Source organism: Brassica napus, chromosome C2, assembly GCF_020379485.1.
Source record: "Brassica napus cultivar Da-Ae chromosome C2, Da-Ae, whole genome shotgun sequence".
Lineage (NCBI taxonomy): Eukaryota > Viridiplantae > Streptophyta > Magnoliopsida > Brassicales > Brassicaceae > Brassica > Brassica napus.
This window is the reverse complement of record NC_063445.1, coordinates 15315373-15387461: the sequence shown is the minus strand read 5'-3', so window position 1 is coordinate 15387461 and position 72089 is coordinate 15315373. Positions and strand designations below refer to the sequence as shown.

Below are 72089 nucleotides of genomic sequence, written 5' to 3'. Positions count from 1 at the left end.
GTTTGGTTTTCTCGGTTTTTTGTTTTTTGGTTCTAGAAATATAGGAACCATTCAATTATTTTTGAAACTTTCTTTAGTTTTCGTTTGGTTATTTTGGTCTTTGATTTAGTTCGGGTACCAATCGCAAGAACCAACTAATATACAATAAACTTTTGGTTCCAATTCGGTTCTGATTTTTGGTTAATTTTGAATAATTCACGTAAAAATCAGATCTTTTTAGTTTTGGGATTTAATATTGGATAATCCAGATAAATTTTAATATTGAAACAAAAACTATTTGGATAATTCCGTTTTTTCGGATAACTCAAATAGTTTTAAATATTTTGGAAAAATAAATATTCTGGTATTTCATATTTTAGTATATTATATTTTGGTAATTTTAAAACTAAATATAATTTATATTTTAATTACTCATTCAGTTCTCTGCTCCGTTCTAACACGGTTTTAGTTTTCCAGTTTTAGAAATATATGAACCGCTCGGTTATTTGTGAAATTTTTTCAGTTTCAGATTCATTTTTTCAGCTTCGATTCGGCTTTTTCTTCTTAATTAATATGATGAGGCATAGTTGAAACCATAGTGATAGCGCATGTTTTGTTATTTTTTGTTTGCGCAATTATTATTGTATTTATTTGTTGCACATGTTTAGTGGTGGCACATATTTTTTTATTTCATATTTTTGGGTATTTGGTTTATAAATAATATTTTTTTTTTGGTAATTTTATAACTAAATAAAATTACTATTTTAGGTTCTTATTTGGTTCTATAATACGGATTCGATTTTTCAGCTTCAAAAATATATAAACCGCTCGATTGTTTGTGAAATTCTGTTTAGGTTTGGATTGTCTTTTTTGTTGGCTTCAATTCAGTTTTTGGTTCTTAATTTATATGCACGCATAGTTGAACGTAAGTGGTGTCACATGTTTTGTTATTTTTTGTTTGCACATTTTTATTTGTTGTGTAATATTGTTATGGAAATAGTGTGTGTTGAGAGGCACAAAGCTTAACCCTCATTGTAAATATGTTTTGAGCAATTCTGTGTGATCGTGTTTTTCTGTGTGTTGTGCCCTCTTTTGAGAGTGAATGTTATATTGTGATATTTTGGAAGTCGTGTTGTTAAAAAAATTTATGGGGTTGATTTTATTGTATGTGATACTTCATACTTGCCATGGTCCATGATCCGCGAGTCACCAGAGAGCCTCGTGAAATTATCAACCATCCATCTCACCTTCTTTGCGTTTACCTTTCATCTACCAAGATCATGTCGACACCCATGAGTTCACCTTCTTTCTTCGCATTCCAAGCCTCCCCAACAGGAGCAATCGCACCTCGACTAGTTTCAGACACCGTTCGGCTTTCAATTCAGTTAGAAGTAGGTCACTGTGGCCATTGAAGATAGCTGAACTGCATAGACAGGATGTGGAATTTCTTTTTTGATAAGAAGAGAAAATGAAATGATTTGATGGGATTTGTGATTTTTAGTGAATCCAACTATGGTATTTATAGTTATAGGTGTAGTTTTCAGACGTTTCCATGGCGGTGTGAGTGAACTAATGAATGCGAGAGAGTGGAAGTAGTGATGAGAATGACATTAATGAGATCATTATACATTAATGAGATCATTATAGTGGTTGACTGAATTCAGGGGGAAGGCGTTATGTAAACCAACAATATTTGTTGGCTAATTTGTTCCGACCATACATGATCGAAGAAGAAAGACTTTCGGGCCGATATTTTGGAATAGTGATAGGCCCAAACAAATAAATCAAATGCAACATGAGGCTTTCGTAAGTAGACAACTCATTTTTCAGGAACAAAGAGTGAAGAAACAATGTCACGTGTCACATTTTGGAATAACCTTCGCTGAGGTGGCGTATTATAGATAATATAAATAAAAGTTATAAAACTTAGGCATCTCCAAATGACTAGTAAAAATGATAAAACATATTCTTTCTATTTCGCAAAAAGTGTCACTTTGACATTTTCACATAAATTAAAAAAAATGATTGAAATACATTTAAGTTTTTATTAATTACATATATTCAACCATTGAGATAAAAATTTTTTTTTATAAAATGAGTGCATTTGTAATTAATATTACGTTGAAAATTGCATTGAAATTATAAAATGACAAACTTCCGTGTTATGTTCTGTTCTGTTTCAATCTTACTGAGAAAGAACAGGTTGTTGTAATGTAGGAATCCCCATACGATCTTAACAGGAAGAATTGGATCAGTAACAGAAAGTGTCAAGTTTTCGTTCCATTCTGGATTCAGATTCTTTTTTATCACACGGGTTCGTAGCTTCTGCATCAAGGAAGAAAAACATGACACCACGAAAGATTGGGGTGTAAGTCTAGACGGAAAAAGTTAAAAAAAAAAACATAACTAAAATTCAGAATGATAAAACAAATCCTAGGAACTTTTCTTTAGCTTTACTAAACTACATTTAACATGTAAAATACCTAAAACTCGTGGTGCATCGAACCTATAACAGAAATTTGTATGTTCTGTCTCGTTAATACACATAAAAGTTGAGGCCCTGGTGATTATAATGAAGATGTTCAACATAATGAGCATTCCCTTGCTAAATGTCAAGCGACCTGTTAGTGACGATCATATAAGTCAATATAATGATTTTTTACTAAAATTCTCTTATTGGATGTAGAATCTCTGAGAAGCATAGCCAGATTCACGACCAAAAAGATCCATAACCAAAACGAGAAAACATTGGATATCTGAGATATACTAAAGCCCATTTAACAGTTACTTTGAGACTCAGTGATTTGCCTGTTTGCCCATACGAACAAATGAACAATGACGTAAGGATTGCTACTTGAGGAATCCCTAATGGCGAGATTAACGCCTCTAATCACACGAAGTCGTAGAAGACCTAACAGATTCTCCATCTTCGCTTTTTTTCTTCAGATGAAAGACATTATTTCCTTCAGAGTGAAAAGCATTGTTCTTTTGGTCAAATGCAAAAGTTTAGATTAGAAAGAGTTTGGTGTGTCCAAAAAATTTGTGATGGACTGACATCGTAACGTTCTGAAGTGATTATCTCTTTTATAGGCACCTCAAATTCAGTCAAAACACAAGGAAAAGTCTCCTGGCTTCCCCAAATTCCTTATATGTTAATGAAAATAGAATATAAATTTACTTTTGAGAAGAGTTTGCCCCAGCCGTGTTTCTCTCTGAAACCAATGCCGTGCAAACCATTTTGGGGGCCTATTCTTTTTTTTTTGGTAAAAACAAAAGAATTTTTACAACGCCTAAGACAATCATTTTAAAATGGTCTCTTTATGAACTTTTTGATTGGTATGTTTATACAAAAAAAAATACAACAGCAAAGACAACTGTTAATAATTAAAATTCTCAAAACAAAAAAGTGCAAGCAAAAATGTAGAAAAATATATATAACTCAAATTCTATATATGTCTGCAAAATGCATTGTACATATAAATTATACCATACAAACTAATGTATTATGTGAATAACCCAATACAAGCCCAAGAGGATAAAACCCCAGGCTCATCTCTGAAGTCCAATAAGAGACATCACATGAAGACAAAGGAGTCTTCACTTGTACCTGCAAGAACAAACGTTAGAGAAAGCAAGAAAAAAATTCAGCTCAATAACAGAATTTGATTCCCTACAGACTGTCAAAGATGACTAGACTACTTTACAGCTAATGATGAGGATAAGACCTAGGGCTACACTAAACTATTGTCAAATTTCTATATAAACCGGTTGTATGTCACTTTGTAAAGCCGAAATAATAGTGAAAGTTTCATATTGCTCAAGGTTTCTAACCTTTCACATGGTATCAGATCCATTGTTACCTTAACAGGTTGTATCAATGGCCGATCCACAAAACACATATCCGTTTCCAAGCAATGTTCATGTCCTCAGCTCTGTTACCTTGAAGCTTACTAGTAATTACTTGCTATGGAAGACTCAATTTGAGTCTCTCCTATCCAGCCAGAAGCTACTTGGTTTTGTCAATGGCGCTACCATCCCTCCTCCTCCGACTCGTCTTGTCAACAACAACAATGTACCCGAAGAAGAACCAAACCCGCAGTACGAAGCATGGTTCTATTCTGACCAGCTTGTCCGTTCTTGGTTGTTCGGCACACTGTCAAAAGAAGTGCTTGGCTCATTTCATACTCTGGCGATGTCACGAGATGTTTAGCTCTCCCTAGCCGAAAACTTCAACAAGGGCTCTCTATCCAGAGAGTTCTCTCTCCGAAGAAGCCTGCAGCTCATCACCAAGAAGAACAAAAGTCTATATGTCTAATGTCGTGATTTCAAAACGATTTGCGATGCTCTAAGCGCCATAGAGAAACCCATAGATGAATCAATGAAGATCCTTGGGTTCCTTAATAGATTCACACATGAGTATGAAGCGATTGCTACTGTCATCCAGAGTTTGCTAACAAAGTTCCATGCGCCAACATTCAATGATGTGGAGTCTGAAGTTCAGGGTTATGATGCAAAGCTGCAGTCTTATGAAGAGACTCCGACTGTGACTCCTCATGTTGCGTTCAAGGTCCAGCAAAGCAACACCCAAACCTATGGAAATCGGAATAGTGGTCGAGGACGAGGATACTATCAGAACAAAGAAAGAGGAGGTTATACGACTCGTGGTAGAGGATTCTCACAGTATCAGACCACTTCCAACACTTCTGGTGCTCGTCTAACATGTCAGATCTAAGGAAGAATTGGTCACAGCCTTGAAATGCTATAATAGGTTCTTTAACAACTATCATGCATCAGATACTGCTCAAGCACTCAGCGCTCTTCAAGTCTTTGATTACAGTGGTAAAGACTGGTACCCTGATTCAGGAGCGTTGGCTCACGTCACTGCAACAACGGCTTCCTTACAAGCAGTCACTCCATATGAAGGTGGTGATACCATAATGGTTGCTGACGGCACGTATCTCCCAATCACTCATGTTGGCTTTACCTCCCTTGCATCATCTATAGGTACGATACCTCCTTGCGGAGTTCTCGTCTGTCCTGGAATAAAACAATCATTATTATCAGTTTTGAAACTATGTGATGACTATCTTTGCGGAGTGTTCTTTGATGCTAAACAAGTTTGTGTGATTGATCTCATCACTCAGAAGGTGGCAACAAAGGGAAACATGCGTAAAGGCATATATGTGTTGGAGAATCCAAACTTTGTAGCTCTATTCTCTAACCGCCAAAGAGAAGCTTCTAAATCTGTGTGGCATCATCGGTTGGGGCATTCAAACTTCAAGATTCTTCAACACCTACAACAAAGCAAAGAGATTACAGTTAATAAGAGCAGATCTACCCTCATTTGTGAGCTTTGCCAGATGGGGAAGAGTTCAAGAATTCAGTTTTTACCTTCTAGTTAAGTTGTTTTAAAATCGTTAGAGAGAGTTCATTGTGATCTTTGGGTTGCTTCACCGGTTGTATCAAACCAGGGATTTAAATATTATATTGTATTTGTGGATGCCTACTCCCGGTTTTCTTGGTTTACCCTTTGTGACATAAATCAGAATTCTACTGAGTATTTGTCTCGTTTCATAAACTAGTAGAAAATCAATTGTCTACAAAGATCAAGGCATTTCAAAGTGATGGAGGAGAAGAATTTGTAAAAAAAGCCTAATGACATGCCTTTCACAACACGGTATCAATCATCTGATTAGTTGTTCCCACACACCAGAGCATAATGGAACTGCGGAAAGAAAACATCGACATCTGGTGGAACTCGGCTTGTCCATGATGTATCACAGTCATGTCCCACTAAGCTATTGGGTATAAGCTTTCAATACGGCTAATGTAATCTCCAACATGCTTCCATCTTCAACCCTACAACACAAAAGCCCTCACGAGATCCTAAGTAAACAGAAGTTGGACTACTCTATGCTAAAGGCGTTTGGATCTGCTTGCTTCCCATACCTGAGACCGATGGCAGCTCACAAGTTGGAGCCAAGGTCACTCAAATGTGTTTTTCTTGGATACAGCCCTCAACACAAGGGTTACAGATGCCTATACCCACCCGCTGGAAAAGTATACATCTCCAAGCATGTAGTGTTTGATGAAGAACGATTCCCCTTCATGGATCAATACAAGAATCAAGTTCCTGTCTATGATACCCCTCTCCTGAAGGCCTCGCAGACATCTTCAGCATCCCCTGAGCCTTCCTCTCAATCTCAACTGACAAGAATCTTTTCGCCTCCGCAACAATTCAAGTAACTTCTCCAGAACAATCCATCCAACAATTTGTGATCATTCCTAAACCAGTTCAGCCAGAAGTTATAGCAAACGCCGTTGCTCAACAAGATAGCAATCAACATCCAATGACTACTAGAGCAAAGGTAGGGATTCACAAACCTAATACTAGCACTACAAGAAAACATCAAGGATTCTGAGGGAAAAAATCGTCAAAATTTCGTCGGAATATCGTTATTCCGACGAAATTCCGACGAAACACGTCGTCGGAAATAATTCCTCGGAATTTCTTTTTTCCTCGGAAATTCCGAGGATCCCTTGTTTGTCGGAAAAGTCCTCGGAATATACCGAGGGAGAACTTCGTCGGGATAATTCCTCGGAAGTTCATCGATCGATGCGTGTTTGGACATATATACATCGATCAATAGGAGTATACCGACGGACTTTTTCCTCGGTTTATTCCGAGGAATAGTTCCCTCGGTATATTCCGAGGGATCCGTTCCTCGGAATTTTCCGAGGGAGCTGTCCCTCGGAAAATTCCGAGGGAAATGTCCCTCGCTATATTTAAAAAAAAAACGGATCGATCGATGCGTTTTTGTTCAAAAACGCATCGATCGATCTAGTGAAAAATATAATTAATTTCCTCGGAATGTAAAAATATTAATTTTTTTGAAAAAATAAAATTTCTGAAATTTAAATTCGAATATGAAATTAAAAGTAAAATTGAAATCATATTAATTAATATTCAAAGTTTCACAAATAAAAATAAAACATTCCGAGATTGGGGAAAAAAAAAAACTACGGGTCTGGCACGTCCGGGAACACCTCGTTCGGGTACATCCTCTGCATCATCTCCATCATTTGCTGGTTCAGCCTCCTCTGTGCCTCATAGCCCGCCTGTTGAGCCGCCATCTGGGTCTCCAACAAAGATATACGATCATCTTTGTCCAACAACTGAGCCGTAAGTACTTCTGGATCAACAAAGGGCGGTGGTGCAGAAGAAGGAGGAACCGACCGGGTGCGACGACCCAAACCGACCAAACGTCCCTTCTTCTTTGGAACCGACTGAATAGAAAAAAAGCCAAATTTAGAAATTTAAACCAAGAAATAAATGAATTGAACTTTAAAAAAAAAGAACTTACGGATTCAACGATTTCGTTGATTCGAAACCGGGACAAGTTGGTCGAAGCCGTCGAAGCGTCATCCTCGGTTTGAAGCTGAGACACTTCGTCTACCACCTGAGTTTGGACCAGGTCGACCACGTCCCTCACAAGACCGTCATCAATCTGGCCGGTCTTCTTGTTGGTATACGCCCTCCTCATTAGGGCGAGATTATCAACCGGCTCGCCATCACTTTCTTCCGCCTTGAAAAAAACATAAAATTAAAGAAACATTAGAAATTAGAAGAAATGCACAATAAATTTAAATTCTGAAACTCAAATAATTGAAGAAAAAGCGGTTGAACTTACCATGCGATCTCCGAGAGTGGCAATAGATTGAGCACCCAAGTTATGCTTGTAGATGCCCTTCCCTTTACAGTCGCTCCTGCGGTTGGTGGAGTTGGTGGAAGAAGTTTCTTTCGTCTCCTCCTTATCCCAATGCGCACACAACTCCTTCCAGACCGTGTCGTTCATCGACTTTGGGACCTTTTAATTAAAAAAAAAGAAAAAGTTTAATAAATTAAAAAATAGTTTAATAAATTAAAAAATTGTTTAATAAATTAAATCGAACCTTATTGATTTCCCACTTCTTCTTCCACTCGTGGATCTGCTCCCATAGTTGTCCATTACTTTATGGACGAAGTGGTGATAGATAAAGAGCGTCTCATCGGAATTCCAGTTGAACTCTTGCTGAAAAAAAAAACACAATTAGTAAAAAATTTATATTAAAGATTAAAAATATAAGTAAAAAATTAGAATACTTACCGCAAACTGACGAAACCACAGAACCTGCTTGTCGGTTGGGAAGTGAGTGAAAGTCGGATGTCCACTGTCGAGGGCCGAGTACATCATACGGTTGATCCATGCGCTGATCCCGTTCCCGGATCGGTTGAACCTTATTAAAAGAACAAACGGTTAATAATGAATCCAAATTTAAAGAAAAAAAAATGTTTAATTACCATGTTTGACCGCGTCCATGTGGATACGGAGTGAGATACGGAAGATGGTCACGACCGGGCTGTTGAACCAACTCCGCAACCCTCATCACTCCCGGAGGACCCGGAGGAACAGGAGCGGATGCAGCAGCGGGAGCGAGAGGAGCATGAGCGGGTGCAGCAGAGGGAGATGTATGGTTGGAGCTGTGGGGCGAAGGGAAATCCTGAAAATGGCTGGAATCCCGAGACTGGCTCCCCGTACCACCACGACCACAACGCTGTCGAGGCCGGGTCTGATCATCATGAGACCTGTAAATTAAAAAAACATATTTAATAAATACAGAAATATATAAATTAATTTTTTTATTAAAAAAAAATCCCAAATAATTTAATCACAGAAAAAGATTTATATATATTAAATTTTTTTAATAAATATATAAAAATAGTTCTAATAAACAAAAAATAGTTTTAATAAATAAAAATTGTTTAATAATTACAAAAAAATAGTTTTAATAATATATATATTTGAAAAATATTTTTAAATCCCAAATAATAGTATTTAATCACAAAAAAAGTTTTATAGATATTTAAAATGTTTTGTAAAATCCAAAAAATCGAATTTATATAGAATTTTTTTTTTGTAAAATCCAAAAAATCGAATTTATATAGAAAAATCGTTTTGTAAAATACAAAAATCGATTTTATATACAAAAATCGATTTTATAAATACAAAAAATAAAAAAATTCTAAATCAATTCAACAAAACAAATTATTCAACCAAATCACAATTCTAAACCTATTATACAACCAAATCACAATCCTAACCAATCACCCTAACAAAAATCTATCAAAACTACACAAAAACCTAACAAATAGAACCTAAGAGAGTGGGATAGGGTCCTTACATGATTTGTGTAAGAGAAGAGGGAGATCGCCGGAGATATCGTCGGATTTCAGGGGGAAATCGCCGGAGAGAAAGAGAGGAGTCGCGCAAAGGAAGAAGAGAGAAATGGGGAAGAAGAAGGGGCTCGTGGTTATAAAACCTAGGGTCCGACGGACATTATCCGTCGGAATTCCGTCGGAATTCTAATTTCAATTTTCGCGAAATATTTGCCCGGTAAAATGAAAATATTCCGAGGAAATTCCGACAGATAGTAAAATATCCGTCGGAATTTCCTCGGAATATTCCGAGGAAATACCGAGGAACTAGTGTTTGGGGTTTCAAAACATCAATTTTTTTTGCCGTATTTCATTTCTTATACAATTGTAATGCATACCATTGAGGATTCTTTGTATACATGAGCATAAACCATGAAATAACAAATTTCAAAACTAATTGAACGTATTCCCTTTACCGTTCATTAAAAGGTATAAGTGTTTCTCTTATGTTGCGAGATTTCGTTCATACAATCGGAAAAGTGTTAATTATACGGTAAGGAACAAATTTTTGACTTCATAATGAACGTAAGACACTTAATAAGGGTTATATAGGTGTTATTCAAACGGCAAAACGTTGTTTTCGGTTTAAAAACCCTATTTCCTCGGAATTTCCTCGGATTATTCCGAGGGAACTCCGAGGAAACCCTCTTCTTCCTCGGAATTTCCTCGGAATATTCCGAGGAAATTCCGACGAACTAGTGTTTGGGGTTTCAAAACGTAATTTTTTTTAAAAAAACGCATAGATCGATGCGTTTTTGAACAAAAACAAATCGATCGATTACTAAGATGGACCGGGCCGTAAGATTGTGATCGATCGATGAGAGTATCCCATCGATCGATCGAGAATCTGAATTGTTCCTCAGAATGCCCTCGGAAAATCTTGTATTTTTTTTAAAAACGCATCGATCGATGCGTTTTTGAACAAAAACAAATCGATCGATTACTAAGATGGACCGGGCCGTAAGATTGTGATTGATCGATGAGAGTATTCCATCGATCGAACGAGAATCTGAATTGTTCCTCGGAATGCCCTCGGAAAATCTTGTATGTTTTTTTTAAAAACGCATCGATCGATGCGTTTTTGAACAAAAACAAATCGATCGATTACTAAGATGGCCCGGGCCGTAAGATTGTGATCGATCGATGACAGTATTCCATCGATCGATCGAGAATCTGAATTGTTCCTCGGAATGCCCTCGGAAAATCTTGTATGTTTTTTTAAAAACGCATCGATCGATGCGTTTTTGAACAAAAACAAATCGATCGATTACTAAGATGGCCCGGGCCGTAAGATTGTGATCGATCGATGAGAGTATCCCATCGATCGGTCGACAATCTGAATTGTTCCTCGGAATTTCCTCGGAAAATCTTGTATGTTTTTTTAAAAACGCATCGATCGATGCGTTATAGAACAAAAACGCATCGATCGATTACCAAGATGGCCCGGGCCGTAAGAATGTGATCGATCGATGCGTTATAGAACAAAAACGCATCGATCGATGCGTGTTCGGAAAACAGAATTATAAGGCAAAACCCAACTTTTTTTGGATTTAAACCTTAGAACTCTCATCCCCTCCGATTTCCCCTATAATTCGCCCCCCCCCCCTTTCTCTCTCTATAATCATCCGATTTGAACAATTTTGGGCTCTATTCCACTTGATTTTTCGAGCTCTACCTGATTCCTACACTCGTCTTCACCCTAAGACAGGTATACTCCGCGAATCTCCACATTCTGAAATCGTGTTCTTGAGCAATTTTTTGGGTTTTGTGAATTTCTTATTTCCGTGTTGATTCCTTGATCAAATATGCATGAAACAGATGTTTAAACATGGAATAGAACACAATTGTCTGTGATCAACGAGTTTGGAACAGGATTTGAGATGATTTAGGGATTGAGAATTTTTTTCAATTTGGTTTTTTTTTTATCACAACTCGATTTCGCTTTTCATTTTCATGTTGCTTTGAGTTCTTAATTGATTATAACCATGTTGAGAGCAATGATTCTATTTTGTAGAGAATGAAGCGCACGAAAACATCAGCAAAGAAAAACACACAAGAAGAGGGTTCGTCTCAGCTGGAGAAGCAAAGGCCAAAGAAGTGGGATAAGTCTGATACCACCCACTACAACAACATGAAGAAGGTAGCCGTTCCGGCTACACAACTAGCATGTCCTGAGACGATGACAATATTGGGAATCAAAGCAGACATTGAAGGACTGTTCCAGAACATGGGTCTAGGCCAACTATGCAACCTCAACGAACCCACTTATCCGGAGTTGGTACGCCAGTTCATAGCATCTGCATACGTCACCCGTCCCGATGATAGCCATCAGGAAGGTTTTCTGGCATTCGTAGTGCAGAAAGTATACTATGAGGTATCTTTCACAGACCTCTGCGGACTATTTGGATTGAGTGCAGGGGAGAGGACATCGGGTCTTTATTGGACTTCAGAGCTGTTGAACTTCTGGAAAACGATTGGCAGAGGGGTTTATAGATGTTCTCAGGAAAAGGAGTCACTTATCCGGAGCCCAGTATTGAGATATGCCACACGCCTCATTGGCTCATTGCTATACGGGACAACCACAGCCGCATCAGTCACGCAATGGGAGTTGTGCCTCCTGTACCAAGGTGTGAGGCATTTGCTACCGGCATTTGGAAACAATACATTCCCACCTGCTACTGCCTTCAACATGGGAGCGGTGCTGGCCGCAAACTTAGCAGGATACAAGGGGAAAGTAACCAAATCCAAGAGCAATGCATGTGGATTTGGTGCAGTGATTACTCGGATCCTTAGACATGTGGGTGTAGACTGCGAGAACCAGCAGGTAGCACTGGACAGATCGAACAACATTGCTTGGAACTACCTGGATGTCATTTCTCTAGTAAGTAAGGAGTTCATAGCTGGTCCCCACTCGAGGATCCATCGGGATGGTCCTTACGTCTACGTATTCCAGGACCGAGCGAAGAAAACACTCTACTGCCACCTGCCTCAGATCGGCCTGACTGCTCTACTTTCAGAGGCTGCAGTTGAGTTCCTACCCCCTGCTACCGCACTAGTAGACAAGCCATCCTTCTTCACGCCAAAATATCAGACCAAAGGCAAGGGCGTGGTTGATGAAGAAGGACAAGATGAGGCTGCACAAGCCATTCCAGATGATTCACAACCCCATCAGCTACTCCCATCAGACTCCAGCCAGTACAAGCTGCAAGAGCTTCCACCGAACGCCACTTCGCGCCAGCAACAACATTGGAGAGATCAGAGCATAAAGACAAACAACGACATGCTACACAAGATCTGGGCTGCCATTTCACGTATCAGGCTGTGTCGTTGCCAAAAGGATGATGTAGTTCATCGGGACAACTCTCCATCCAGCTCTAGTTCGGGTTCGAGTGGTACACACAGGGTAAGAAAGAGGTCCAAGAGACCCAACGATGCAGGAACATCTGGAGCAGGAGACGAAGAGTAGGAGCTATCACCGACTATTTTATTTTCTTTTCTATTCTAACGTTTTATGGTCTTATTTTCTGTTAATTTTGAACTGAGTTTTTTTTAGGTTTCTTAATTATGAGTTCGTATTTCTTTTACATGGTTTCTTCGTTTTATTTGGTTGTGTTTTGAGTAGCTTTTAATTCGTATTCAGCTTTGCCTTGCTAGATAAACCAAATAACTATTATCCGAGGAAAGAGGTTATATCAAGTGTTCCTCGGAATTTCCTCGGTATTTTTTAAAAAAAAAAAAAAATAAGTTCAATGGTAGTCTGTTTCCGAGTCATCATCACCAGATGAATCTGAATCTGGATCTTGGTGAAACTCTCCAATCACTGGTTCATCCTCTACGTGAACGACGGCTTCCTCTCCAAAGTCGGTTAAATCGACTACAAGGCCAACTCCAGCTAAATCTTCTGCTGCACTACAGTTGTCGGATGTGCTTGGTTGTAGTGGGTCTTCCAGCTCAGAACTTCCCTGAACTCGGCCTCTCGGATTGAGTCTTGTAACAGTAACCCATGGATCATCTCTGTTCCTTACCCGGGGGTACTTGATATAACAAACCTGTAACATTTAGAAAAATTATAAATTAATACACATGATGATGAATCATTCTGAATAATTAACATTTAATTACCTGATCGGCCTGGGAAGCAAGAATGAAAGGATCATAATATTGCAGCTTTCGCCTCGAATTTACTGATGTAACACCAAATGCATCTGTTCTCACACCTCGATCTGGGGTGTTGTCGTGCCAATCACAATAGAAAACAGTACAGCGCAATCCAACCATGCCCAAATACTTGATTTCCAAAATCTCATGTATGTGTCCGTAGTATACATCATCTCCTGATGCAGAACAAACGCCAGCATCATAAGTCGTACTCGAACGTCTCCTCTTCTGAGTTGTGAATGCATATCCTCGAGTACAAAATCTCGGATATGACTTCACAACAAAGTTTGGTCCAACGACCATCTCACGTATCCAATCGTCAAATGTTTCACCTCTGGCCAAACCAGCAGACACCTATTACAAAATCAGCAATCGCATCCACACAGTCTTCAGCCAAATTATAATTTGTTTTAATGCCCATCAATCTTGTAGCAGATGATAAAGTTGAATGACCATCTCTGCAACCTTCGTACAATGGTTGCTTTCCAGCATCCAACATATCATAAAATCTCCTAGCTTCTGCATTGGGTAAATCTTCCCCTCTAAAATGATCATTTACCATCTGCTCAGTACCTACACCATAATCTACATCCGTTCTAATTGGTTCTTCTAATCTAACCGCTGGCTGAGGTTCACTAGTACTGCCATGTTCATAATCAGTTTCCCCATGATGATACCAAATTTTGTAACTTCGTGTAAACCCACTCAAATATAGATGAGTCCAAACATCCCACTCTTTAATAACCTTTCTATTTTTACAATTAGAGCAAGGACATCTTAACATACCTGTTTTTGCTTCCGGTTGTCGGTGAGCTAACCCCATGAATTCGGTTATAGCTCGTTGGTATTCTTCCGTAAGCAATCTCGTGTTCGGATCCAAATGAGGTCGATCGATCCAAGAACGAAAATAATTTGAAGAAGACATATTTTTTATGAATCAAATTCGTGTGTAAATAGAGTAAAAGGGAGGATGAAGATATGAAGTGAATGAAGAAGAAGAGGAGTGCTTGTATTTATAGTTTAAATCCTGCCGACATACCGAGGAAATTCCGACGGAATTCCAACGGAAAAAACTAGTTCGTCGGAATTTCCTCGGAATTTTGTAAAATCCCCCAACGGCTCTCCAACGGCTATAATATTTCCTCGGAATTCATCGGTTTTTTCCGAGGAAACCCAATTTTGTGTTTCCTCGGAATTTCCTCGGAAATTCCTCGGTATATTCCGAGGATTTCATTTTCTGTCGGAATGTCCGTCAGAATATCGCTGTTTTCTTGTAGTGTAGGTATGTGCTTCTGGCTCCTCACCATAACATCAAAAAGCCAAGGAACATAGCTGAAGGTATGAAGCACCCGGGTGGAATCAAGCAGTAAATGATGAGATCACGAACATTCATACTCTGCACACATGGGATCTGGTTCCTGCAACTGAGAATATGAATGTGTTAGGAAGTTGATGGTTCTACAAGATAAAGCTTAATCCAGATGGAACTATAGACAAGCTAAAATTCAGATTGGTTGCTAGAGGAAATGATCAATAAGAAGGATGGGACTACCTGGAAACATTTAGTCCGGTGGTAAGAACATCTACAATAAGATTGGTATTGAAGATAGCTGTAACCAAAGATTGGCAAATACGGCAGATGGATGTCACCAACGTCTTCCTTCATGGAGAACTTGAGGAACCAGTCTACATGACCCAACCACGGGGATTTGTCGATCCAGAGAGACCAAATCACCTCTGTAGGTTGTCTAAAGCTCTTTACAGGGTGAAACAAGCTCTGAGAGTCTGGTTTAACACTTTCAGCAACTTCCTAATAGACTTTGGCTTCACCTGTAGCAAATCAAACATGTCCTTGTTCACGCTTCACTCAAATGACAAGACATTGATACTACTACTATACGTCAATGATATTCTGCTGACTGGAAGTGATGACGCTCTGATACAAGACCTCCTTCGTGCACTACACAACATATTCTCGATGAAAGATCTTGGCAAGCCACACTACTTCCTCGGCACTGAGATAGAGTCTAACTATGGATCTCTGTTTCTTCACCAGAAAGCGTATGCTGAAGACATTGTCTATCGGGCTGCAATGTCGTACTGTAATCCCATGCCAACCCCTCTTCCTCAGAGAATAGAAGACCCTAGCACTAAGATGTTCCTGAACCAACCTACTTCAGGAGCCTTGCTGGAAAACTTTAGTACCTAATCATCACAAGACCCGATATACAATACTCTGTTAACTACGTATGTCAACGAATGCACTCCCCGAATTCTACGATACATAAAGGGCACAATCAATATGGCAATGCAGATTCACAAGGACAAAGACTTGATTATCATGGGATACAGTGAGAGCGACTGGGCTGGATGCAAAGAAACCAGGCGCTCCACGACTGGATTTTGCATTCTTCTTAGATATAATCTCATTTTGTGGTCTGCTAAGCGACAGCCTACGGTCACAAAATCATCTACAGAAGCTGAATACAAAGCTCTGACAGCTGCTGCTCAAGAACTCACGTGGCTCTCTGCTCTTCTCAAGGACCTCAATGTCTCTCAATTCTGTCCAACGCTTCTTCATTGCGACAATCTGTCATCCGTGTATCTCAGTGCAAACCCAGCTCTGCACAATCGATCGAAGCATTTCGACACTGACTTCCACTACATCCGTGAACAAGTTGCCTTTGGACTGATTGAGACTCAACACATCCCTGCTTCTCTTCAGCTCGCTGATGTCTTCACTAAACCTCTGGCAAGGCGACCGTTTGTTGACTTGAGATCCAAACTCGGAGTCACCGAGTCACCTACCCCGAGTTTGAGGGGGATGTGAGTAACCCAATACAAGCCCAAGAGGATAAAACTCCAAGCCCATCTCTGAAGTCCAATAAGACATCACGTGAAGACAAAGGAGTCTTCACTTGTACCTGCAAAAACAAACGTTAGAGAAAGCAAAAAGACAATTCAGCTCAATAACAAATTTGATTCACTACAGACTGTCAAGGATGACTATACTACTTTACAACTAATGATGAGGATAAGACCTATGGCTACACTAAACTATTGTCAAGTTTCTATATAACCAGGTTATATGTCACTTTGCAAAGCATTTGAAATAATAGTGAAAATTTCATATTGCTCAAGGTTTCTAATCTTTCATACACATAAAAGAGACCCTAAAATTTGATTGAAAATTAAGGGGCATGTGGCGTGCCGCAAGCCGCTTGCGCCTTTTTCTCACAACGGTGTGCACGGCTCTGTCTGAAACGAGAACCAAGACGACCCTTTTACAACGAGAATGATCTGTGCCGCGAGCCCACATATTGTGTGGTTTATTACGTAGTTTTTTCCATTGAATTTTCTTACGGGATCATTTTTGTTGACCAAATTCATTGATAATGACAAGCCCAAAATAATTGGTGATTGACTCAAACAGCTCCAATATTTTGCACTTTGTATTGAAAATATAGCCCAATTATGGACTAATCCATTTATTAAATGAGTCAAGTTAATCCAAGCTTTAAACCATTTGATTGGATTGGTTCGATTTTTTGTCTTTTTATTTGTGTGTTAACGCAAAATATTTAAATAAATGTCTGTTGACAAAAAAAAAATTTAAATAAACGTCTTGTCTCATTTATTTAATTCACGTGTTGAATATTATATTCTAGCAAATTTCATATGTCCTTGGTATGTTTTAAAGTAGATTTCAACATTAGTATAGTGTAGAAATATAAGCACTTAGATTTTGTTTTGTTAGTTGTGAAAAAATTTCATATACAATTGTATCACATAATTTAGAAAACAAAAAGACCATCATATATTAAAAAAAAAACTTATTGTGTTAAGAAAAGAGATCAGATATATATGTTTTTCGTTTTCGAAATCATCTTTGAGTTTAAAACAATATGTCTTGTTATTTTATCATTCTATTCAAATTGTTTATAACATTAATTATTGTCAGCTTTGCTTCTTGAGTTTATTCCAAATCTTTGAAATCCTACAAGAAAAAGTAGAAATAAAATAATAAACTCTACAACTTGAGGAATTATGAATCATCGGTGATCCAGATTTAACCTAGGCCGTATTCCGAGGCGCAAAGTATCCCATGCGCAACTTGTTGTGTAGACAAAGGAATCGAACTCTGTATATTAAGATTCTCGAACCATAGATTGTCAACCGCTGCACTCGCAGATTAATTTTAGGATTTGATACATAATAAAATATATAAAAAGTGCCATTGCCTTCCCATTTACTGATTATTGGATTCGTCATTTTCGACACACGGACCAGCATTTGTTTATTGTGAATTTTATGCACATCAAATATTATTTTAATAAATGTCTTTTTACCATTAGTTTTCTTCCTATTTTATCAACGGTATTCTAAATAGTACGATTTTTTTTCCAAATACTATGATTACTAGGATAAGCGCAAGGTGAGTTTATTTGTATATATTATCGACAATTTTTTAATATATTTGATCATTTTATTTATATATATACAATATTTTTTGTTGTTATTATATAATTTTTTTACGATGGACCGGATCAATTTTTATTAAAAATTATGGAATAAACTATAATTAATATATCATGGGTTAATCGGATTGGACATTAAAAAAAATTTATGACATAAAAACCTTATTTTTTTCCACCGAACACATTCTTGAAAAAAGTGAACAGCACTGTTTTCATAGTTAAATTATTTTGAATTTTATCTTCCATATGGTTTTGAAAGGTTTCAGATCAACCATCGAATTGATACATGTAATTTTAATGTTTTTAGTCGTATGCTTAAGGAAAAATTACATTTTTGTAATTTAAGGTCGTTTTAAAAAATTTAAAATATAACGTATAAGAAAAAATCTAACATATAAGAATTATATAACATATAAGATTTCCTCATTTTTGTAATTTAAAGTCGTTTTAATTTTTTTTAAAATATAACATATAAGGTTTTCTCAGTTTTGTATTTTAAAGTCATTTTAAAAAATTCAAAATATAACATATAAAAAATATATTTTTTTTATTATATGATTAATGTGATTGTTTAATTTTTTTTAATAATATAAAATTAAACAAAAATGAATTAGGATGCATAAATTGTTATCAAATTTTTATTATTCATAGTCATTAATTTTCATATATATGTTAATCATATTAGTTAATTTTGTAACTTTTGTTTAAGGAAAGAGTACACGCTTCTTTTATTTTGGGTTAATATAATGTTTTATTAATTGGATTTGCACCAACATTTTTTTCAATTGATTCTTAAGCTGTCACGTAAGCTAAATTGACATTCTAATTAAGTGACATCTAAACATGATCTCTTTTTAATTAGTAAAAAATTAAAGTTACAACTTTTTAAATGATACTCGGTTAATATTTAAAGAATAAAAAAAAACATACCAATGGGAGCACGTGATAATTAAATTGATTTCATTGGCTTGACGTCTTAGTGACTGATAGGTTTATTCTTGCAAAGACAAAATTTCATGGAAGAAAAATAAACAAGTTCATTAAATTTTGGAAAACGTGGTACCTTTAGCATTCAAATGCAATAACACTATGTAGCAAACATTTTTTCAACTTCCCATTATCTCAATTTTATTCCACACGATTGAAACGCCACGCAGATGTAGCGATTAGTGGTCGCGTTTGCCATCCAAGTAACAAACAACCTTCATTTTCTTCCACCTTATACCCATCAGCTCCAGCATAAAGGGCCAACAACATGCTTGCTTGCTTATACGCATACGAACCAATACTAACCGATTTAAATCCTCCCATAGTGAACCTGTTTCTCCACTGAGCCAGTGTCTCGTGTCTCTCAACCCGGTCCTCCCCTTCGCAGGCCACTAGGTTTAATATCTGTCGTCCTAAGTAGAGCTCAGACATCACTCGGTCTTGACTTGAAGGGCCTTCTAGTGAGTCGAATAAGCTAGAGTAGTAATGTAGCGACTCGGTAAACCGGTCGAGGAAAACGGCCCCGTTGTGGTTCGCTTCTTGCTCGACTACAGTTATGATGTCTGGTTTAATCGACTTAATCGTTAACAGAATGTTATCGATTGAACCGGGATGAGCCAAGAGGCGATGGAGCTCAAAAACCGAGTTAACCGCTATGGATTCTGAACCTGTTCGAATCTCAAGCATTTCCTGTTTAAGATCAGATAAACTATTCAAGACAATGCTCTTGAATTCGAAATTCACACCAACTGCATTAGCAAGCTGCCCAAGTTTCCATCCAACTTCTTGAATCGACTGGCCGGTTAACGAAGAACCAATTCCGGTTAACCGAAAATCTGGTGGACCACCTGGACGGAGAGCTAGAGCTTGAATAAGAGCCGGCCATTGCAAGCCTTGATTAAGCCCTAAATCAATAACGTGGACCTTCTCAGCCGTAGCAAAAGCTTCAAGTATCGCTTGGTTCGCCGTGAAGTGAGCGAACTTGAGATACGGACAACACTCGTAGAAATGTACCTGAAGAGTGTCCGAAAATGACGATAAACCGACGTCATCACTAGGGTAAATCCGGTAAATCCTCCTCGCTAGCCCTTCAGCGAAGTACGTCGCGACTTTCCTCATCGCACCGGCTTGTGACGAGGCGAGCAAGCCCAGGTGCTTAACGAGCACGTCAGCTAGCTTCAGGTTGTTCTGTTGAACCGCCTCCGCGCAAGCCAACAGCGCGTGTACTAAACGCACGCCCGTTTCTTGAGAATCCAAAACAACCATAGACCTTGTTGTCGAAGAATTGGATCCTGTTCTCGTCCTTTTGCCACGTGGATACGCTGCAGAGCCAGGAATGGCACTGAGTTCGTACTCAGAATCTTGGTCGGGTATGACTTGATCACAGGTAGGGTTAAGATCAAAGAGCAAGCTATCGACCCATCCAGAGAGATCAGAAGGATTGTAATGAACAGTATCGTCGGAAAGATGCGAGTTTCCATCGTCAAGAACCATCTCTAACTGCTCAAGCTTATGTGCCACGTCAGCCATGTCGGAAGATCGGACTTTGTAACCCAAAACCACAAGAAGCTCGTCGAATCCGCCGGCTTCTTCCTTATTGGCCGTCATTGATGAGCTCCCGGCTTTTACAGATGAGGTTTCCCGGTGACCATGCTCTCTCTTCATCGTATAGAGATTAAATTTTTAATTTAAACTTCTTGAATAATATTTAGCTTAAAAAAGTTTATATATTTAGATTTGAGACAGAGAGCTAGAAGAAAGAGGAGAAGGAAAGAACACGGGTGTCTTGAAGGGAAAAAGAAAATTATATACTGTTTAAATAATGATTATTATTTTCTGAATAGTATTATTTTATGGAGAAAATGTTATTAAATTATTTTGGGGTCTCGGGCCTGCTTTTTATTGGAGTATATGAGATTTTAGTACCGGCAAGTTCTTAAAAGCAAGAGCAGAGCCGTGGTACAACCGCAATCTATAGCAATTATAAAAGGAAATTTATTTACCTCTTTCATTTTCCTATTTTTAACTGTGATATTGATAACTCCATAGTAATTCGTAGTCCTCTCTTCTTTTTGTACCAATAAACTTTTATATCAAAATATGCCCCGTCGAAAAAATGCAGTTTAATTGATGTAAACCCGGCATCATGAGTTTAACGTGGTATTCACATTTATTTAATATATTATTAGAAAATAAACATTTCTGGTGTTGATTTGTAAGGTTTCTACGTCAATTCATAAGAGTATGTATAAATTATAATCAAGTGAACTACAACTAAAAGATTCAATTTAATTGGGGTTTAAAAGTCCAATTTATAAAGCCAACCACCATCTTTTGTCAACTATAGTGACATCCATCTGCTACTAATTATTTGTCCGAGTTATCCTTATAGTTACTAAACCAATTAATAGAAAAATTTTAATCATTGGCGATTGATTATAATTTATAATATGTTGTGGTTATTGTTTTTATTTTTCTGTATGTTGCATGTTTTGTTTAGTTTGTTAATTATTAATTTTTATTTTTTATTATCATTAGAGTTATTCTTGGGTTCCTTTAGGTTCACCAACCAATAGAAAATTTTCATTTTAAATCTAGTATCTTTTAATTAAGGAAACCAAATAACTTGTCAAATTATATTATTTTTTCAAAATAAAATTTAAAAATAAATAAAAATAATATATAAAAAACGAATTCAAAAAAAAAAATGTTGTCAACAAAACACTAAACCCTAATACTAAACCCTAAACTCTAATCCTAAACCCTAAATCCTTGGGTAAACCCTAAATCTTTGGGTAAACCCCTAAACCCTTGGAAAAACACTAAACATGTTGTCAACAAAACACTAAACCCTAAACTCTAATCCTAAACCCTAAACCCTTGGGAAAACCTTAAACCTTTGGGTAAACCCTAAACTCTTGGGTAAACCCTAAACCCTTAGGTAAACCCTAAACCCTTGGAAAAACACTAAACATTTGGATAAATTCTAAATTCTAAATCTTAAACACTAAACTCTAAATCTTAAAAATAAATATTTTTTTTAAATAATCTTTTTTTAGAACTATTGTTATTTTTCTTTATTTAATTTTTTATTTTTTATTTTAAAAGCATAATATAATTTGGTAAGTTATTTTGTTTCCTTAATTAAAAGATACTAGATCTAAAATGACAACTTTCTATTGGTTGGTGGGGGTGAACCCAAGAAAAAGTCTTATCATTATACATCTTTTGTTATTCTTATAATTCAGAATCCAAGTAATAGAGACATTTATTCGTAGTTAGTAAAAAATGTTAAATGCATAGGATACAAAATGTTGCATTTTCATGAATGCATAAATTGGTAGGACTGGATTTTTTTTATAGCCCAAGATATGTGGCGGACGAGCTCCAACCAACTAAAAACTTGGAAACATGTTTACCGAAGTCAGATAAACCCGGTTGATCACAATGGAATTTAGATATACATGTCGTCTGCTCGCATAAACGGATATATCCAAGATGGTAGGTTGCTTCGCCATACAAGCGGATGTATATGAGAGTAAATTTTGAATCCATAATGCTTATCATCTTTCCAAACTCAACTACTCGACGTGCTTGTTTGGTTGACTGGATCTTTAGTCCGACCAAATAAATTGATTCGATACAGGAATAAATAAAATATACATGTTATATGACGCACTCTGGCTTAAGCAAATTGCCATGATAAAATCAATTTTTTACTATCTTTAATCAAAAATGATTTTGTTGACTATATTGCATGGGAATGATCATCTTAAGCATCTTTTCTTCCGGGTTGAAATAAACTTCATTTTGAAGTAAAAAGTAAATATATTGAAATGCTTTATAAACCAATTGTCAGATAACGTTTACATGCTGCATCCTAAAGGTTTCATCAATTTAGACCCCCATCACATGGTTTTTACTTTTAAATAAAACAAACACTATATAAATTGTATATGGAACTATAAAACAATATACGTTCCCTGGTTCCACCAGTTTCTTATTGACACATCTGACATCACTATTCATGTTATAAAATGTTTAATAGCTAAAGAGTTCTAGTAAACATTATCAACAGTGATACCCTTTATGTTTTTTTTTTTTTTTTTTTGATACCCGTTATATTCTGGTTCAGAGAACCATTCTCCATCTTGATATACGTTATTGATCAAAGCCTAGAGTTTTAAACTAAGTCTGCATACAAACAATGAAATCTCCTATTGTTCATCAAAATGTGATACAACTCTGTAAAGGCATTCTCGCAATTTTGATGAATTTGATCCATCGTGCCTGCTTCGTGAATTAGGATCCAAATACATAAACCACATGTTATATACGTATATATTGTGACAATTATTTGATAATTCAATATTTTACTCTCGGAAGAAACGCAAAGCAAGTGAATATATAGGGAGGGGAGATATTAAAGGCGGAAACCTTTGTGAGTTTGTGTTATTCATGCATGTTTCCACCAAAAACAACGTATCAACAACACTCATTAAACCGCTTCCAAGAACGCGCTTTCAAGAATGATCAAAAAGATTGGAGTCTCATATACACCTTCATTTTGTGGGACGTGTCAAAAATACTCACACGCATATCCTTCAAAATCATATAAAAGACTTGATTTACAAAACGGGTACTTAAGGGTCTTCCGTAATAAATTTACGTCAGCTACCTGCTAGAATTCTAATAAAGTTTTCTTTTTAAAAAGAAACCTGTTTTTTCTCTGTGTGTAACAAGATACGTCAATTTTGATGGATTTGAAACCCGAGCTACACGTCTAGCAAATGAATTAATATTCTCATATCGTAATAAATGATTTCCTAAACGATGATGGAAAAAATTGTTTCCTAAACAAGTGGTTATAAGACGATGCCAATATTAATAACTCAAGCCTTCTTGTTCTGAGATGTTATCCCAGCGACGTGGTTGGGATTAACAAACTTATATTATATGTGCGATAACAACATGGTTAATCTGGATTCACAAGTGGTCATAAGGCTTTGTCATAATTTTGACTTGAAATAGAAAAAGGCTAGACAATGTTAAAGTGAAGTAGCCGTTGCTGTACTAAGAAGGAATTAAAGTGGTTGGATTGTTATGGTGGGGCCAAAAAGAGGCCAATAATTTCATAACCAGTTTCGGAAAATTTAATTCGAGGGTGGCATAAAATTATAAATAGAAAGAAAATATATTACGAATTTACCCTTAATCGAGGTCCACCATGAGTCCATGACACGATACTTTCTTGAGACAGTTACACAAAGAGACGCATTGTGTGTTTGTTTCTCGGTGGAAGACACAATGTGAGTTTGGCACACATTCCTTCCACTTTATCCCGTCAGCTGTCTTTTATTGCCCAGAACTACCCTTGGTTGTTGTAAAGAGAGTGTTAACCTTTTAGAAGTCTTGTTTCTTTCTTTGTAACTATATTACGGTTCAGTTGTAATAAATATAAAGGTATATTGGATATAGCTAATGGGTTTTATGTTGGATGGTGCAGTCGTGGATGGAAGATATGTGAACGTGTGGACGAAGCTTTGTGGACGAGATTTTTAATCTTAGAAGAGTTTTGTAGACTAGATTTCGTGGACGAAGTCTTGTGGATGGTTTTAGTGGATTATAAGTTCATCATTTTCATAAAAAGATGATCAAACTTTTCTTTCATATATAGTTAATTTACCATCAAAAAGACAATAACTAATTTCAAATGGACCAAAAAATTGTAACTAAAGGTTTTTTAACAGAGTTCCATGGATGAGATTGTGTAATGAGGTTTGTGATGTCTTATGTTCAAGGTTTTGTGGATGAAGATCTTATGGATGAGGTCTCATGTTCAAGGTTTTGTGGATGAAGATTCGGCAGCCACCTCCACCAACCACCACCATTGTATCCATACTCACGTCTTCCACCATCGCCTCCACAACCACCACCGCCTCCACTGTGGTATCCACCGCTTCTTCCACCACGCCCTCCACCGCCACCGCCATCGTTTCCACGGGACTGAGCCTCGAGAATCTATCAGTTGCGAAGAGCCTCATGGGAAGACGGTGGTCTACGGAGTCCTCTACAGGATCTGAAAAAAGGAAAAATCATTAACACAATTCTCTTGACCACAAGTATCTTGTCCATAACTATCTTATCCACAATGCTCTCTTCTATAACACAATTTTCTTAACCACAATTCTCTTGACCACAAGTATCTTGTCCACAAATTCTGGAGAACCACAAAGACGATGGCGGATGAAAGCAATTTTGTTAGGTCTTGAGTAATATTCAACGGCGACAGGAGAACCGTTCTGTTGCGAAAAGTCTCTCGGGGAGACATCGTCTTCTCTGTTCTCTGCAATGAAACAAAGATTCATCAAGAAACAGTGAGTTTTGTTTTTAAGCCGCTAGGACAAACGATAATTATGTTATTGCTTGTGAAACGAGAAACAAACCTTCCATGTCGAAGATTGAAACCGAAGCAAAGCGGCGTGATTACGGACACTACAATTTCTGGATCGAGAAATCTGAGACAGAGAGAAAGAGGATTATGATTTGTTTTCTGAGATGTTACAAGATCTAGGAATTTAGGAAGGGAATAGGTAAAGACGTTTTTAATAAAGAAAAAAAAGAATTAGCTTTATTGTTTTAAAAATATTAAAGTGGTTCTAGTTAAAAGGTTTCATCTAGTTAATGATTCAAAGAAAAGAGAGAGTTCACATAGTTGAGGGATAGATAAGACAATTCACTAAGAAGAAGTGTTCACAGAGCTCAAAGTGTCTTTTTAGGTAATTGGAAACTTGAATTGTGTCTTCTGGAGTAAATATCTCTACTTTCTTTTTGATGATTTTGGCCCTTGCATATACATGATATGACACCAATTCATGTTCGTGTGGGGACTTTCGTTTGCTGTACAAATGATCCGTCGTCCCATGTGACTCACGTTCCTTGTCGCTCTCACATTTTGCCCCATCTTCAATTGATTATTACTACTCACAAGCTTTTCAAGTTTTTTTTTCTCCCCAAAAGAGTTCATAAAGTTGTGGTCCTATACGTGATAATTATTTATATACCTGAAGTGAATTAGACGTTGTTATTTCGGGTGAATGCAATGAAAATACTAATTAAGTCTGTTTTTGACCCAAAAAAATGTGTTTGTTAATAACCATATGATAGAAATTGTTACGACTAACACATACAAGTAACAATTGTTGGATAATCCGATAAGAAGTGACTAAAAATGGTTCAAGATACGGGTTTACAAACAGTTGTCAGAACCGGTAATGAACATAAGTCTATGAGACAACCGGTATATATATATATATATAATAGAGTGTGTGTATGTAATATTTTGATACCTTGTTGCCAAAAAAAAAAATCTTTTGATAACTTTCGTTCTTTCTTAATACGATCATGTTTTCCTTATATTTTACATACATTGTATTTATTTTGTTAATCGCTTTCTTTTCAATCTATGGATAGATTTTGAACTTTAAAAATCATTTTTCATTAAAAGAAAAGCAAATATATAGCTTAAAACTAATTATATTGATATAGAAAATTGATGACATCTGACATTTGATTTATGTGAGAGATTTGAATTACGGCATCAAACATTCACACCAAGAAAACACAATTTTAACGATGAAAAATAACGAGGAAAAAATGTCCTAGTAAAATTACGTTCTTTTTACGAGGAAAAAACAAATCAACGTAATTTCGTCGTGAAATAACGACAATAAAGTTTCATCGTAAAAACGACGCAAATTGACCTGATTTTTACGAGGAAAACCTGTTTCATCGTAAAGTACACGTAAATATAACGAGGACTTTACGATGAAATATTTTACGTCAATCTACCGTCGATATCTCGAATGAACCAACTTTTTAGTTGTAACACGTTTTTTGTTTCGGCTAACTAACTATATTTCCTCGTAAATTTCTAGTAAAATTTCACCTACCAGTTTCGAAAATTTCCTATAAATATGTCATTTGTATTTCACTTCAAACACACCAAAAAGAAAAAAAAACTAAAAATGTGAAAGGAAAAAAAATGTCGGGTGATAGAAATATTATCGAGTTTCGGAGGTCGATGTATACGCACATAGATGCTAACGGAAGAGTGAAGAAAGAATATCTCGAAGGGCTGGAGACATTTATGCATCAAGCAGATTCTACACCACTCACCCAGGAAACCGGTAAGATGTTCTGTCCTTGTCGGAAATGCAACAATTCAAAATTGGCAACTCGTGAAAATGTATGGAAGCATTTAATAAATAGAGGTTTCACGCCACATTACTATATCTTGTTTCAACATGCAGAATGTTATAATTATGGGAATGAAGCTAGTAGTAGTAATAGAAATTTTCAGGATGAACCGGTTGATCATTTGCATAACGAACATAGTTACCATCAGGAGGAGCAAATGGTAGATTGTGATAGGGTTCATGATATGGTAGCTGATGCATTTGTAGTTCATGATGAAGTTGAAGAACCTAATATAGATGCAAAAAAGTTTTATGAAATGTTAGATGCTACGAATCAGCCAATTTATAGTGGTTGTAGAGAATGTCTCTCTAAATTATCGTTGGCTGCTAGAATGATGAATATTAAAACTGATCACAATCTACCTGAAAGTTGCATGTATGCATGGGAAGACTTGTTTAAAGAGTATTTTCCGGAAGACAATGTGTCTGCTGATTCTTATTATGAGATTCAGAAACTGGTTTATAGTCTTCCAGACGATACCACAAACGAAGCTGTTATTTTTTCGTAAGTTCACGAGGTCTTTACGACGAAATTTAAAAATACAATTGATTTTGTGTAAGGCAATTGGTTTAGGGTTGGTTTGTATAACGAGTTATAGAGATTTACAAATAATCCTCGTAAACACCCTGCAAAAACAAATACGGGCCATGTTATTTACTCGTAATTTCACAGGATTTTTACGACGAAATGTAAAAACACTGGCCTTGTTATTTTCTCATAAATTCACGAGGTTTTTACGAGGACATGTAAAAACACGGGCCTTGTTATTTCCTTGTAAATTCACGAGGTTTTTACAACGAAATATAAAAACACGGGCCTTGTTATTTCTTCGAAAATTACCGAGGTCTTTACGACGAAGATTAAAAATGCAATTGATTTTGTGAAAGGCAATTGGCGGTTTCGGGTTTAGGGTTTGGGGTTTGTTGTTTCGGGTTTTAGGAATTTACATATATTCCTCGTAAAGTCGTTGTAAACAGAAACACGGGCCTTGCTATTTTCTCATAAAACAAAACACGGGCCTTGCTAATTCCTCGTAACTTCACGAGGAATTTACGACGAAATATAATTTCCTATATATACACGAACCATCTCACTTCTCATTTCGTAGTCATCTCCTTTCCTATACCTAGCAAGGTACTCTCTCTACTTCCTCTCTAGTTTAGCTTAGGTGGTTAGTTTAGGGTAATTAGTGTTGATTAGGTGGTTAGTGTAGGAAATTTATAGATACGTTTATGGAATTTGTTGATAATATAGAATGATGATTTTCAAATGTTAAATAATAATCTATTTATATGTTTTCTTTTCAGATGGTTAATAATGAAAATTAATTTTTTTTTCCAGATGGTTAGGAAGAACGAGAACACATCGCATTACAGAGAGATGTTCAGTGAGCATGGTAGTCGTACATGTGCATCATCTTCTTCAGCTCCCAGTTCTTCGATTCCGGAGACTGTCCCCGACTCTCAGTCTTCTCAGAGAGTCTCTCAGTCGCCTCCTTTTGGTGCACCACCGGTTCCTCCATATGTTGCACCATCGGTTCCTCGGTTTGATGCGCCACCGCGCATCATGATCATGTTCCAGAGGAGGAACCTCCTCTGACGGCGGCCGGGATTCATCCCGATTTGCTGGTGCCGCCGAGTGCTCCTTATTCTATGTACACTGTCTAGGACTTTCTAGCTCAGCCAGGAAAAGAAGGTTTACCAGTCTTAGACCACGACCGACCAGACGAAACTTTGTGGTATGTTACATTTTTATTGTGCAATTATTTTATAACAAAAATAAATAATTTAAATACATTTTATTTGTTTTTTTTCAGGTTTGGGGTTGACGGTTCCGTCGCTCGGAACGTAATGGAGGTGATCAAAGGCTACTTTCCTGACGCTCATCCGAACTGGAAATTGACGCCGGACCACGTCAGAAAGACGTGGTTCAAAATGCTTGCTGTAAGTTAGTATTAATTAATTATATAGACTTTATTTTTCATTATTACGACTTTTTATTATTTTTAGACTAATTATTAATCTAATTTTTTTTTACAGCAAAAATATCATTGGTCCATTGGGGTGAACGAGAGGGTGAAGAAAGCGTTTGTCGGGAAGGTGAAAGCTCGATTGTTGGACACGGTATCCAACTGGAAGGATGATTGGATCGTGAAGGGTTATGAGCAGGGAAAAATCCGCTGAGCTCACCACGGCTGTGTGGGATGGCCTCATCCATTATTGGAACCTGCCATCGTCCATTAAAGTCTCAAACAGTTCCTACGCCTCCCGTCTGACGAAAGATGAGCAGGGCAACACGCCGATGCTTCACACTACGGGTCAAAAAGCCCACGCCGGTGTCCGTTTGGATATGGTAAATATTTTAATTAATTACTTTTTTAAAAAATATATTCTAACTTTTTAAATGTTTTTAGGCCAAATAGACGGGAGTTCTCCTGTCACTTAAGGATCTTTACGAGAGGACCCACAAGAACAAGGCTGAGCAATTTGTAGATCCTAGGTCCGAGCAAATCTACAACGAGGTGGTTGATATGGACTTTTCAAGGGTCCAAGGTTCAACTCAAAGTAGTATTTTAGATGTCAATCCATTTCTAAGTGTTTCAATTCAAAGAGAATTCAGATTCATACTTAAGCTAAATGCATTCAATGTAATGAGGTGATTTGATTAAGCTAACAAGACTCTAACACAATTCACTAGCAAACTTTCAAGCAAATGGATAAAGGAGAAATCATGGGTATAGGAATTTGATTTCAAATGACTAAGATTCAATCTAAAATAGCAAGGTTTCAATCAACACATTTCCCTAAGTCTAGATAACAATTCTAAGCAAGTTCTTTGTCAAGACAAAAGCTCATTTACTCTCATTGATCAAACATCAAATGTCTTTGGTTTGTGTCAATCAAGGAATCATTAAGAACAGATCATTCAACTTTCTAAACTCCCCTAACATCAAATGCCTTTGGTAGGGTAAGCTAAGAGCATGTGGAGTTGGCTCAGACATTTCATCGAACACCTTCCGGGCAATGAAATGTCTAGATTTCTAATCTAAAATGGCCAACTCTAGATTATCATTAAGATCACTCAATCAAGCAAGGATACATATTAATCTACTCTAAACATTCTAGATCATCACTTAATCATCCTAATCATCCTAACCCATGAATCCAAAAAGAGTCTACTCACTAATCTTCATGATTAACCTTAAACCCATAATAGATTCAAGAGAAATCATGTTAAGAAGATGAGATAGACTCAAATTACTCAAGAAAGAAAGATTATATTACTAAATATTCAAACTTTCTCCAAATTATCAATGTATTTTTGAGAGAAAACAAGATATCCTCTAAAATTAAGTCTAAAATGTATTTATAATAGCTTAAAACTCGAATCGGGTCGACCCGACAAACCCGGGTTTGACCCAAAAGGCAGATGGGTGAGCTGTTCTTGGCATCGACCGAAGACGGCTCCAACCCGCGGCCGTGGTCCGCGGTCTGTCCCATCAAAACTTGACCTCTCGGGCGAGAATCCGCGGACTGCCTTTGTCTGCAGTACACACCCGCGGCCGACCACACCAACCTCGAGCTCTCTGGTCCGATTCCGTGGACTGGTGTTGTCTGCGGATTCCGTCCACGGGATGGTCCGTCTCGGCTGATCTCTCGGGAGCGATTCCGCGGCCTGGTCCAGTCCGACCTGGTTGTCCGCGGTTGGTCCATCTTCTTGCCTTTGCCCCTTTTCTTCATGCTTACCCATCAAACTCTCCAAACTTCAACTCGAGCTCTTCTAAACCTAACATACTACACATGCATATGCTATATACCTAATTAGACTCTAAATGCATCTTAAATGATCTTAATGAGTATGGAAATCATGCTTAAAAACTACGTAAAATCTCAAGACATCAACTCCCTCAAACTTGTCATTTACTTGTCCACATGTAAACTTTCAAGAGCTAAAGGGAGAGTTGTTTGAAAATGGGAACTCACAACCAAAAGAACACTTTCTAGCCTTCAACCTAACATCACAAGGAAAATATAGCAAATATCATGGGCAACCCTCTTAGTACACTTTAGCTTCTCAAGGCCTATCAAGACTCTTTTATCTTTACACAAGTTGCATTGCCATTCTGTCAACAAGTTTCTTAGCCAACCCTCACATTTATTCACACACACACACAAGGTGAATTCTTGCAAATGGATATTTGATCTCAATCATTTGGTTTGGTGAGAGAAGATGGTCTAATGTGAAGAAAAATGGGTTTCAAATGCATTATTTATAGTGACTCACACTCAAGAATGAGAGCAAGATCATTATGCTAAATTTATCTAAGAAAATGAGCAATTCATGCATACAATGCTTTGTTCTCATCATTCTACCATTTTCTTAAGTAGTATCAAGTTCTACCCATCTTTTTCTTCATTCCCAAACCCAAAATACACCCACTTTCATCTCTCACCCAATAAACACTCTTTTCTCTCCTTTGATTTAAACCAACTAGGGACTCTTTTTTATTTTATTTTAGACTTTAGATTTTTTTGGCTCAGCTCTTTCCTTTTCTTTCCTTTTTCCCACTCACTTATTGTTTCTTTGATTCTCTCTTTTTTTTTTTGGAAGGAGGTTCTATTTCTATTTATACTCTAGAGCTTCTCTTTTCTAACTTTCTTTGTCCCTAGGAGTTTCTTTACTTTAAGCACTCTTTTTGGTTCATTTTTCTCACTTATTTTTGTGATTTTCGAAATTTTTCAATTTTTGTGGATTTTCTATGCAAATAATTATTCATAATGCAATGCATGAGACTTAATGACAAGTAGACAAAATAAAACACAATGTGAGATAGTAGACTCTCCCCAATACTTACTTCACACAGTCTCTTGTGTGAGAATAAGCTCAAAAGAGAGATCTAAGGAAAAGACATAAACATGATAACTAAGTATTTACAAAGGTAGAATGCACTTACTTGAAGTTGGCTGTCATGAGAGAAGGGAAATGAGGAGGGATGGCTTGTTGTCACCTTGAAATTTTTGACATGACCTTTGGGAATTTTTGAGAATTCTCCCAAACTTGTCCCTAAGCTTATTCAAACACACTAAAGCAAGAAAAAGATATATAGAAATATATACAAAGGATACCATGAGACTTCCTCCCAAGTGAAATTGTTTTAAGTCTCTAGCTTGACTTTCCTTCCAATTGGCTAGTGAAGAGGAGGATCTTTCCCACTTTCAAGAGTGATAGTGAGGATTTGAGAGAGAAGCTCTTGAAGCTTGATTGGATCATCTTGGAGCTGTGGAGTGATGATGGCCTTTGCACTTGTGAATGGTGTAGATTTTCCCTTGCATTTGATCTTGTACTCAATAGCTCCATCCTTGAACTTCATTGGGTGAAGAGTGAGAGTGTGTGGCATCATATCAAGAGGTGGAGGGTGAGGTTCTTTCATCATCTTCTTCTTGTCATGAGTAGCCTTTATGGCTCTACTCACCTCCTCCTTTGTAGCATTTCCAAGTGCTCATCACACATCTCTTTAGAGGACTCTCCATCAAGACCTTCTTTTCCACTAACAACCATTTCATGCTTGATCTTTTCAATGGAAGGTTCTCCACAAGTGATGGTTTCACAATACTCAACATTCATCATTGAAAATTTGATTGGGTAGGAGACAACTTTGTTCACATTGAGGAGTGTGACCTTCTTGTTGGCAAAGTCAATACAAGCTCCTACTGTTGTGAGAAATGGTGTGCCAAGGATCAATGGGACTCTCTTCTCAGTTGCCATCTTCAAAACAGTGAGGTCAATAGGAATGGTGCAAGCTCCAATCTTCAAAGGAAAGTCCTTGATGAGACCAATTGGAATTGTAGAAGAGGAGTCCCCAAACATTAGTAAGGATGTGTTTGGCTCCATGTTTTTAATCCCAAGACTCTTCACCATCTCCATTGAGATCACATTCACACTTGCACCAGAATCAACAAGAGCATCATCAAGTGTGAACTTACCAAGGGAGCAAGACAAGGTGAACTTCCCTTGGGTTTTTAGTTTAGGAAGGGACTGTGGTGTGATTGGTGGATCAAGCTGCATAGTAGAGATGTCTAGGAGCTCTCCTACTTCTTCTTTGTGAGCTAGAATATCCTTGATGAGCATCATTTGGACATGAGCATCATGCATATTTGAGATCTCTGGAAGCTTGACTCCTACAGCACTTATGTCTTTTCTGAACTTGGCGATCACCTTCTTTTGAGCTTTGGTGAGGACTCTTTGTGGAAATGGGAGCTTATCATAAGGTGACTGCTCAACCTCAGTGGTTCCTTCCAACTTAACTTCTTTTAGCCTCTGCACAGCCTCTCGTTCAACTTGTTTCTCAGCCTTGTGCTCATCTCTTTTCAGAATCTATGCTGCAACCTTCAGTTCAGCTTGTGCCTTAACCCTCTCCATAGCCTTGTGTTCAGTCTTATCCACAAGCTGTGCTGCAGCCTGGGAAACAGATTATGTTCCATACAAGAAGCTTTCAGTCTGATCCACCTCTTTCTCACGATCACTCAACTCAATCTCAGAAGAAGTAGTAGAGAGGATAACATTGCAATACTCTTTGGGATTCTGCTCTGTTTTCTCTGGTAGAGATCCCATTGGGCGCTTGGAGGTTAAAGGCATATAGGCAAACTGATTCTCCAAAGCCTTGAAGTGGGAGGCAATGTTTGAGAATTTGTTGTTGAGATCATTGTTGCTTCCATCAACTTTGGTGTGAAGGTTCTTCAACTCATATCCAATGTGCTTCTCACTTCTAGTTTGAGACTCCAAGATCTGTTCCAACATTGCATCAGTGCTACTTTCTTGTGGAGCAGAAGTAGAAGATCCGGCTTGGCGTTGTGTAGACTGATTTCCTTTGGAGGAAAAACCTTGAGAGTAGTTTTGGCTAGCTTGGTAACTTCCTTGTTGGTTGTTGTAGAAGGGCTTTTGCTGGTAGTTGTTTTGGTATTGAAAGTGAGGCTCCTTTTTGTACCATGTCCAATTAGCATTAACGAAACATAGCTCTTCTTGACATTCTAGACCATCAACTTCATTAACCACAACTATCTCCTCTTGCTTATGTTCACCAACAAAGTGTACTTTCTCTTGTTTGGCTCTGTCTGAAAGAAGCAAATCCATCTTATCTTGTAGAGCCTCTTCAACTCTCTCCTTGTGTTCTGATCATCTCCTCCACTGTCTCTATTGCTCCTGTCAAGGTCATCACTGTAGACTGACTCACTCTGAGCCATATTCTCTACAAGCTCCTCAGCATCTACTTCATTCTTCCCCAAGAAGAAACCATTGCTAGCAGTATCCAGCTGGCTTCTGAACTTAGGTAAAACTCCTCTATATAAGGTACTGAGCAGACTCTCCTTGGTGAAACCATGATGTGGGCATTGAGACCAATAGCTTATGTACCTTTCCCATGCTTCACTAAAACCTTCAAGATTCCTCTGTTGAAATCCAGAGATCTCATTCCTAAGCTTGGCAGTCCTTGAGGTAGAGAAGAACTTGTTGAGGAAGACTTTCTTGCATTCATTCCAAGTGGTGATAGAGTCAGTTGGAAGGTTCTTCTCCCATGTGTGAGCTTTGTCTCTCAAAGAGAATGGAAACAATCTCAGCTTGAAGGCATCTTCAGAGACACCATTGGTCTTGGACAAACCACAATACTTGTCAAACATGTCCAAATGATCAAGTGGATCCTCCAAAGCTAGACCATGATACTTGTTGTTCTCTATCATGTTGATCAAGCTGGATTTGATCTCAAAGTTGTTATTCTCCACAGCTGGTGCTCTAATGCCCATCCTATTCCCATGGATATGAGGCTGATCATAAGTGCCAATAGCTCTAGCTTGGCGCTGATTCCCCTCCATCTCAAGCTCAACTCTGTCCAAATGAGCTTTCCTTTCTTCTTCTCTTCTCTTCTTTGCAATCTCCCTTTCAAAAGCTCTAATGTCTTCAACTCCTCAAGTTCATGTACCTGACATTCAAAAGAGCTAGGAGAGAGAATCAGTAACTAGATACAAGAAAATAAGACTTAGTCTCAAGCAAGCATCAAATCTCAATGTCAAAATCAACTTAGAATTGGCAACGGCGCCAAATTTGATATGGACTTTTCAAGGGTTCAAGGTTCAAATCAAAGTAGTATTTTAGATGTCAATTCATTTCTAAGTGTTTCAATTCAAAGAGAATTCAGGTTCATACTTAAGCTAAATGCATTCAATGTAATGAGGTGATTTGATTAAGCTAACAAGACTCTAACACAATTCACTAGCAAACTTTCAAGCAAATGGATAAAGGAGGAATCATGGGTATATGAATTTGATTTCAAATGACTAAGATTCAATCTAAAATGACAAGGTTTCAATCAACACATTTCCCTAAGTCTAGATAACAATTCTAAGCAAGTTCTTTGTCAAGACAAAATCTCATTTACTTTCATTGATCAAACATCAAATGCCTTTGGTTTGTGTCAATCAAGCAATCATTAAGAATAGATCATTCAACTTTCTTAATTTCCCTAACATCAAATGCCTTTGGTAGGGTAAGCTAAGAGCATGTTGAGTTGGCTCAGACATTTCATCGAACACCTTCCGGGCAATGAAATGTCTAGATTTCTAATCTAAAATGGCCAACTCTAGATTAGCATTAAGATCACTCAATCAAGCAAGGAAACATATTAATCTACTCTAAACATTCTAGATCATCACTTAATCATCCTAATCATTCTAACCCATGAATCCAAAAAGAGTCTACTCACTAATCTTCATGATTAACCTTAAACCCATAATAGATTCAAGAGAAATCATGTTAAGAAGATGAGATAGACTCAAATTACTCAAGAAAGAAAGATTATATTACTAAAGATTCAAACTTTCTCCAAAGTATCAATGTATTTTTGAGAGAAAACAAGATATCCTCTAAAATTAGGTCTAAAATGTATTTATAGTAGCTTAAAAATCGAACCGGGTCGACCCGACAAACCCGGGTTTGACCCAAAAGGCAAATGGGTGAGCCGGTCTTGGCATCGACCGCAGACGGCTCCAACCCGCGGCCGTGGTCCGCGGTCTGTCCCATCAAAACTCGACCTCTCGGGCGAGAATCCGCGGACTGCCTTCGTCTGCAGTACACGCCCGAAGCCGACCACACCAACCTCGAGCTCTCTGGTCCGATTCCGCGGACTGGTGTTGTCCGCGGATTCCGTCCGCGAGATGGTCCGTCTCGGCTGATCTCTCGGGAGCGATTATGCGGCCTGGTCCAGTCCGACCTGGTTATCCGCGGCTTGGTCTATCTTCTTGCATTTGCCCCTTTTCTTCATGCTTACCCATCAAACTCTCCAAACTTCAACTCGAGCTCTTCCATGAAAATTTTTAACGAGGAATTTACCATGAAAGACACGCAGATTCGTCGTAAATTTTAGTGTAAGGAACGACGAAATTGAGTGTCTACTTTACGAGGAAATTGTTTACGTGTACTTTACGAGGAAATGATTTACGTGTACTTTACGAGGAAACGGTTTACGTGTACTTTACGACCAAAATATTTACATGGCTTTTACGAGGAAATAGTTTACGTGGCTTTTACAAGGAAATCGTTTACGATAAAATTATTGACCCATTTTTACGACGAAACCTTTCCTCGTAAGTTTACGACGAATTAGCGAGGAAATATACGTTACGACGAACGTTTAACGAAGAAATTACTTTCGTATTTAATTCGTCGTAAACACTATTTTACGATAAAATAACCACGAAAACCGTTGTCGTTATAAATGCGTTTTCTTGTAGTGATTATCCAAGTTAACATCTTTCAAAAACTCAACATTTGTATATAGTATAGTTTATTGTTTTTGAAATTATTAAATAACATGTATACTAATATAGTTTTGGTTTGTTATAAAATTTTGTTTAATTCCTATGTTTTAACAAAAATTTGGGGACTCCCCGAAATTTTTACCTGATGTGATTCTTTCTTTTTCTAACGCTGGATTATTATGATATTACAGACTATGAAAAATATTATAGACGATTCTACGTCCAACAATTCTATATCATTTTTTATGAGGATTCACATCTAACACCAGCATCACGTAAGCCGCGTTATGGATCCATTGTCTATTGATTAGCTTTTAATATGATTATTGTTGTGACATTGGTATAGACATTTTTCAGTTTAATTAATTAAAACGTATCCGTCCCTATTTAAAGAGGGTAACTATGAATAGAATGTGATTTTATTGACATTATGAGGATTAAATAAAAATGTCGATACGTCCATCAACCATCGAAGATCTGCTGATCTGGTTAATTAGTAGTCAAAAGGTTTTACATAACAAACATAAACTTACCAACTTAAAATAAGTATTTACATGTTGTAAACTATTGGAAGGAATTGAAGATCAAAAATCTTCAAAAAAATGAAAACAAGACATCAGTGTCAGTGTGTCACCCATAAAACATAATTTTGAGGTATTAATGGAGTTTGGTATAGTAAGCGGTAAATCGCTTTTCACCAATATAACGGAAATGTTCAAACAATCATGATACATAGATTTATTAGAAGACCCTACATATTTCAGAATGCTCATCACAAAACTGCATGACTTACAATCACAAGATCCGTAAATATATTTTGTAATAACCAAGTTGAGCCACTAGGTATCTCCACCAAAGACAGGACACTTCCACGTAACATATATCGAGCTTTTTCGTAATTAAAAGGGAACCCATCACATTTACTTCTTTTTATTAAGTTTCATTTACAAAAATTGGATATGTTATTAAGGCTGGTGATCTTTTCACTCTCCTCTATCGTTCTCGATGGACCTTTTTAGCAGACTATTGCTCCAGTGTGTTCATGTGGAGCTTCAGCTAGTTTTCCGACAAAGACTTTCAAGTCGGTGAAGAGGTGACGCATATGCTCAATATATGCTCCTCCTATCACTCTGGATTCGATACGTGTCTTGGGTTGCTGAAGATGGTCATCTTCTTTCTTTGTGTTCTTTTGGTTGGTTGGGCCTTTTTAGACCTCGCTTTTTACGGGGCCTATGGCCTAAAATTGTACTGTATAGTTTAGGTCGTTTGATTGGAATTTTTTAGGGTTGACTGCCTAGAACCCCCTGTGAATACAACAACCCTATCTATTCCCACCCGTATTATTTACCTCTTGAGAAAACCACCCTAATATTTAATTCTCTTCAAATATCCCCCCATTCTTTTTAACACTGTCCAGATCCCCATCTCTAATCAGATCCGAAAACACAATTGCAAAATTAATAAATCGCGTTTTGTAAATATATTATCCATTATCATGATCCGACCCGACCCTACAAAACAGACCCTACGAAATCGATTCGGGGAAAACTCAAAATTAGGTTCGTGTGTTTTCAGGTCTCGACACAGAGACGACGAAGAGAACAAAAGGACAGAAAGAGAGATAGAAAGAGTGAGAGGGATGACCGAGCAAGCAAGCGTGAGAGAGAGTTCAGTTCGGGTTCGTCTTCAACGCGAAGAGGACAGAGAGAGAAGAAGGAGAAGAAGAATAACAATGGAAGAGAGCATAGAGTACGTACATGTTACAGAGAAACATAACAAAAAAGACAGTAAACTATGTAACGATATTCTCAACAGCTCTTCGCTATATTTTCCTGTAAAAGTACAGAGGATAGAGAGACAGCGACGAAAGGTGCCATGGACGAAACAGAGGCACAAAGAGACGAGTTTTGAGTCTAAGCTCTCTTTATTTTGTATTATTGGGTTTGAAATTCTCTTATTAGACTTGGTGTTGTTTTGTGTTAAAGTCTTTGAAACCAGGAAACCTGATTTTTAAAGTTTACGTTCTTTAACCATAACTCATGTTTTAAACATAACTACACATATATATATATGTATATAAAAATCGGAAAAAGTTATACTCATGTTAAACATAAACACAACAAACATAACAATCAGACAATGTAGAACTCTTATTTTAAACATAAACACAAACATAACAATCAAACAAAGCCAAACTCATGTCTTAAGTATTCCCTAGCAGAAGAAAGATTTAGAAATTAGTGGTGTAACTTCTTCTTCATCGTAGGGTTCTTCTTAAGATCCTCTATGTAATTGGGATTTGTTCCATTGATGAAACAAATTAAACGATTATCTTTATTGTTTCACCTGATTCCATAGTTTTACTGTTCATCGTCTTTTTCTTTACGTCTCTCTGTAACATGTAACATGTACTCTCTGCTCTCTTCCATTTTTTCTCTGTAACATGAAAACACACGAACCCTAATTTTGAGTTTCCCCCAAATCGATTTCGTTTTTTAAAGTTAAGTCGGGTCTATATTGCAGGGTCGGATCGGATCATGATTAATGGATAATCTATTTACAAAACGCGATTTATTAATTTTTAATTGCATTTTCGGATCTGATTAGAGATGGGGATCTGGGCAGAGTTAAAAAGAATGGAGAGATATATGAAGAGAATTAAATTTTTGGGTGGTTTTCTCATGAAGCAAATAGTATGGGTGGAAATAGATAGGGTTGTTGTCTTTACGGGAGGTTTTAGGCAGTCAACCCAATTTTTTATATTTATTTTGTTCCTTTGGAATTAGTCTTTTTTTCTCAATATCATTATCATTAAAGCCTAAAAGGCTAAATAATTGGTACATAAATATGAGTAAGGCCCATTAATAAACAAACAAATTGAGTCCCAAAGCGAAATTAGATCAACTTAGGTTTACACGTATTTTACATCAAAGCGCCAAAATAACAATAGTAGAACACATGTGGTGACACACGTTCATCATGCAAGGATAGAGTCCCTCGCCTCCTACCATCGTTCTTCACCGCCGTCTTTCTACCAAGTCAAATCTCGCGTCGCACCTCGCTGTTATTAAATCTATACTCCCAAACTTTGATAGTACCTGTAAACATCTTTTGCAGCTGTGTTGCGACTGACAAACTTCACATCTGCACTCAAATACTTCCATACAGATCTGACCCTCTCATATTCAACGTTATGAAAATGGTAAATCATGTTAAACGATAGCTTCGCTACCATCTGATGAAAACAGTGTGATCAATCTTCCTTACTTGCAGTTTTGCTTCTGCTTTGAGCACTATTTGACGAATATCACCATTCTTAGCCATGAGATTAAATTTCAGTAGATGGCGTCTTATACAATTAGTCCCATTCCTGTTAAGAGTCATGTGCATATTCAAATTTTCAGTGCCTGCATTGTGCTTTTTGAGAGCCATCTTTCTAAGTAATCACTGCAGAATGTTCCCACACAGGTGAGTATTGCCTCTTCTGTTTCTGAGCCAATGACTTTCTTTCATCATCATCATCACCTGACTCATTTTCAGAATCATCAGTCTTCTGTTTCTTCTTTTGCGGCTTCCCTTTGCCACCATCATCACCCTTTTCTTTCTGTTTCTTTCTCTCCTATCAGCATCATCAGCCTGAACCTGCTGTTTCTTTCTCTTATTTAGATCACCATCAGCATTGACAGAAACCCTCACTCTTAACCAGTTCATAATCAGCTTCCATAATATTACATCATCATCTTATTCTTCTTCTTCTACATCAATGATTCTCCTTCTACGAGATTGAGAAGGCTGAGATCCATCACATCTGGTACATTCTTGTCCAGCATTTGCAGCATCAACAACTCCTTGAGACTCAAAGTCTATCGACATCAAGTTTGAGAAGCCACTTGAATCCATAGTTGATACACCAACTTGCCGTTATCACAAGCGGTTATTAAAGATAGCATATAGTTTTAGGGTTTGTACTTTGTAGTTATATGAATGAAATTATAATTAGCTATTATTTTAGGGCAAATCTCCAAAATAGCATCTTTCTAAGTTTATATCACAAAAATAGCACTCAAAAACTAAAATGACCAAAATAGCACCTTTCTAAGTTTACCCTTTGAAAATTTTAATTTTTTTATTTTTCAAAATTTGAAATCTTATCCCCAAAACCTCATTTCTCAACTCTAAACCCTAAACCCTAAACTCTAAACCCTAAACCCTAAACCCTAAACCCTAAACTCTAAACCCTAAATCCTAAACCCTAAACCCTAAACCTTAAACCCTAAACTCTAAACCCTAAACCCTAAACTCTAAACTCTAAACCCTAAATCCTAAACCCCACCCTTTAACTCTAACTCCTAAGTTTGTGATTTTTGATAAAACATTAAGTGCTATTTTTGTGACTTTTGACCTTGAATGCTAGTTTGGGAACAAAAACTTGATTTAGTGCTATTTTTGTCTTTTTCTCTTTTATAGTAAATAATAGTAATAAGTCAATGACTAGTTGACACAAAAGGTTTCAAGACTAGAAAGTCTTGAATTTGATAGTAAATGCAGAAATTGTAACTACTAACTAAGCACAAAGACATACTAATTCTAACTAGTCTACGGAAGCCATTTAATCGTCTAAGAACTAAGCAAGATGTAAGTTTAAACAAAGAGTCTAAACAAAGAGTCTCACCACTGACACTGGGCAATGATCTAAAGTATGTTAACTTGTTTAAGTCAGATATACGGTACAATCTGATGCAGCCATCATCACAAGCAGCTGCAAGAAGCCTGTTTGTGTCCTATGACTGCTCATGAAACTCCTCTGAATCAGAATCATCCTCACTCCCACTTTCTTCATCATCATCTCTCTCTCTTTAGTACATGCATGAGCTCAAATTGGAAATCAGTTACAAATTTGAATGGGTTTGATTCAAGAAGGCGAAGATGAAGAAATATCACTTATAATTTACAAGAACTAGCAATCTTACAAGAGTTAAAGCGAAATGCATTCATAAATTTGAATCAATGACCAAGTTATTTTTTTTTTTGCGCAAACATCAATGACCAAGTTAAAGAAGACGAAAAATCGATAGATTTATTTGTTGTTAACCCGCTAACCAGTGACATGTTACAACCCAACCATTCACAAACCGCTTGGGTTATACTCACGAGACCCATGATTCTCTGGACAACAAATTGCTTCTCTAGACCCACTCCGTGATAGGTCTATATAAAAGCCAGACCTGTGGGCCATATGTTGAATTGACAACATCATTAGTCTACCATTAGATTCTTTTTCCATCAATATCAACAATAATCAACTTTAAATTTCAAGATCCCAATGATGAATTTTGAGAAGGTCTAACAAATTCTAGAACATTTCCAATTTGCTTGATTTAGGGGCTCCATCCTAAATTGTTTAATAACTAAATTAAGTCTAAAACAAGTAAACACTAACGGAGTCACAGAAGTATGTTTCTACTCAAACGTACAAACGATAATGACATCATATGATTTTCTACACAATAACAATCACTAATATATTTAGTATTTGTGATTCACATAATGAATTGAAAGTGAAAAATCAACAGTATTTATAATAGATAATAGAAATTGATCCGCGCCTCCGCGCAAATGTTTGATTTAACACGTGTTCAACGTAAACTCATAAATCGCTGGTTTTATAAAAAAAATCTATGTATAATTTTTATGTTTTATAATTTGTGGATTTAGTTAATCTCATGAAAAGGTTATATCCCTTTAACACACGATTTAGTTAATATCCGTACAATATTAATAATTGTCTGAATTTTGATTTGGTTAGATAAGCTTTGGAATTGTAATTAATTAATGAAGATTGATTTTAAATGCGGTGGCAGAATCTGTAAACAAAAAGAAATACAAAATGAAGTACTTAATTTATTGTAAATACAATGACTAAATGTGTAAATAAAAAATATATTAAAATACTGTTATCCATGTTTCCAAACAATTTTCATTTAAACTGTTATCCATGTTTCCAAACAGTACTAAAAGATATCTCAGTTTTAATAATATAGAAGCATATTTACAAAATAGTAAATAACTAACATATTTAAATATAGAAAATAAATTGTAGCTTCAAGATTTAAAATTTATCTGGTCTTTTTAATAGTCATTAAATTTTACAGATTTAAATAGAGAAAGTTTGGAGAAATACACTCAAATAAGATTATAATTTGAAAACTACACTATTGTTTAAGTTTTTGGAAAAATACACTTATGTATATATAAATTTACTGAATTGTCCAATCTTAATATTTCTCAAATCCTAATTTATTTTATATTAAAGTAACAGTTTTAGAAAAATGATTATTTTTAAAAACAAAATCTTTATAGTATCTACACAATATATTTTTAATATATCATAAACTTTTATTATTTGGAAAAAATAAAAAATAATCACAAGATTACATCTCCTTCTCTGTATCCTCAATTTCTATTTTTTTTTCTTTTCTCTAGTTTCACAAATTATTCCTTTCATCTCATTAAGAGACTTGTTGATTCATGAATCAGATTTCAGTGTCTAATGTTTTTTTCTATTTTATTCTGACAATAGTTCATGATAAAGTCAAAACAAATCATTTTTTTTATTTTAAGTATAAATGATAAAATAAAATATTTAATTTCAACACACATATTTATCTTAACCTTAAATAATTATAATAATATTATTTTATTAACTTTCAAGTTTATATCTCAATTATTAAAATATATAATTTGAGTAAGAATGTCAATTTATATTTAATAAAGAGTAGTTTTCAAAAAATAAAATAAAAAGTGTAGTTTTCAAATTTTAAACTGTTAATGGAATAATTTACAAATTATCCCATTTAAATATTCAAAATGATTACACATTTATGAATTTATATATATATATATATATATATATTGGTATGAGATGAAGGTTGCATGTTCTTCAAATGAATATTTTAAAAGTAAAATCAGATGTTGTAAAAAAAATACAAAAATATACATATAAAAATAATAAAATATTAAAATATTAAAATACAGAATATTTGAATTTTAATAAAAATAAACAAAATTAAAGAAAATTTCTTGAAACTTTAACTATGTTTACATCTAAAAAGTAAAAACATATCTATCTATAATAATAAAGTTGACTTATGATCTCTCCTCCTTCCTCCACCTCAGCATAGAGCATGAACCAATTACTGACACGTGGCTTCTTCTTTTAACTATTTTGAAATATTTGTCGCTGGAGATTTGTAACTTGAGCTAACTTTAATCTGATTAATGGAATGGGCTATTAAAGCTTTAGAAAAGAGGTCCATATTTTATTAGGGTTTGGTTTGTTTTCCCGGTTGACATGCAGAGTAAAAACATATCTATCTATAATAATAAAGTTGACTTATGATCTCTCCTCCTTCCTCCACCTCAGCATAGAGCATGAAGCAATTACTGACACGTGGCCTCTTCTTTTAACTATTTTGAAATATTTGTAGCTGGAGATTTGTAACTTGAGCTAACTTTAATCTGATTAATGGAATGGGCTATTAAAGCTTTAGAAAAGAGGCCCATATTTTATTAGGGTTTGGTTTGTTTTCCCGGTTGACATGCAGAGTAAAAACATATCTATCTATAATAATAAAGTTGACTTATGATCTCTCCTCCTTCCTCCACCTCAGCATAGAGCATGAAGCAATTACTGACACGTGGCCTCTTCTTTTAACTATTTTGAAATATTTGTTGCTGGAGATTTGTAACTTGAGCTAACTTTAATCTGATTAATGGAATGGGCTATTAAAGCTTTAGAAAAGAGGACCATATTTTATTAGGGTTTGGTTTGTTTTCCCGGTTGACATGCAGAGTATAATCGGCTTGACTCTCCAGATCTCACTTCTCCTACCTTCGTCTGTATAATGGCTTGACTTACTGACTATCCTCTTTCAGATACATTAATCTTTGCATTTACGTGTTTATAAATGGGATCGTAGCCTGCGATTATCAGACCCACCACTCTTAACAATGGGCTTCTATCGGAGGTCTCCCTGATTCACGCTTTCATACCAAAGTCGAGGGATTCTTCGTCTTTCCAAATCGAGGTATTGTTAGAAATCCTTCTTCTCGGATCTGACTGTGATTCTCGATTTCAAATCTCCAATGCATTTTATTTGCTTTTGAGAAGTGGATTGAAAGAATATGGGATAGATACCTATATCTTCTCCTAACTTCTGGTGTTATTATATACAAGGATATTTCACTTTCATGGATTTTATACGCCATAGAATTTGAGATTTGAATCGAATGAAACCATAGCCTCAAAAGCTTTGAGCCAGAAGTCTTATGTCTTAGTGTTACTGACTATAGCTGTTTGTTCTTCTTCTTTTTCGTTTCTAGGCTGTCTTTAATTAGTGTCTATTGTTTTTGGATTTTGTTTTGCAGTGGATTCTATCTCCCAAATACACCGACTTATGATCCATATGGGATTTTCTAAGTTCGTGGCCTGCCTTCTTATTTGAGTGTATTTAAGGTATTCTAAGCTTCATGCTCATCCGGCGTATTTGACCTTTTGTATAATTATCAAGTAAATAAGTATCTTATCTTCTTCTATAATGCAGGTTGTCGCACCTGTTAGAATGACATTCTAAATGTAAGCCTGCCTATTTTATTCTTTCATATACTTCTTCTTCTATCATATCTTTCTTTTTCTCATATTTGGATTCCAGCCCTTTTGGATACGTGACATGTATGATACCTATAAGCACGTTCTTTGCATCCATCCTCTGGTAAATCTTCACACAGCCGGACGTATAAATTTTGTAGATGTCATTTTGTCTGAGTCTGCTGTCTCTTGATCATTCTGTTTACTCCATTTTGCAGGTCTATAAATACTGCATATTTGGACATTTCAATTGCCTTCATACAGATTTTCAAAGGACACCACTCTCTTTCTGCTCAAAGCCTATTTTATAACTGTTGCATTGAATGTTGATGCAAAGCTGCCAACGATGTCGCTTATCGCTTCAGACTCCAGCTTCTTGCCCGGTGTGAAAGAGCTCCATTGGTCTCAACAACGGTATGTTCTCTTCTTTTCCTTCTAATCATGCATTGTTGCCTTTCTTAGCATGTGCGGACTGTTACTCACCATACTCAACCGCTTTGCTTTGCTTTATACTATTTCTAATTATCCTTTCTGAATGTGCAGAGAACACCACAGGTTTCCCTGATGCTACAACTGATGAAGCAAGCACAATGGACTCAACACCACTACCTTGTCAAGCGGAGACAGTGATAAGCATTGACAGCAGAGCAAGTGATTTCACGTGGAAACAACAACAATGCAGAAAGAGTATTAGCTAATCATCAACATCATGAAGTGAAATAAAGGTTTGGGGATGCTTAGTGTTAGAGTGAGATGCAAGTCGTGTAACTCCAATCTCTGTTTATGTTATTGTTTACTTTACTTTATAAAAACCATGCTGGATTCTATCAAGAAAACTTTTAAAAATTGATTTATTGTTTACTTTACTTTCTTAAATAATCTTTAATCCCTTATGTATTGACTCCTACCATCAACTGAACGATAAAAATAAAACCATAAAAGATGAAAAAAAAAACCCCGTTATAAATACGGACAGTACACCAATTAGTAATTTAAGACCAAAAAAATGGCTCTCTTCCATTAGTAAAAACTTTTAATATTTTAACTCTGCAGGAGTCAAAATGCATAAACATCCGTCGAAAGCTAAAGACTCCAAGTCTGATTTCTCCTTCCATGTACTCATAAAATCTATTGTTAGTTCGGGACTTCAAATTCTTAATTCGAGAAAACAACTTCCGAACCCGGCTATGCGCGCCGGAACACCCCTAGTTAAAATATAAATTAATGATACTTCGAAAAATATTTACAATCTCTTAGAATATTCCCCTCTAATTTATCAAATGTTATATTAAAAATAATTGAATGCTATATTATAAACACAAAACATAATTAATTTATTTAAATATTAATAATTAAGTTATTTTAAGGGAATTTGCATCTGATAACCATAAAAACAAATATAATTAGCTATATGGAAAGCACTGTTACTCTTTCCATAATACCCGCAATGTCCCTACTTATGCAGTACATCTACTTCTGACACGAGCTAGGAGCTAAGGAACATGCACGCGTCCTCATTATTACTAGTTGAGAGGTAAACCATTCGAAGTTAAATACGCGACGGAGAAACATAGGAAGAGGAAGCACATTTACCGTGGGAAACATATATGGGCGTCAGAGATTGGAGATCCAAGAAATTGCCAGAGTTTGGCTCGGGACATTCAACACGGCGGAGGAAGCCGCCATGGTTTATGACCTTGCGGATCCACATCGATAAAGCCAAACTCCACTTTCCAGATCTTCTCCACCACCATCCTCCTCCTCATAGTCCTGCTACTCTTCCATTGTCTCCAGTATCATAAGTTCAGCCTCCGGCGAAAAAGCTCTGCGTTCTCTCTAAGAGCGAGTTGACTCGGCCGAATTTCCTGATGGAGTGTAGTGGAGTCGGGAGTGGGGCGAGTTTCAACTAGATTACGATCTGAAACAGCAGATAACGAGCTTGGAGTCTTTCCTTGAGCTGGATGGTGACACGGTGGAGCAACCGAGTCAACTCGATGAGTCCGTCTCCGAGTTGGATATGTGGATGATTGATGATGACATCGTGCCGGAGCAGTAAAATAAAGTTTGTAATATAACTGCCGTTACGTTCTAAGGTTTGTAATATGATGATGTTACATTCTAAGGTTTGTAATGTGATGATGACAGGAGCGACTGATGTTATTATTCAAATTAATTTCAATTTAATGGAGAGTGAACTTTTGAAAGGTTTATCAAAACTCAATTCAAATGTAGCTTTCAGTTGTGATATTTGAACATATAATACACCTGACATGAAACTGTCAATCTAAACAAAATTTGACTACAATAGAGGACTTGGGTGCGTGAGACGCAACTGAGGGTTATATTGGCATACAAGTAACAACAATTAACCACATATGCAAATACTTTCAAAATCTGCTGCATATATAGCTAATTATCGAGTATGTTTTGTATATTCACCTGAATAGTCGTTATTTTAAAATTACAATTATAAATTTTACAGACAAAATGTGTAATAGATTTATCTATGCGTGTAACAATCAAAACTTATTACACGATAGTTGGATAACCGGCGCATGATTAAACGCATGATTAAACTTGCAAAAAATCAATGATAATTCCAAATGAAGCTACAAACAAGCTTAGCCACCGAGTTTGAATCATCTTATTGATATCATTTCATCATAAACCCTATCCGCATTCGTTTTATTAGCCCTGTTCTTTTCTTAGACGCAGCGGCAGCGTCCGCGTTAAAGAAAATACAAAGGAAACAGTTTTTTTTACGGCATCCTCATTTAGTTGGTGTCACTGCGTTTTATAAAAAACCACCGCATCCTCCATTTTTTCTGACGCCGGATTTTACGGCGTCACAAATCCCCGTTAATTTTAAGTGGCCATATTGTTAGCGTCTTATTCTATAGACAGTGAAAGGAAGGATTCATTCACGATCAAGTGTATTGTCTGTTTTTTGGAATGCCTTAATCAACGCCTCATATATCTCTGCATCAGGCTGTATCAGCCTCCTCTTCATAATTCTGAAGTGCTTCTCGCCGGCTTCCACTTTTCCACAAGAGCAAAGCCCCACTATCAGTGACCTAAACACCTCGAAACCCGGTGAGATGTTTCGGTACTCCATCTCGTAGAACATTTTGAGAGCTTGTTCGATATCGTTTCCTTTAACAAACCCTTGAATCAGATGAGAGTATGTATGTTCATCAGGCACAAACCCTTTCTCAATCGACTTTGTCAGGATTTCGTTTGCAAGTTTCACGCTCTCAATCTTGCTTAGCCTCTCAACCATCTCATTGAACGCCCAACAACTAGGAAGAAGTCCTCTCGCGACCATCATCTCGCAATACTTCAAGCTTTCTCCTTCTCTTCCGAATTTTGCACAACCAACGATGAGAGAGTTCTGTGTTTTAAATGGCGCATGGCGATCCAAGGCGATAAGGTGTGTGCCTTGCGCCTTGCGCCATGGCGCAAGAAAGCGCTCGCCTTGAAGACCCACTTGAAGACTACGTTAGTTATGTATCCGTGCGTAATATACAAATTTCATTCACGTGATTTTGCCTTTATTAAATAGTTTTTATCAGAAGAAAGCCCCATGAGATTAGAGAAGAGAGTACGTACTAACCTTATGCAAAACACAGTCCGTGAGATCCATGTTTTGTTAAGTTTTTAACTTTGCTTTTCTACAAGAGCAAGCTAGGGTTTTGATAAGTTTTTAGACGTTTGGTTTTAAGTTTGGTTTAAGGTTGGTCCATTTATTAAGTTAGGGTTTCTACGTGGTTTAGTATCGGTTAACGTCATCGTCTCCATGGCTCGCCTTTGCGTTGCCTTTTAAGGCACCGCCTTATGACCAATGCGCACTTGGCGAGCGCCTTACGGAACCCACCCTCGCCTAGGAGGTACATGGCGATGGAGCCGTCGCCTGAGTGCGCCTCGCGCCATGGCGCAAAAGGCGAGCGCCATTTTAAACACAGAGAGAGTTAAAAGTTTCTTCATACGGATCGATTCCAGAGCTCTCCATCTCAGCGATCAACTTCTCTGCTTCGTCAATATCACCCATCTCGGAATACACTTTGATGAAAGCCGTGTAAACGAAAGCATTGGAGTCGAAACCTCTTTGAAGCATTTCATCGAACATTTGCCGTGCGGACACCAAATCGCCTTGCTTCGTTCTGGCGTACACAACGAGAGAGTAACCAATCGTATCTAAAACCATATTCTTCTGCAGCAATCTCTTCAACAAACTCATACCTTCATCGATACGATTCTCTTCTAAAACCTTGAGAGCCAAGCTCGTGTTAACAATCACTGGAGGAGAACATCTCTTACCATGAATCTTATCCAACAAACCTACAATCTCTTTTAACTTCCCTTCTTTGCACAACGCACTGATCATGATCTGAACCGTCGTCTCGTTCGGGTAAAGTCTCTTATCGATCGCCACCTCGTAGATTCTCCAAACGAGATCGCTCCGATTCGATTTCGCAGCAACATGGATCAAAGTGTTGAGAGTGATTACACTTAGCGAGAATCCACGATCGGTTAGGTTCTTGAAAACGTCGAATCCAGATTCCAGCAATCTAAGCTTAGCGTAGCCCTGAACGAGCAGATCGAATGCGAGAGGAGTAGAGCAAGAGACCTCGTAAGTGTCTAGCAAGGAATCGAGCAGATCGGAATCGGGAGATGAGTTTAAGAGAGAAGATTCGATTAGAGCTCGAGCGTCGATGAGTAATCGAGCTTTGACGAGGATGTGAATGGCGACGGCGTAAGAGGAGACTCCGTGGCGGAGGTTTCGAGCGTGGGAGGACCAGTGGAAGAAGGTTAGGGCGCGTTTGGCGGTTTCGGGTTGTTTGAAGCGGAGGAGGATTTGATCGACGAGGGAGTCGGAGAGATTGGCGGAGGAGAATTTGGTGGAGAGAGTGTCCCAGTTATCGCGGTTTTGTAGCGATTCAGAGATGGCGTCGACGAGGAGCTGTTGTTGTTCTTTGGAGACTGGATCGGGTTTGGAGTGGGAGGAGAAGTAGCCAAGGATGCGTATTGGAGATCGTTTCGGGATCAGTGTGAAGAAACGCCATTGTTGTTCTCCTAAGTGACGCATGAGAGACGAGGAGGAAAGACTGGTTAGCGGTTATGTTTTGTTAGGCATTGGATCCAAAAGTAAACCATTTTCAAGTTTTTTTTAATCAACCATTTTCAGGTTTACCAACCCGACCGGGTATCCATTCAGATTCGATTCTACGATATTTGGATTTCGGATTTTTGAGATTACCAATATCAAACTCGTTCAGATATTTTTAAATTTCAGTCTAGTTTCCGTTCAGATTATTTCTGATATGATTCGGGTTTGTAGCCCATTTAAATTATTTTAAAACAAAATTAAGATTTTTTTTCGACTAAGATGATTTATATTGATTGATCTGTTATTACATTGGAGATTAAAAATCCCGGTCAATTATGGAACACACTCCATAGATTTTCAAAATTAATTGATTTCCTAGCTAATAGATCAGCACATGAGTTTGAGGCTCAATTCCTATAAACAAATTGAGTTGCTTCAAAATGATTATTCCAAGCTGCGATGGTATGAATAAATTGAGTAAGGCCTAAGTTGAACGCTTGACCCTGGATGCATTTATTCACATGGATATTGTCGCCTTCAAAAATAACTTTCTTGTAACCCAAGGAAAATGTAGCTTGCATAGCCTGCGTGACGTCCCTCAAATTTACCTATACCACATTTTTGTATATTGCCTAAATGGTTTTCAAAAATCCAACCCAAACCTGAGGGTTGGGAGCCTCTATGGTGAGATACATCGTAGTTACACTTGACCCATCCGACCCGACTAGTGGTGGTTGCCAATTCTTCATTCGCAAGGAAGAACTTGGTGCACCAGTAGAGTGTGTGGTTGTCTGAACCACCGGATTAAATGTGAGCCAGTCTGCTATGTCTTCCTCAATCCTAGAGTGAGTTCTTTGTGGAGACCAATCTTTAGAATTGAAAAGTAAATCATTTCGATTTTTCCATAAATGCCACAGTGTCCATATTCCACGATATTTGATCACCAGAGGAAAACTTTCATTGTGAAATAAGTTAAAAATCTCTCTGATTTTGTCTTCCAATGTAGTAGTAGGATCAAATAGTGTAGAACATGGAAAGAAAAGGTGCTCTCCGGAGTTTCGTCGAAATTACATCAGCGAACACAATGAGGATCTACATTTATATGACGATGCCGTAGAGATGATTTTGTTGGGTCCCTCCTAGATGGAGAGGACCAATTGGGGTGAACTTAAGAAATAATTAATGTTCCCCTTTGGCACTTGACATAATAATGGAGTTTTGACAAAAAGAAACAAAAGAGAGAGAAAGGAGAAAAAGAGAGAGAAGGAGAAAACTCGTAAGGTGATTTCAAGACTGGATTTGGAGGGTCAAACGGATCCTGATCGGGCTGATATTTTGTGGGAAGCTTCTTCAGTCAGTGAGTTAGAGGTTCACCGAAGGGATTTGGATTTAAACGGTTGGATCTTCTGTTGTCTGTGTTTTCTTGAAGCTGGTCGCCATAGTTCTTCAGCAGAGCAGTCTTGGGTGTTTGGTAAATCCAACGGTGAGATCTTCTCTTATTGAGCTGAAATTTGGCAGAGGTAGTTTCGACTTGTTTATCTTGGATTTGTACGGTTGGATTAGTTTCTGGATGCCGGAATCTTTGTGAGATGAGATCGTTTGGTTGCTGCCGGTTTTGAAGCTTTGTGTTGCTCTCTTGTTGTTGTTGTTTGTGTTGGAGATAGCTCTTTGTAGCTAGACTCTCTGTTCTGTTCAGGCTGTTGAACAGGGAGGACGTGGTTGTACTCATACCATTTATATAGTGGATTTTTGAGTGGACTACGGTCCCGTGGTTTTTCCTTCTCACATCGAGGAGGTTTTCCACGTAAAAATTGTGTGTCTCATTTAGTTATCGCAACTTTGATATCTTGCCATCGTTGAAGTATTTTCCTCACAGGTTCGCACAAGGTCAGAGGAACACGACCATTAGTATTTCCGCTGCGCCGTGTGACTTTCCCCAACAGAGTGGTATCAGAGCTTCTGGTTTTAGAGCTTTGGTTTTGATAACTTTGGGTTGTTATTTGCTTGTGTGAAAGATGGAAAATATGAGCAGGATGATAAGCTTGAATGGTGCTAACTATCATCTATGGAAGGGCAAGATGGAGGATTTGCTCTTTGTTAAAGAATTCCATGTTCCAGTCTTCGAGGAGCAGAAACCTGAGAAGAAGACGGATGAAGAGTGGAAGCTGCAGCATCGCCAAGTGTGTGGGTTGATAAGGCAGTGGGTAGATGATAATGTGTTGCATCATATTGAGACTGAGACGGATGCTCGTTCTTTGTGGAAGAAGCTGGAGCAGTTATATGCTAGGAAGACCGGAAACAACAAGATGTACATGATCAAGAAGTTGATTGAGCTGAGGTATCAGGAGGGGACTCCGATGACAGATCACTTGAATGCGTTTCAGGGATTGCTCAACAAGTTGTCTGATATGGGCATCAAGTTTGATGATGAGATTCACGGTCTGTGGCTTCTCGGTACTTTACCGGACTCTTGGGAGGTTTTCAGGATGTCTCTTTGTAACTCCGCGTCGGAAGGTGTTATTTCGATGGATTCAGTGAAGAACAGTGTTCTTAATGAGGAAGCAAGAAGGCAGTCGAATGCTAGCAGTTCGCGTTCAGATGTCTTTGTTACTGAGTCAAGGGGGAGAAGTACAAGTAGAGATCCCAAGAGAGACAAGAACAGGAGCAGGAGCAAGTCTAATAGATTTGCAAATATGGAGTGCTATTTCTGTCATAAGAAAGGGCACATGAAGAAGGATTGCTGGAAGTTGAAAAACAAGCAGCAAGGAAATCAAGAAGAAAAGGTGGATCGGGTGACTCTCACCGAAGATCAGTTTCTCATTCTTCTTGAGGGTGATGCCATTAATGTCGCATGCCAGGACACCAGTTGGGTGATTGACAGTGGAGCTACTACTCATGCTACATCACAGCGGGATTTGTTTTCTACCTATACTACGGGTAATTATGGTTCTGTGAAGATGGGGAATGATGCGATGGCTCAGGTTGCTGGCATTGGTGATGTTTGCTTGGAGACTAGTCTTGGTACTAGGCTGGTGCTTAAGGATGTTAAGCATGTTCCTGATATTAGGATGAATCTGATATCGACGGGAAGACTTGATGATGAGGGTTATTTCAGTTTGCACGGTGGTGGTAAATGGAAGCTCTCTCGCGGTTCTTTGATTGTGGCTCGAGGTGAGAAGTCTTCATCTTTCTATTGGATGCAGGCTAAGGTCTCCAAAGATGTTGTTAATGCGGTGGAGAATGATAATGCCATGGAGCTATGGCATAAGAGACTCGGTCACATGAGTGAGAAAGGAATGGTTGTGTTGTCTAAGAATGAGGTGATTCCAGGAATCTCTGGTTTGCACCTACAGAAGTGTTCGCATTGCTTTGCGGGAAAACAACACAGGGTATCTTTCAAGTCTTCCGCACCTTCTAGGAAACCCGAGGTACTGGATTTGGTACACTCAGATGTGTGTGGTCCAATGAAGACAAGATCTCTTGGCGGCGCATCATATTTTGTGACTTTTATTGATGATCATTCAAGGAAGTCGTGGGTATTTCCTATGAGGACGAAGGATCAGGTGCTGGGATATTTCAAGCATTTTGTGGCATTGGTTGAGAGACAAACGGGGAAGAAGCTGAAGTGTATCCGCAGTGATAATGGTGGAGAGTATCTTGGACCATTTGATGCTTATTGCAAAGAGCATGGAATAAGGCATCAGTTCACGCCACCTCATACTCCACAGTTGAATGGGTTGGCTGAAAGGATGAATCGGACGATTGTCGAGAGGATGAGATGTTTGATCTCACAGTCAGGCTTATCGATGACTTTCTGGGCAGAAGCTTTGAACACGGTGGTTCATGTGCTGAATTTGTCACCAAGTGCTCCATTGGATGGTGATGTTCCAGAGAGGGTTTGGACTGGTAAGGATGTTTCTTACAGTCACTTGAGGGTCTTTGGGTGTAAGGCATTTGTTCATATTCCCAAGGTTGATAGATCGAAGCTTGAGATGAAGTCGCGGCAGTGTGTGTTCATCGGTTATGGTCATGATGAGTTCGGGTACAGATTTTATGATCCCGTTGAGAGGAAGCTCGTAAGGAGCAGAGATGTTGTGTTTATGGAAGATCAAACGATTAAGGACATTGACAAGTCCAAAAAGCCAACTCAGATTTTTGAGGGTTTGATCGATACAGAGGCTACTCCTTCTACATCGGTTCACGGTGAGGTTGAGGTTGAGGTTCAGGATAATGCACCCAGTGCAGATGCTCCCGCACATGAAGATGGTAGTGGTGATCATGGTGACGATCATGGTGAGACACCAGCTGCTGAGAACCAACCTACTATTGTTAGAAGATCCGAGAGAGGTCTTAAACCGTCGACAAGGTATGATCCTAGTGAGTATGTATTACTTACTGATGGGGGAGAGCCTGAAAGCTATGATGAAGCTTTGGAGGATGAACACAAGGATAAGTGGTTTGGAGCCATGGATGAGGAGATGGATTCTTTTGAGGAGAACCATACTTTTGAGTTGGTGGAATTGCCTAAGGGCAAGAAGGCTCTGCTTAATAAGTGGGTGTACAGAATTAAGCATGAGGATGACAATTTGCCACCTCGACACAAGGCTAGATTGGTTGTGAAAGGCTACAGCCAAAAGAAGGGAATTGATTATGATGAAATCTTTTCTCCTGTTGTGAAGATGTCATCCATTCGGGTTGTACTTGGATTGGCAGCGAGCCTTGATCTAGAGGTTGAGCAAATGGACGTGAAGACTGCTTTCCTTCATGGTGATTTGGAGGAAGAGATCTACATGGAACAACCGGAAGGCTATGTGCAAAAGGGCAAAGAAAATTTGGTTTGCCGCTTGAAGAAAAGCCTTTATGGATTGAAGCAAGCACCAAGGCAGTGGTACATGAAGTTCAAGTCTGTTATGGGGGAGCATGGTTATGCAGAGACTGATTCAGACCATTGTGTATTTGTGAAGGTGTTCGGTGAGGATGATTTTATCATCTTGTTGCTGTATGTCGATGATATGTTGATTGTGGGCAGGAACATGGACAAAATTAAGGAGCTGAAAGAGCAGCTCAGTGAGTCCTTTGCCATGAAAGATATGGGTCCAGCGAAACAGATTCTTGGTATGAGAATTGTTCGAGATAGAGGTGAGAAGCTGATTCACTTATCTCAGGAGAAGTACATTGAAAAAGTACTTAAGCGGTTTCACATGGACAAGTCTAAAGTGTTGAGTACTCCTCTTGCTCCACACTTAAGACTGAGCAGTCAACAAAGTCCGAAGACATATGCAGAGAAGGAAGATATGGCGAAGGTTCCATATGCTTCTGCAGTGGGTAGTTTGATGTATGTCATGGTCTGTACAAGACCGGATTTAGCCTACGCCGTTGGAGTTGTCAGCAGGTTTCTCTCCAATCCGGGAAGAGAACATTGGAATGCTGTGAAGTGGATTTTGAGATATCTCCGAGGGACTTCTGATTTGAAGATTACATTTGGAGGTAAGAAGCCATTGCTTGTCAGTTACACTGATTCTGACATGTCGGGAGATGCTGATTCTAGCAAATCTACTTCGGGTTACTTGGTAACATTTGCGGGTGGAGCTGTGGCATGGCAGTCAAGGTTGCAAAAGTGTGTTGCACTATCTACCACTGAGGCAGAGTTCATTGCTGCAGTTGAAGCTTGTAAAGAACTGTTGTGGATGAAGAACTTCTGTGAAGAGATCGGTTTCAAGCAAGAAAAGTATGTGTTGCTTTGTGATAGTCAAAGCGCTATTTGTCTCGGGAAGAATTCTACATTTCATTCGAAGTCAAAACACATTCAGAGGAGGTATCATTGGATACGTGATGTGGTTGCTTCTAAGGAAGTGGAACTTGCAAAAGTTCATACGGATGATAATGGAGCTGATATGATGACAAAGTCATTACCGAGGGGGAAGCTTGAAGTATGCCGAGAGATAGCCGGAATGGCTGTCTCTTCCATCTAGTCGGAGGGGGAGTTTGTTGGGTCCCTCCTAGATGGAGAGGACCAATTGGGGTGAACTTAAGAAATAATTAATGTTCCCCTTTGGCACTTGACATAATAATGGAGTTTTGACAAAAAGAAACAAAAGAGAGAGAAAGGAGAAAACTCGTAAGGTGATTTCAAGACTGGATTTGGAGGGTCAAACGGATCCTGATCGGGTTGATATTTTGTGGGAAGCTTCTTCTGTCAGTGAGTTAGAGGTTCACCGAAGGGATTTGGATTTCAACGGTTCGATCTTCTGTTGTCTGGGTTTTCTTGAAGCTGGTCGCCATAGTTCTTCAGCAGAGCAGTCTTGGGTGTTTGGTAAATCCAACGGTGCGATCTTCTCTTATTGAGCTGAAATTTGGCAGAGGTATTGTCGACTTGTTTATCTTGGATTTGTACGGTTGGATTAGTTTCTGGAAGCCGGAATCGTTGTGAACTGAGGTCGTTTGGTTGCTGCCGGTTTTGAAGCTTTGTGTTGCTCTCTTGTTGTTGTTGTTTGTGTTGGAGATAGCTCTTTGTAGCTAGACTATCTGTTCTGTTCAGGCTGTTGAACAGGGAGGACGTGGTTGTACTCATACCATTTATATAGTGGATTTTTGAGTGGACTACGGTCCCGTGGTTTTTCCTTCTCACATCGAGGAGATTTTCCACGTAAAAATTGTGTGTCTCATTTAGTTATCGCAACTTTGATATCTTGCCATCGTCGAAGTATTTTCCTCACAGGTTCGCACAAGGTCAGGGGAACACGACCATTAGTATTTCCGCTGCGCCGTGTGACTTTCCCCAACAGATTTGATAGCTAGAGCTTTGGACAAAAGACGCGAAAGAAAATGTTTAAGTTTAGGCTGGATATCAAGCTTCCAGGTTAACAACCTATTTTCACGCCAGAACTATCATATACTCCCCCCGTTTCATATTAAATGTCGTTTTAAAGAATTTTTTTTGTTACAAAATAAGTGTAGTTTTCGATTTTCAATGCAAAATTTATTAATTTTATGCAAAATTTATTTTTTCTATTGTATATAGGTAATAGTGTTTTTTATAGGAAATGTACAAAATTAATTATTTTCTTAATCCGTGTGCCGAAACCTAAAACGACAGTTATAATGAAGTAGAGGGAGTAGTAACAAATGTACACCATCTTTCATTCTCGTCCTAATTGTACACATTATAAATATCTAAACCTACTACCCCTAACTTGGAAGATCAAAACCCGAATCCACACAACTAAAAATTTGGGTTGGTTTTAATGGTTTAGAACGTTAACCGATATTTAATCTAATGGTATCGCTGGTCTCAGAACTGAATTTTAAAACCCGACCCAAACCAGCTCCTTATTAAAATCCCCAAATCGTTTTATCCCTTAAGAACCCTCAAATAAAAAAAAAACAAAGACAACCTATTTCCTTTCCCATAAATCTAAGAGAGTCCACGAATCCTTGTTGATTTCTGCCTATACACTCTCCACTCTTATTGTGCGCACCTCAAACACAAAATAAGTTTTACACAAAATTCAAAACAGCAAAGAATCTGACCCATTCACATACGTTTCACAAACACCATCATGCCCACCACACAATTAAACCAAAGAAGAGAGAAGCAGAGGAGAAAAAAAAACAGAGATTGAAGCAAGAAGCTAATGGAGAATGTAGCACTGACATGGAGCAGAGAAGAAGAGAAGAGAAATCATTCGAGAATGCAGTAGCTACATTGTGTAGAAGAAAATATAACAGAGGATCAATGGAGCAAAATGGCGTCAATTGTTTTAACAAAAACATTAGAACAAGTAAATAAACATTACCAATCCTTTTCGAAAATCCAAACTCAGGTTTATATTTTCTAATCGGGTCGTTTAGGTTTAATTAGGTTACTTCATTGGTTTACTCTATTTTCCACTCTAAAATAGAATTTAGAGTAAAAGTCCTCCAACGGTATTCTATTTTTCACTCTATAATAGAGTAAAAAAATGAGTTTACTCTATATATAGAGTAAGTTGTTTTTTGTTTGTTCATCACTCTATTTTCCACTCTAAAATAGAGTACCATTGGAGTATAACTCAACTCTATTATAGATTTACTCTATTTTAGAATGAAAAATAGAGTAAACCATTGGAGATGGTCTTAAAACAAATGATAGTAAAACCAAATTTAAACCGCTCTATGTCGGTTTTAGTTTGAAATTTAAACTTTAGGTGGATTCAGGTTTCGATCTTTTTGATTTGGGGGGGGGGGGGGGGGGGGGGGTAATAGGTTTATATAGTTATATTGTGTACAATTAGGACGAGGTTGAAAGATGGTGTACATTTGTTGCTATGTAGAACTCCAGATTTTGGAATCTGCAAGAATAAGAGGAGGTAGAATTTTTTTTAAGATTCATATATCTATATATCTATACTATTAAAATAGAAGTCATGACTTGTTGTAAAAGAATGGGGAAACTGTGTGTTTATTTCTGAATAATAAGTTCCCTTTATATAGGGGTTACAAGGAAGAGATAAATGGAAAGAGTACAAAATCTAATCCAAAAGGAAATAGGAAAACTAAAGATAACAAGAAAAAGAAAACGTCCTAATCCTAAGTCGGTCCAAACCGACCGACTCTCTCTCCTCTTGGTCGCGGCCGCGGCTGGGCCTGGTCGTGGCTGATGGGCCTCCTTCTTCTGGTCTTGGTTAATAGCAATTCACTCCATGATTTATAACACTCCCCCCTTGGATGCTATAACCATATGAGTTTGTATCATGCACGATGTTGCTTCATTAAAACCTCTCTAGGAAAAACCAAAAATCCAAGGTGGGAAAAATGGAAACCGTAGACAGGAAAAAGAGTACAACACATGACACTCCCCCTGATGAATGCATTACTGAAGATCCTTCAGCTGGCGCATTCCTATCTGATGAACCAGCTTCTTGAACGTTGAGGTTGGCAGAGACTTGGTGAAAAGATCGGCTGAATTGTCACTGGATCGAACTTGAACCACTTGAACTTCTTTAGCCTTCTGCAGGTCGTGGGTGAAGAAGAATTTGGGCAAGATATGCTTTGTTCTATCTCCCTTAATGTATCCATCTTTGAGCTGAGCTATCCAAGCTGCATTGTCCTCATAGATGATCGTTGGCTCTTCTTTTTCCTTTCCCACGGCCAGGCCATTCTCTTTTAGGATATGGCCGGTCATGTTCCTCAACCACACAAGCTCTCGGCTTGCTTCAAACATGGCTATGATCTCGGCATGATTAGAGGATGTGGCCACTAAGGATTGTTTTGTGGACCGCCAACATACTGCAGCCCCATTGTGTATAAACACATATCCTGTCTGAGATCTAGCATTGTGTGGGTCAGATAAGTACCCAGCATCTGCATATCCGGCCAAGCTATCTCCTGGTCGGCTCATATAGAACAATCCGAGGTCCTTTGTTCCTTGCAGATATCTGAACAGATGTTTTATTCCGTTCCAGTGCCTAAGAGTCGGACATGAACTGAATCTAGATAGTCAACTCACGGCAAAACTGATGTCCGGTCTAGTATGACTAGCCAAGTACATTAAGGCTCCAATGGCACTTAGGTAAGGCACTTCCGGTCCGAGTGTCTCCTCGTCCGGCTTCTTTGGTCCGAATGGGTCCTTTTCAAGGTCTAAGGACCTTACGACCATAGGACTTGACAAGGAATGAGCCTTGTCCATATTAAACTGCTTGAGTATCTTTTCTGTATCTGTCTTTTGATGCACAAGGATTCCTTTGTCTACATACTCAAATTGCAGTCCCAAACAGAACTTAGTTTTTCCTAAGTCTTTCATTTCGAATTCTTTCTTTAGACATTCGACTGTTTGGGAAATCTCTCCAGGGGTTCCTATTATATTCAGGTCGTCCACATAAACCGACATGATCACGAAGCCCTTGCTGTCAAATCTCTTTATAAAAATACATGGACTTATTGGATCGTTCTTATAACCCTCTTTCATTAGGTACTCTGATAATCTGTTGTACCACATTCGACCTGATTGTTTCAAACCATATAAGGCTTTATTCAGCTTAATACAATGCTGTTCTCGAGAACCTTTCTTATCTTTGAGCTCAATACCCTCTGGAACTCTCATATGAATTTCATTATCCAGTGGACCGTACAGGTATGCAGTTACTACATCCATTAGGCGTAAATCAAGTTTCTCTTTTACGGCCAGACTGATTAAATATCGCAATGTAGTTGCATCCACCACAGGGGAGTAAGTCTCCTCATAATCTATTCCTGGTCTCTGTGAGAATCATTGTGTTACAAGCCGTGCTTTATATCTCACTACTTCTCCTTTCTCATTTCTCTTTCTCACAAAGACCCATTTGTATCCCACTGGTTTGACATCTCTTGGTGTCACGGTTATAGGGCCAAAAACGCCTCTTTTCTTTAATGATTCTAACTCCACGTTTATAGCTTCTTTCCATTTGATCCAATCTGATCTTTGCATGAATTCATATATGGACGTGGGTTCTAGATCCTCATCTTTTTCCATGATCTCAAGTGCTACTATATATGCAAATATATCATCGACGTTGATATCTTTTATGTTCCATTTCGTTCCAGACATTATATAATTTATAGAGATCTCTTGATTGTCCGGCCCTTGTGTCCCATGAAGTTCGGCGTCCCAAACCCCATCATTTGGAACGGTCGGATCAGTTGGTGTGGCCGGCTCACTTGGCTCGACCGTTCTGGTCGGCTCGGCCGGTCCATCAATGTTCTGGACAGTTTCCTTGATGCTCTCGGATCCAGCACCTTTCTTGGACTTCCGAGGCTGTTTATCTTTGGAACCAATAGGTCTACAACGTTTGAGACGTTGTTTAGACTCTGTAGCCACTTGACCTTGTCCCTTCTAGACGTCTATTCTTATTGGTGTATTACAAGCCGGTATGTATGACTTTGTCACTCTATTTGGGTCATCAAATGAATCTGGCAATTGATTAGCTAGCTTTTGAAGATGTATAATCTTTTGGACTTCCATATCACATTCTTTAGTCCGAGGATCTTGCCAAGATATTGATGATCGAGACCATTATATTTCATTGCTCAACCGGCCGTTATCTCCCCCTAAGGTCGGATATGTGGACTCATCAAATTGTGAGTCTGCGTATCTGGCCTTAAACAAATCACCGGTTGTTGGCTCAAGATACTTTATAATGGTTGGGGAGTCATATCCAACATATATTCCCATCCTTCTCTGTGGTCCCATTTTTGTTCTCTGTGGTGGAGCAATTGAAGCGTAAACGGCACATCCAAATGTTTTGATGTGGGACACGTCTGGCTCATGACCCGTGATTAACTGGGATGGTGAATATCTATGATCACTAGATGGCCTGATGCGAATCAGTTCTGCTGCATGTAATAATGCGTGTCCCCATGCTGATACCGGGAGTTGAGACCTCATTAGTAATGGTCGGGCTATCAGCTGGATACGTTTAATAAAGGATTCAGCCAAGCCGTTCTGTGTATGTACATGTGCCACGGAGTGTTCTACACTTACCCCCATGGACATACAATACTCATTAAACGCCTGGGACGTAAACTCACCAGCATTTTCTAGACGTATAGTCTTTAGAGGGAAATCTGGAAAGTGTGCCCTTAGTCTTATTATCTGAGCAAGCAGGCGTGCAAATGCCAAGTTTCGTGTGGATAGTAGACAAACATGTGACCATCTGGTCGATGCATCAATCAGAACCATAAAGTATCTGAACGTCCCACTAGGTGGGTGTATTGGTCCACATATGTCTCCCTGAATCCTTTCCAGAAATTTTATGATCTCTTTATTAACTTTGGCTGGTGATGGCCTAGTTATGAGTTTCCCTTGTGCACATGCTGCACATGTGAGATTGTATAAGACAACTCCTTTAATTGTGTGCCCTTGTGAATTCATTATCAACTTTCGCATCATGTTATTACCGGGAAGGCCAAGCCGGTTATGCCATAGAGTGAAAATTTCGCAGGCATTAGCCTCGACCATACTGATCTTTGCATAGTATAGACCAGTAGACATTGCAGGTATGGTTTCTAGGATCTTTCTATTGCCTTTGGTGATCGAAATTATCTTAAGGAATTCTTTATTTCCTTCTTCCCATGTTTCAAGATGGAAACCATTCAATCTTATGTCTTTGAAACTCAATAGGCTTCTTTTAGAACTTGGGGAATACAAGGCAGTTTTGATTTCTAGATGAGTGCCCTTAGGCATCAATACACATGCCTGGCCGTGACCTTCAATCAGGCCGGCAAAACCTGCAATTGTGTGTACGTTTGCACTTTGCATTGTGAGATTTACGAAATATCTTTTGTCTCTAAGTATTGTGTGACTTGTGCCACTATCCACCACGAGTATGCTCATATCATCTTTCATTTCTATAAGTAATAAGATTTCTAATCTCAGAGACTTTATAAAACTTTAAAACTTTCTTTATTAAAATTTCAGAACACCAACAATAAAATTAAAAACACCAAAGCAATCATAAAGCAATAAGACAAGTCGTATCGAAAATTTTAGTCTTTGAGACAATCAGAAGTCTCAAAATCCATTTGGTCATCTTTAGCAATGTCGGAATCATCATCAGCCTCATATCCGGAATCGTGAACCATGTGAGCCTCCGGGTTCTTGTTCTTAAGACTTTCTTGGTAGAGCTCACATAAGTGCTTAGGAGTTCTACAATTATTGGCCCAATGGTTGTGTGACACCCGTCACTTTCGAAATAGTAAAAATACTTCGATAAATACAAATATCTGAAATATCCATATATAAATATTTGAAAGTCCACATCCACGCATGAATTCCATAATATAAATTAAAATCCGAAACATAAGGTACGACATAAACCGAGAATCCAAAATACGAAATACCATAACGATAAAAGTCCAAAGGCCTAGAGGCCCGATAACGATAAAATCGATAAAACGATAGAAGCCCAAAAGCCCAATAGCACCGGTCCGAAAAATCACTCCTGCTCGTCGGTCTCACCTGAAAGGGGGAAATAAGGAGGGGTGAGCGACAGGGGAATCGCCCAGTGAGGTATGGGATGCTAAACCGCAAACCACTGACTCAGTTCATAGCACTACAACTATGTAGGCCTAGCTCTAGCACGAGACAATCACGGTGCCTATTACACCACATAGAACAATCACATATGTCTAGTGGACTAGACATGATACAACCAATGCGATAATAGCATATCACATTTCCTCATAAGGATATAAATATATATAACTCTACAGGCGTCGCTAGCACAGTAGTCCACACTGCACCCCGCAAATCTCTAAGGCGTCGTAAGTACAAACGTCTCTGTACCCCCGCAAATCTCCACAAACATGGCAGCCAGTGCAAACGTCTCTGCACCCCGCAAAACTCCTCAAACATAGGCAGCCAGTGCAAACGTCTCTGCACCCCGCAAATCTCCAAAACATGGACTCGCATATATATACATATATATAACAATTCTTAACATCAATCATTTCAATCAACCGTTGAATCCTCTATTATCCTATTTCCGGTTTAACAATCAATAATAATAATAAACAAGCAAGACTCTCAAACAGACTCGATTCACAGAGACGGATCATGTTTCGAAACTAAACTTTCCATAACGGTAGTACTAAACTAGCTCGGGATTTAACGGAGTAGCCCTCACCTTAGCAATGAAGAGAAGTGGTATATATGAACTCCAGCTGCTCAAATGGACTCCAAATCTGAAATCAGATCGAAATTTCGAGTCAGAACGCCTTTCGAACGGTTTAAAACGGGTATTTACGGAAAAGTCAACCCGCTGGTCAAAGATTAATTATTTAATTAATTAATTAATTAATTAATTAATTAATTATTAATTAATTAATCCGGTTTATCCTAACCGATTTCCAATTGATTTTAACCGACCGGTTTAGCCTAACCGAATTGAAATCAATTTAAACCGGCAAACCACCGGTTAACCGAGTCAACCGAGTTGACTCACCGGGTCGACTCGGCCGAGTTAGCGAGTCGCCGGCGAGTCACCGGTGTCGGTCACCGGCGGCGACGGCGGAGATCCGGCGGTGGCTTACCGGAAAGTTGGCCGGCGGCGACGGCGGAGAACGGTGGTCCGGCGGCGGCGCTGCGGCGGAGGACGGTGGTCCGACGGCGGCGCGTGGAACTCACGCGCGCGCAGAGGCGAATCTTCGGGGGGCGCGTACGGCTTCGTCCAGGCTCCGATCGCGACGCGGTTGGTGTCTACGGCTTCGTCTTGACGAGAGGAACACGATGATGGCCTTGGATGCACGAGATTCACTACGGTTAGAAAGTTATGATCGATTTACTAAAACGACCGAAACATAACTCAAAACATGGCGGTTTCCGGTTACCTCGAGCTGCGGTTGATGGTGATGACGAGCTTGATGACGTCCTGGCGTGCGGTGGCTCCGGCGAGGACTCTTGGTGAGCTTCTTCCTTCCCTCTCTCTCTCTCTCTCTCTCTCTCTCTCTCTCTCTCTCTCTCTCTTTAAAGAAAAATGACTTGACCCTTGGGCAAAGCCTAGGGTTGGGGTCATTACAATTCTCCCCTACTTACAAGGAATTCGTCCCCGAATTCAATTCATAAGTTGTCATGTCCAACGTCAACCCGGAAAAGCTCCGGATAATCAATCCTCATCTGGGGCTCGGACTCCCAAGTTTCTTCCTGAATACCATCTCTCTCCCAACGAACTTTGACCAACATAGTCATCATACCATCATCTGCTTTCACTTGGCGATCCAATAGCTCTACTGGCTGACACGGCGCACGCAAATTCCTACCAAGGTCACTGGGCGGCTGCTGCAAAATGAGCTCTGGTTCTCTCACGACTTTCCTCAAAACCGAAACATGAAACACGTCATGGAAATCTGATAACTCTTCGGATAAATCCAATCGGTAAGCAACTGCTCCAATTCGCTCCAAAATGGGATATGGTCCCATATATCTCGGTTTAAGCTTCTTCAGCTTCCGAGTCTTAGATCCTCCCTGAAATGTCCTCATTTTCAGGTATACCAGGTCGCCAACCTGGAACTCCAGATCTTTACGCCGCTTATCTGCATAACTCTTCTGACGGTCATGGGCTTCCCTAAGCCGCATCTTAAGCATCTCAACCTGCTCAACTGTCTCTTGAACCATTGCAGGTTCTATCTCACGTCGCTCCCCCACTTCGGTCCAACAAAGCGGTGTGCGACAAGGCCTACCATAAAGAGCCTCATATGGTGCCATCTTAATGCTCGAGTGATAACTATTATTGTAGGCGAACTCCGTTAGGGGTAGGTACTTTGCCCAACTCCCTTCCCAATCCAAAACACAAGCTCTAAGCATATCCTCCAAAGTCTGAATCGTCCTCTCTGACTGACCGTCTGTCTGCGGGTGATAAGCCGTACTCATATGCACTTTCGTCCCAAGCGCCTTCTGGAAGGCTCTCCAAAATTCGGACGTAAACTTTGTATCTCGATCTGATACAATGCTGACAGGAACTCCATGCAATCTCACAATCTCGCTGATGTAAGTCTGTGCTAACTGATCAGCTTTGTCCGTCTTCTTAATAGCTAGAAAATGGGCTGACTTGGTAAGTCTATCCACGATTACCCAGATGGCATTCTTTCCTCCTAAGGTGGTTGGCAACCCCGTCACAAAATCCATAGTTACCATGTCCCATTTCCACTCTGGCAATGGCAGGTTCTGCAATAACCCGCTAGGCACCTGATGCTCGGCCTTGACCATCTGACACGTCTGACACTGCGATATAAATGAAGCAACATCCCTCTTCATGCCAAGCCAATGATAATAACGCTTGAGATCCTTGTACATCTTGGTGTTTCCTGGATGAATAGAGAAACGCGAGTGGTGTGCCTGCTGCAAGATTTCCTTTTTTAACAACTCATCATTAGGCACACAAACCCGGTTCCGATACATGAACATCCCACTCGAAGCTGTATGATATCCAATACTCTCAATCTCGATCTGCTTACACAAAGCCTTATCAGCATCCTGAGCCTTACGCACTTTCCATAACAAATCTGCTTGCTCCACAGCCTCGAGGCCAACTGCCTCACCTTCCACGGTAGTGGCACACAATTTGAGACTAGCAAGTGTCCTAGTAAACTCTTGAACCTCCTTGGTTCCTGAAACATCGCTCCTGCGCCTGCTCAAGGCATCTGCTACTTGATTAGCTTTTCCCGGATGATAAGCAATATCCAGGTTGTAGTCTGCTAACAACTCGACCCACCTACGCTGCCTCAAATTCAAATCCGCCTGAGTGAAGATATATTTCAAACTCTTATGGTCCGTGAAGATCTTCACCTTCTCCCCATATAAATATGATCTCCAGATCTTCAGTGCAAATACAACTGCTGCTAACTCTAAATCATGCGTAGGATAGTTGACCTCGTGAGGCCTCAACTGACGTGATGCATATGCAATGACCTGACCTTCCTGCATCAATACACATCCTAAACCAGTGCCTGACGCATCAGTGTAAACCTCATATGGTATCCCTGGCCTCGGGAGTACCAAAACGGGCGCATGGGTCAGCTGTCGCTTTAACTCAGTGAAACTCCTCGAGCAATCGTCTGACCAATCAAACTTGACGTCTTTGCCCGTCAGCTTCGTCATTGGCTTTGCAATGCTAGCAAAACTCTTGACGTACTTCCTGTAGTACCCCGCCAAACCGAGAAAACTGCGGATCTCCGTAGCATTCTTTGGCGTCGGCCACTCTGAAATGGCGGTAATCTTCTCCTGATCTACGGCAACTCCTGCTTCTGAAATCACATGGCCCAAAAATCCAATCTTCCTCTGCCAAAAGCTACACTTACTCAGCTTGGCAAACAACTGGTGTTCCCGAAGCTTATCCAGCACAACCCTCAAATGCTCAGCATGCTCTTCTCTACTCCGAGAATAAACCAAAATGTCGTCGATGAAAACGATCACACACTTATCCAAGTGCTCCCGAAACACATCATTCATAAGCTTCATGAACGCTGCCGGTGCGTTCGTCAATCCAAATGGCATCACCACAAACTCATAATGCCCATAGCGTGTACGGAAGGCCGTCTTCCGCACATCTCCATCAGCTATCGCAATCTGGTGGTATCCCGATGCCAAGTCAATCTTAGAGAACCAAGAAGCTCCCTGCAACTGGTCCAACAACTCGTCAATACGCGGAAGCGGATACTTATTCTTGATGGTCACTTTGTTCAGACCTCTATAGTCGATACAAAGTCTGAAACTCCCATCTTTCTTTTTCACGAACAACACTGGTGCTCCCCACGGTGAAGTACTCGGCCTGATAAATCCCTTATCTGATAACTCTTCCAACTGTTTCTTCAATTCCGCCATCTCAGCTGGTGCAAGGCGGTATGGGGCTCGTGAAACTGGTGTTGCTCCTGGCTCCACCTCGATCGCAAGAACGTCTGCTCTAGCTGGTGGCGGCCCTTTTAAAGCCTCAAAAACGTCTTCGTACTCGAAAACCACTGGAATGTCATGCAGCTCCTGCTGACCATCCTCCTTAACCATCGAAATGGTCGCCAAAAATCCTTCTGCTCCTCTCTCCAGTAGCTCATCTGCGCGCAACATGGAGACAATGGAAATTCCATGGTGCGTCTTAATCCCCTGGAATATGATCTTCCCTTCTGCTCTGGGGATATGGACTCTCGCTCTCGGACAATCCAGTACTACTTGATGTCGTGACAACCAATCCATTCCAAGTATAACATCGTAGCAGCTCATCTCCAGTTCCGTCAAATCTCCGAGCAACTCAACTCCTCCAAGAATAACTGGTACATTGCGATGGACGCCGACTGCTCCCAATCTCTCCGTGCCGGCAGTCTGAATCTTCTTAGCCTTCGGTTCGAATACACCCCGAAAAGGCCAAGACTGGGCTAAGCGTGGACTCACAAAACTATGAGAGGCTCCCGTGTCGAATAAGGTGTGAGCTGACTTTCCTCCAACCAAAACCGATCCTACACAAGATTTTGCTAACTACACATGGCATCCACAAACCAAATTACTCAAACACAACAAGTATGAAAAAGTCACATACCCGCTATCGGCTCAGCTCCCTGGGGATCTCCAACTGCAAAGACACGTGGAGCGATGGCTAGACGCTTCGGTGGTGGTGGAAGTGCCGCATTGCCTCTCCTCGGACAATCTCTGTAGATGTGACCCGGCTGGTTGCAGCCGTAACAGTTCCTCGTTGCCACTGCTGGTGCTACTGCTGCTGCTGGTGTTGCAACCTGAGTTCGTGGTGGCTTCCTACAGTTCTTCGCAAGATGCCCAAACTGATCGCAATTATAGCACTGGAAACATTCCCCAAAATGGTGGCGACGACAACGCCCACAACGGGGTGCTCCAGTCTGCTCCCAAGGCCTCTTCTGCGACCCCGAAGCCCCTCCTGCCTTAGGCTGAACTGCTTTGGAGAACTTCTGCTCCTCACCCATACATTTCTCCTGCACAGCCGCCTTCTCTACCAGATCCTCCAAACTGGTGTAGGTAACCACACTGCACCTACCACGAAGCTCTACTCGCATCCCATCTAAGAACCTCCTGATCAGATCCTCCTCATCTATGTTGTTACCCACAAATCTGCGGAGCTGGTTAAACTCCCGCTCATACTCCCTGACAGACTTTGCACCCTGTCTCAAATGCTCGAAATCATTCTTCTTCTCATGCAAAGCTTCCCTCGGAAAATACTTCTTATTGAACGCGTAAAGAAAATCATCATATGTCAGCTCGCCACGGTGCATCAATCTCACTCCATCCCACCAGATTGATGCATCTCCGCGCAAATACAACTCAGCGATGTTTAGCTTGAGCCTTGGTGGGCACGAGATGGTCTTCAAACACTTATCCAAATTGTGCTTCCAATCGTGAGCAACTGTAGGTTCCGTCGTTCCAGTGAAATGCTCCAAGCTCACATACTTCATCTGTCCCAACACCCTGATAAATGTCTCATCAACCTCGGGCACCTGAACTGGGAAAGCAGGTGGCGGCGGTGGAACCTGAAAAACTCCTGGAACCGGCTGAACAGGAACCTGAGGGTACTGCTGGACTGGAGCCGGCTGATGTGGAACCTGATGATAATGCTGAACCTGAACTGGTGGAGCCTGCTGCATGCGAATCTGCGGACCCTGCTGTACTGCAGCCATCTGTCTGGCAACCTCCTGAGCAGCTATTCGGGCAGCCTCCTGGGCAGCTTGCTGGACTGTCTCCTGTGCAGCCTGCCTAGCCGCATCCTGAACCATCTGTCTCAAAGCATCCTGATCAATAGGCGGAGCCGCCTGCTGCGGAACTGCGGGTTGGACATGCTCATCCTCAGCCTCTCTAGCAACTCTGGCAGTCTGAGTACGAACAACTCTCTTCCTGGGCGCCATCTGAAAGAAAAGCGAAAAAATTAACTTATGCCGATCTGTGGATACCAACATTTAAGAAGGAGTGATACCGAACGGAAAGGTGCTATTTATTTTTATTTTCAAAGTTCCCAGATCCCTGAAAATATTTTGAAATCGTTTAAAACCGTCAAAACCGAATAAAACCAGGTCTCCAAAAATCGCCATCCCGGGTCGGAGCCGGGACGGAACCCGCTCTGATACCAAAATGTGACACCCGTCACTTTCGAAATAGTAAAAATACTTCGATAAATACAAATATCTGAAATATCCATATATAAATATTTGAAAGTCCACATCCACGCATGAATTCCATAATATAAATAAAATCCGAAACATAAGGTACGACATAAACCGAGAATCCAAAATACGAAATACCATAACGATAAAAGTCCAAAGGCCTAGAGGCCCGATAACGATAAAATCGATAAAACGATAGAAGCCCAAAAGCCCAATAGCACCGGTCCGAAAAATCACTCCTGCTCGTCGGTCTCACCTGAAAGGGGGAAATAAGGAGGGGTGAGCGACAGGGGAATCGCCCAGTGAGGTATGGGATGCTAAACCGCAAACCACTGACTCAGTTCATAGCACTACAACTATGTAGGCCTAGCTCTAGCACGAGACAATCACGGTGCCTATTACACCACACAGAACAATCACATATGTCTAGTGGACTAGACATGATACAACCAATGCGATAATAGCATATCACATTTCCTCATAAGGATATAAATATATATAACTCTACAGGCGTCGCTAGCACAGTAGTCCACACTGCACCCCGCAAATCTCTAAGGCGTCGTAAGTACAAACGTCTCTGTACCCCCGCAAATCTCCACAAACATGGCAGCCAGTGCAAACGTCTCTGCACCCCGCAAAACTCCTCAAACATAGGCAGCCAGTGCAAACGTCTCTGCACCCCGCAAATCTCCAAAACATGGACTCGCATATATATACATATATATAACAATTCTTAACATCAATCATTTCAATCAACCGTTGAATCCTCTATTATCCTATTTCCGGTTTAACAATCAATAATAATAATAAACAAGCAAGACTCTCAAACAGACTCGATTCACAGAGACGGATCATGTTTCGAAACTAAACTTTCCATAACGGTAGTACTAAACTAGCTCGGGATTTAACGGAGTAGCCCTCACCTTAGCAATGAAGAGAAGTGGTATATATGAACTCCAGCTGCTCAAATGGACTCCAAATCTGAAATCAGATCGAAATTTCGAGTCAGAACGCCTTTCGAACGGTTTAAAACGGGTATTTACGGAAAAGTCAACCCGCTGGTCAAAGATTAATTATTTAATTAATTAATTAATTAATTAATTAATTAATTATTTAATTAATTAATCCGGTTTATCCTAACCGATTTTCAATTGATTTTAACCGACCGGTTTATCCTAACCGAATCGAAATCGATTTAAACCGGTCAAACCACCGGTTGACCGAGTCAACCGAGTTGACTCACCGGGTCGACTCGGCCGAGTTAGCGAGTCGCCGGCGAGTCACCGGTGTCGGTCACCGGCGGCGACGGCGGAGATCCGGCGGTGGCTTACCGGAAAGTTGGCCGGCGGCGACGGCGGAGAACGGTGGTCCGGCGGCGGCGCTGCGGCGGAGGACGGTGGTCCGACGGCGGCGCGTGTAACTCACGCGCGCGCAGAGGCGAATCTTCGGGGGGCGCGTACGGCTTCGTCCAGGCTCCGATCGCGACGCGGTTGGTGTCTACGGCTTCGTCTTGACGAGAGGAACACGATGATGGCCTTGGATGCACGAGATTCACTACGGTTAGAAAGTTATGATCGATTTACTAAAACGACCGAAACATAACTCAAAACATGGCGGTTTCCGGTTACCTCGAGCTGCGGTTGATGGTGATGACGAGCTTGATGACGTCCTGGCGTGCGGTGGCTCCGGCGAGGACTCTTGGTGAGCTTCTTCCTTCCCTCTCTCTCTCTCTCTCTCTCTCTCTCTCTCTCTCTCTCTCTCTCTCTCTCTCTCTCTCTTTAAAGAAAAATGA

The 72089-nt window shown here is 39.0% G+C and overlaps 3 protein-coding genes, 1 long non-coding RNA gene, 1 other non-coding gene and 1 pseudogene across 5 annotated transcripts in view; 3 read left to right on the top strand and 3 right to left on the bottom strand.

The window, feature by feature from the left end:
- Positions 1–18890: 18890 nt before the first annotated feature.
- LOC106426289 (DELLA protein RGL1) lies at positions 18891–20736 on the bottom strand. The gene has a single exon (XM_013867049.3). It carries the CDS (start codon positions 20521–20523, stop codon positions 19000–19002), a length of 1524 nt encoding a protein of 507 aa, XP_013722503.1. The 5' UTR covers positions 20524–20736; the 3' UTR covers positions 18891–18999.
- A 13752-nt stretch (positions 20737–34488) lies between these two features.
- On the top strand, positions 34489–34595 carry LOC125582649. The gene has a single exon (XR_007320106.1). It is a non-coding gene; the product is annotated as a small nucleolar RNA R71 (small nucleolar RNA).
- A 10076-nt stretch (positions 34596–44671) lies between these two features.
- Positions 44672–46436, top strand: LOC106421770. The gene is made up of 6 exons (XR_007319764.1): positions 44672–45010; positions 45351–45438; positions 45527–45558; positions 45635–45694; positions 45789–45984; positions 46114–46436. It is a non-coding gene; the product is annotated as an uncharacterized LOC106421770 (long non-coding RNA).
- A 195-nt stretch (positions 46437–46631) lies between these two features.
- On the top strand, positions 46632–47778 carry LOC106357613 (annotated as a pseudogene).
- Positions 47779–48110: 332 nt separating this feature from the next.
- On the bottom strand, positions 48111–52493 carry LOC106426385 (pentatricopeptide repeat-containing protein At1g66345, mitochondrial-like). The gene is made up of 2 exons (XM_013867135.3): positions 49539–52493; positions 48111–48959 (listed from the first exon to the last, which is right to left on the bottom strand). The coding sequence occupies exons 1-2, from the start codon at positions 50654–50656 to the stop codon at positions 48488–48490; spliced, it is 1590 nt and encodes a 529-aa protein (XP_013722589.1). The 5' UTR covers positions 50657–52493; the 3' UTR covers positions 48111–48487.
- A 12658-nt stretch (positions 52494–65151) lies between these two features.
- Positions 65152–72089, bottom strand: part of LOC125581955 — a 7241-nt gene continuing 303 nt past the window's right edge. The window contains exons 1-5 of the mRNA XM_048748244.1: positions 71926–72089; positions 71629–71832; positions 71221–71278; positions 68713–70042; positions 65152–68632 (exon numbers count right to left, since the gene is read on the bottom strand). The exon at positions 71926–72089 is cut by the window's right edge and continues 303 nt beyond it. Coding sequence (XP_048604201.1) covers positions 65250–68632; positions 68713–70042; positions 71221–71278; positions 71629–71832; positions 71926–72089 — 5139 coding nt within the window. The 3' untranslated portion in view covers positions 65152–65249. The remainder of the gene's footprint in view (positions 68633–68712; positions 70043–71220; positions 71279–71628; positions 71833–71925) is intronic.

Excerpts from the sequence above, each read along its gene's own strand:
- LOC106426289 (XM_013867049.3), bottom strand. The coding sequence starts at position 20,523 with ATGAAGAGAGAGCATGGTCACCGGGAAACCTCATCTGTAAAAGCCGGG.
- LOC106426385 (XM_013867135.3), bottom strand. The coding sequence starts at position 50,656 with ATGCGTCACTTAGGAGAACAACAATGGCGTTTCTTCACACTGATCCCG. Across the intron at positions 48,960-49,538 it reads CCGTATGAAGAAACTTTTAA|CTCTCTCATCGTTGGTTGTG; the intron begins CTCTCTCTGTGT and ends TAAAACACAGAA.